This window comes from Lemur catta, chromosome 18 (genome assembly GCF_020740605.2).
Source record: "Lemur catta isolate mLemCat1 chromosome 18, mLemCat1.pri, whole genome shotgun sequence".
Taxonomy (NCBI): domain Eukaryota; kingdom Metazoa; phylum Chordata; class Mammalia; order Primates; family Lemuridae; genus Lemur; species Lemur catta.
Genome location: NC_059145.1, coordinates 40,036,058 through 40,106,758, shown reverse-complemented (window position 1 = coordinate 40,106,758; position 70,701 = coordinate 40,036,058). Strand labels below are relative to the sequence as shown.

Below are 70,701 nucleotides of genomic sequence, written 5' to 3'. Positions count from 1 at the left end.
CCTTTTTATGCCCTTCTATTACAACATTCACAAATATAGTAATTATTTGTGTAAATGTGGATCTACCCTAATAGATTGTGTTTCAAAAAGTCCAAGTTCGTTCTGTTTGCCTGCTTCCAGTGGAAATGAACATTCCCTCCAGTTCCAGGGTCCCCAGGATGAAAAGCATGGAACCTTAGCATCTCAGAATTAGAAAGAATCTTAGCAAACATCCCACAATCCCACATCTAAGGATATATTCTTTTTTTTTTTTTTTGAGACAGAGTCTCGCTCTGTTGCCCCGGCTAGAGTGAGTGCCATGGCATCAGCCTAGCTCACAGCAACCTCAAACTCCTAGGCTTAAGTAATCCTCCTGCCTCAGCCTCCTTGAGTAGCTGGGACTACAGATGTACACCATCACGCCCAGCTAATTTTTTCTATTTTTAGTTGCCTGGCTAATTTTCTTTTCTATTTTTTAGTAGAGACAGGGTCTCACTCTATTTTTTTCTTTTTTTCTTTTTTTGAGACAGAGTCTCACTCTATTGCCCAGGCTAGAGTGCCATGGCGTCAGCCTAGCTCACAGCAACCTCAAACTCCTGGGCTCAAGCAATCGTCCTGCCTCAGCCTTCCGAGTAGCTGGGACTACAGGTATGTGCCACCATGCCCGGCTGATTTTTTCTATATATATTTTTAGTTGTCCATATAATTTCTTTCTATTTCTAGTAGATACGGGGTCTCGCTCTTGCTCAGGCTGGTCTCGAACTCCTGAGCTCAAACGATCCACCCGCCTCGGCCTCCCAGAGTGCTAGGATTACAGGCATGACCCACCACGCCCGGCCTCAGGGTCTCACTCTTGCTCAGGGTGGTCTCAAACTCCTGACCTCAAGGGATCCTCCCACCTTGGCCTCCCAGAGTGCTAGGATTACAGCCGTGAGCCACCGCACCCAGCTTAAAGATATATTCTTGAGGTTCTACAAGTTCACAAGACATTTAAGGGTTATCCAATATATTTGTTATACATGAAAGGCATACTTTATATTTATTCATCCAAATTTTGATCAAAATGTAGGCCAGGATACAAACATGGACAGAGTCCAGTGGCTTACCAGGGAGACTTTTTAACCTAAATCCCTTCAGTGGCTTTTCATTGCCTCAAAATCCTGAACCTGGCTTTTGAGACCCTGTGCCATGATGCTGCCTCTGTCTTGCCTCATCTGCCTTATTTTTCATTATGCCCAACATCATCTGCCTTCTTTTGTTTCTTGAACTCTCCTCTGTCAGGACCCTCCTCATGCTGTTTCCTCTGCCTATCCTAATATGTTTAATATGATTTTCTACATAGAAAATTTGATATTTACAATTAAAATTAATAAGAGAGTTTAGGCCGGGCGCGGTGGCTCACGCGCCACCCAGGCACTCTGGGAGGCCAAGGCGGGCGGATTGTTTGAGCTCAGGAGTTCGAGACCACCCTGAGCAAGAGTGAGACCCCGTCTCTACTAAAAATAGAAAAGAAATTATACGGACAGCTAAAAACATATATATGTATATAGAAAAAATTAGCCGGGCATGGTGGTACATGCCTGTAGTCCCAGCTACTCGGGAGGCTGAGGCAGGAGGATTGCTCAAGCCCAGGAGTTTGAGGTTGCTGTGAGCTAGGCTGACGCCACGGAACTCACTCTAGCCCAGGCAACAGAGTGAGACTCTGTCTCAAAAAACAAAACAAAACAAAACAAAACATGAGAGAAAAGTATGATGTTATATACTTCAAAGTCACCTTGCACTGAGTTCCAGGCCTGGCTCCTTCACTGCTGAGCTCTGAGGCCCTTATATGGTATATGGGAGTGCCAGAACCCAGTGTGGCCCTGGTAAGTGGAATCTGGACCATCATTATCATGTGTTAGTCCTACTGGAGGGGGAAGTAGGTTGACCATGACAGGTTGTAGGATTATGTCACCACGACATGCAAAGAAACATAAAAGACTGCTGGAAAAGAACACAGCAGACATGAGCAAAGAGCTATTCCCAGGCTGCCCTTGGACCTGGGTGGCAGGTCACACAGAATCACCTAGTCCTGTTCTCAGCGAACAAAAGCAGTTCTTGCCCAGGTCACTTGCTCAAGTCAGGGACTACACCGTCCAATTTAGACTGGAAAGTCATCAGACTGTTGAGCCAACGAACAAGAGAATACCCATACTCTGTTCCAAGATAGAACCTGAGGGGGCTGTGCTTACTACGATTCCTCTGAAGCTCCCCTGGGCTTCTGGGCACTGGAGATGCTGCTCACAGCGTCAGGACTCAAGCACTGGGCAAGACATTTGGGGCCAGAGCATCTGGCTGTGAGCACCGGTGGGCGATCTCGAGCAAGTCGGTTAAACTCTATAAACACCGAGTTACTCATCTATAAACGAAGCAGTCATAAACCTCAGTCTCACGAGGTTACTGAGAAGATCCAGGGAGATAACACATGAAAGCATTTTGTAAATGATGAAACTCTACATGAATGGTAGGGACTATTATTATTAAATAGCTCATGGCCGGGGGCTCTGGATTCTGCTATCGGCCCTGTCCTCACGGGGGTAAGTCCCTTCCCCTCTCTGCACGTTTGAATAGTTGGGCTAGAAGAGCTTCTCTGTTCCATCAAGTCTGACAGCCAGTGATGATCTTGGTGGGAAAAGCAGGCACTGGAAACCTCTACGAGGGCCACACACAGCAAAGAGCCAGCACCAGCCAGCGTTGAACGATGAAAGGAAGTAACTGCACACGGGTGGCCCTGATTTAAGCAGGGAGGCCCCAGCTGATCGGCCTCAGTTTCCTGAGCAGCTCTGAGAGGAAGCCTACCCGGAACAGCAGGCCACAGCCGGGGCAGGGCCACTGCAAGCAGGACTGGCAGGCCAGGCAGACATTATGTCATCAGTGCATCTGGAAACCACAGACCCGCCCTCCCGGGTCCCCAGCGGCCTGTACGCTCTCTGGCCCGGATCCCTGAGTTCCGTGTTGTGTCCCTAGCCCCTCACATTCCAGGCTCCCGAGGAACTGAGCTGGGACCTTCTGGGCTTCTGTCCAAGCCGCTGGTTCTAACTCCCCCACCCCCTCGTCTCCTGGGAATAAACAATATAACCTTAAACAAGGGCCACCGCCTCAGCCTTGAGGAAAATACTGGGCCATGTTGAGGGCTGTGCGTACTGTTTACTTCTTTATACCCACACTTTGTTCCAGGATAGAACTTGAGGGAGCTGTATTTGTTGTGATTCTTCTGCCTCCCTGGGCTTCTAGGCGCCGTGGATGGTGGATGTTGCGCCTGGGGTAGTGGGGGGGTTGTTTCCTGTCAGAAACTTGGGGGTTTGATCCTAGCTCTGCCCCTTATTAGCTGGCCAATCTCTCAGCCTCTCTGAACCTTAGTTTCCTCATCTATGAAATGGGGCCAATAATATGTCACAGGGCTGCTGTGAGGATGATATGATTCAGCACATGGCAGTTGGCTGTACACAGTAGGCGCTCATCATAGAGGACCTTCCTCCTCTCCTTCACCTCCCATTAGACCATGGTTCTCAGACTTGAGCCTGAGCCAGACGCCCGTGAGAGTTGTTAAAGCTCGGATCACCAGGCCCCTCTGGCAGAGCACCCGATTCGGCAGGTCTGAGCTGGGTCCTGAGAGTTGCATTTCTAACAAGCCCCTGGGGGCTGCTGCTGCTGCTGGCCCAGGAGCCCCACTTTGAGAACCACTGAGTTAGATGAAGTGTGCACCACTCTCCTCTCCCTTGTGGGAAGTGGAGGGGCTGTCAGATGTGCCCCCACTCCCAGAATGGGCACACAGGGAGCTCAGGGATAGAGCTGTCAAATGTGAAGGACTTCACTTAGTTTTTCAATAGCTTTATTGACATATCATTTACATACCATAAAATTCACCCTTTTTAAGTGTACAGTTTGGTGAGTTTTAGTAAATTTACAGAGTTGTATAACCATCACCAAAATGCAGTTTTAGAACATTGTCATCACCTCAAAAAACTTCCGTCTAGCCCACCTGTGGTCAACTTCTATGCCCACGTCAACCTCCAGGCAACCACTGGTCTGCTGTCTGTCTCTAAGTTTTACAATTTCTAGAAATTTCCTATACCTGGACTCATACGATGTGTACACTGTTGTGTCTGGCTCCTTTTGGTCGGCATAATGCTTCTGAGGTTCATCCATGTCGAAGCAGGTATCGGTAGTTCACGCCTTTTGACTGCTGAGGCATATTCCATTGTACGGATGTATCACAGTTTGTTTATCCACTCACCAGTGACAGACGTTTGAGTTGTGTCCAGTTTTATGAGTAAAGCTGCTATGAACATTCATCTATAAGCTTTTGTGTGGTTGTTGTGTTTTCAAATGCTATTTTCAAGGGTAGATCACAATTTACTGACCCTCTCCTCCCCATTCCTTAGAGTGTCTGCAGCCAACGCTGTTAGAAGTGTGAGAAAATGATCAGTTCCAAAGGGCCAATGGGAGCCCCCAGCTTCTCCACCTGCAGCTAAGCAGTTGAGATCAAACCCAGAGCCCTCCCAGGCCCTGCCATCCCATAGCCTCGCCTCACCTAGGGTCACCGCCTCTCATTACCCCAAATGTTATGCCTTGATTTAGAGTAGGTGATTAGAGGATTTTGCCTTTCAGTTAAATTAAACTCCTCAAAGCAGCCAGCAGGGAAGAGAATGAAAACAGGATTGACCCAGATCTATAGAAAATCCTGGGGCTTTTATCCCTCCTGAGCATCACCAGGCCTGGGAAGTCCCCATGGAGGAGGTGCTGTCTGGTCCAAAACCAGTGTCCTCTCTGTGTGTCCAGCTAGTCAGAAGCAAACTCAGGACCCAACACTGGCTTCTACCACAAAACCCCTGATTCTTTGCTACAATTTGGCTCTACTGACTTGGCAGACTTCATGTCTAAAACACCTAGCATGTGCTCCTGGTATCTCAGGTACATCCCAGCTGCAGCACAGGAAAGTAGTTTTCCTGTTCCACTTCTGAGCCCATGACAAGGCCACAAAACTGTATCCTGTACACATATACTGTCCCTTGCAGAGCCTGCAGGAGTTGATGCAGCAAAGGCTGACTACCCAAGACCCTGTGGTCCAAGCCAGAGGCCAGTTCCTCTCTCCAGTTCTGGTGAACCTCTCTCCCGTCTAAGTATGTTCTGGGCTCAAATCACGCCATTTGGAGGAGGAGGTTCTGGTCTCAGGATCCTGAGATCTGAGTTTGTGTTCTTGTGCAGACTTGTGGCAGTAGCGACCTCAGGCTCTTACCTATGACTGGGACGAAGCTTTCCACCCTGCCTGCCTCCCAGGACAGCTGAGACAGCAGGAAGAGACTGGGCGGGTGGACCTGCTGTGGAGACTTGGAGGCTACATAGGCTACTCAGGTCAGAGGGATTCAAAGAGCAGGAAAGACTTCACTCCTGGCACCAGCGAGGGTAGAAATAAGAACACTTTCCAGCAAACAGCCTTTTAGGAACCACCACTCTTGACTTACTCCCCAGATTCACCAAGTCACACAGTGGCCCTGCACCTGGAGTTAAAAATTGCACTTTTATGTACTAATGAGAGCTTGGATGAATTAAGTCAAAACAATATGCCCATGCATATAGTGTGGAAAAGATTACAGCAAGTGGACAATACCAAGGCCTGGAGTGTGAATCCCAGCCCTGCCACCCACTAGCTGTGTGGCCTTGGGTAAATTGCATAACATCTCTAGGCCTCAGTTTCCTCATCTGTAAAATGGGAGTCATCACCTCATAATGTTACTGTGAAAATTGAGGCATAGATGTGAAGTTCTTCACTCATTCGCTGATGCTAAGTGTACCAAAAGTGGCAATGTTCTTGGTCATGTTTTATTTTTAACAAAGCATTTCCTGAGTGTCTACTAGTCATCCATTTATCCACTGGTTTGTTCATTCATTTCTTCATTCATTTCTTCATTCATCCATTCAACAGAAACTTCCAAGTGCCAACAGTGTGGCAGAATCTATGCAATATTCTAGAACGAAAAGTGAAGTTCTGTACAGTGCTTGACCATTTTTGAAGCTCTTTTACAGGCGCTGCCTTGTTTTACTTTCCTGCATCCTTCAAGGCAGGGATAAGAAAACAGAGGCTCTGAGGATGTTGTGATTCACCCAAGGTACCAACTAAAAAGCAGCACAATCAGACTCAAGCTCAGGTCTGACGTTAAATTCAGTTCACTTTACAGGACACCTCACTGCCAGAGGGACTGAGTAATTGTTAAATAATAAATGAGTAAGGCAGGGCCCCTCCCTGCAAGTCTCCACAATCGGTGCTCCTGGAACACTGGACATCTCCCCTCATTGTAGCCCTTTCCTCAGTGCCCCGTGAGAGGTACTTACTTGCTTTCGTGGCTGCCTCCTCTTCCTGTGGGATCCTGGGAGGCAGGGCAGTTCTGACTCATCTCTGTGTTCTAGGAGCCTGTCCAGAGCAAGGCACAGCATCTGAATGATGCTGATGTCCACCTGGGTTCTCAGCTGCCAGTGATAGAGCAGGGCTCAGGGTATAGGCGGTGCCCCAGCTATAGAGCAGCTGGAAAAGGCTTCTATCTGGGGGAGGTGGGACTCAGAGTGGGAGAGCGCCCAGCATAGAGGAGTGTTCAAAGGTTCTGAGAGGCAAAAGTGAATGCCAGATGTGCTGTGTCCTGGTCTGAATGTGGGTGGGTGGGTCACCGATACGCATTTAGCTCTAATTAAAGGCAAGAGTAAGGGATCCTCCCAGCAGGGTCTCAACGCCCCTGTGGGGACTTAGAGCCAGGATCCAAGAGTTCTGATGGCCAACGTTTCTCAGATTCTGGGCCAAGGAGGCTTTTGGTCTGGCCCTGGTCAAATGGCTTTGCCTCGTCCAAGTGCATGGGCAGAGTTCACTGGGAGCTAGCTCCTCACAGGTGCCGTGGGAGCCTTGATGCTTAGAGGCAGGATGTGGCTCCTGCCTGGCCACCAACTTTAGGAGGAGTCATGGAGCCCAATGCTGAGCGTTCCAACAAACAGGGCCCAGCTGAACTGGGGCACTCTGGTACCCCAGAAAGTACACCACTCCTCTATCAACCTCAGTTTCTCTAAGGTAAACTCTATTGAGAATAGGGGCCAAGTGCAGTGGCTCACACCTTGTAATCCCAGTACTTTGAGAGGCTGAGGCTGGAGGATCACTTGGGTGCCAGGAGTTCAAGACCAGCCTGGGCAACATAGGGAGGATCCCCCCCAATGCTCATCTCTAATATAATAATAATAATAATAATAATAATAAATTATCTGGGCATGGTGGCACACACCTATAGTCCCAGCTACTCTGGAGGCTGAAGTGGAAGGATCTCTTGAGCCCCGGAGTTCAAGGTTGCAGTGAACTATGATAGGGCCACTGTATCCCAGTGACAGAGCAAGACACTGTCTCAAAGAGAGGGAGAGAGAGAGAGGGAATAGGGAGAATTAGAGACATGAAAAGAAAATAAGAGAAATGATGGACAAGTTAAAGCATAAAATAGTTGTATGGACAAGTCCCCACGAGAGAACAGAGGAAGAGGTGATTAACACTGCCCGGGGGAGTCGGGGCAGGTTTGGAGGAGGAGGCTTGAATTGGAGGAAAAGGATTGGCAGGGGTTTGCTGGGTAAAGAACAGGAGGAAAAGGTGTTTCACACAGGCATGTTCAGTGACACAGTTGTCTACAGTCAATTGTTTTTTTTTTGAGAAAAAACCCCACTTCCCACTCCACCCCTTCAATTCTCCCTCCCTCCTTAGTTCAGCCATCTGGGCCTCTCTCCCTCCAGGGAGTCTTCCCTCAGCGACCCACGACCCACCTGGCATGGGGGTGCTCTAGGGAGCACTCTCACCCGGAGTGTCACTGTGGAAGCAGATGGAGCCCCTTCCTTTTCCACATGACTTTGGTGAAGCTGCCTCAGCACCCCAAAGTGCTGGGATGACAGGTGTGAGCCACGGTGCCCGGCTTCCCAACAGGCAAATTGTTGGTGAACGCTGAGAAGTTTGGCTGGACTGGAAGACGAACAGGGAGGCAGGAAGTAAGGCAGGAAGTGCCAGCCGAGCAGGGCAAAATGGAACGTGAGATCTTGCTGGGACCTTCAGAAAGAAACTAAACTGGGAAGTTGAGAAGTTTTGCGTGTGGAAGTTTGGAAGGGAAATCAGCATTTGTGCTGAGAAATGAAGCTATGTGTGGAGTGACGATTCTGTGCCCTGTGTTTTTACAAGCATCTTCTCTACATGACACAAAGTTCGCATTTCATAGATGGGGACTCAGAGCCATGGTTAGAGTTCCATGTGAGCAGAGGACAAGGCAGGAGGGACATCGGCATACTCCTGACAGCCCCTTTGAGGGTGAGGATGCCCTTCCCTGGAAAGAAGCAAGTTATAGCCTATTAAAGAGTTCTCTCTTGTGATTTTTTTTTTTTTTTTTTTTTTTTGAGGCAGAGTCTCACTCTGTCACCCTGGCTAGAGTGCCGTGGTGTCAGCCTAGCTCACAGCAACCTCAAACTCCTGGGCTCAAGAGATCTTTCTGCCTCAGCCTCCCGAGTAGCTGGGACTACAGGCATGCGCCATCATGCCTGGCTAATTTTTTATATATATATTTTTAGTTGTCCAACTAATTTCTTTCTATTTTTAGTAGAGACAGGCTCTCGCTCTTGCTCAGGCTGGTATCGAACTGCTGAGCTCAAACGATCCACCCGCCTCAGCCTCCCAGAGTGCTAGGATTTCAGGCGTGAGCCACCTCGCCCGGCCCTCTCTTGTGATCTTAAGATCTGACATCTGGATCCCCTCACAATACCCAATGCCTTCCTATTAAGGAACCTGCCTCTTCTCCCAGACTGTGGCTCCTCGGCAGTAGGGTTCACGTGCCTGGTACGTGGTAGATGCTCAGTAAATATCTGTTGGAGGAAGTTTTCTATGAATAGTTCTTTAAAGTGTCTCTTGGCTTTGGCCAACAGTGTCAGGAAGTATCTCCCAGGCTGTCCCTGGTTCACCAAAGTCATGTGGAAAAGGAAGGGGTTCCATCCACTTCCACAGTGACACTCAGGGTGAGAGTGCTCTGTAGAGCACCCCCATGCCAGGTGGGTCGTGGGTCGCTGCGGGAAGACTCCCTGGAGGGAGAGAGGCCCAGATGGCTGAACTAAGGAGGGAGGGAGAATTGGAGGGGTGCAGTGGGAGGTGGGCTTGGGAATGAGGGCAGGATCTGGTGGAGGTGGCCTGGGAGGCTACTCGGAGGGAAGAATATCTGCTCCTGGCTCTGCCTATCACCTCTGAGTGCCCTGTTTCCTCATCTGCAAAAGGCAGGTTCTCATACCTGCCTTAGCAAGCTTCTCTGACCAGGTGGTGGGCGGTGGGAGAGGGTGGAGGGAGGAAGCCCAGTGGAGGAATCAGCTTTGCCTAAGCCAGAAGGTGGAGCAGGTCCTCCACCGGGTGGCCACTCTATGTCTTAGCCTCAGCTGGTTATTTGTTGGCATCTCCGTGCCTATTTGTCCATCTGCAAAATGGGCTCAGTAATGGTATCTACCTTATAGGGTTTCATGAGAATTTGGGTGAGATGATTTTTGTTGCTGTCTTGATTTTGTCTGTTGTTTGTATAGTTACATGGAGGATAACAGATGAATCAGACGCTAAACCTACCCTTCCCTATGTGCTGGACTCACAATAATCATACTTGGACTTTAGAGTATTTTCTGTAACTGTGCTAAGTACCCATGTGTGTTAAGTCATTTAATTTGTGTTAAGTCATTTAATTTTCAAACCACCCTGCCATTTGTGCATATTTTACAGATAATGAATCTGAAGTTTCCATCCACCCATTCCCTCCTCCGCTCAGCTGCTCACCAACTCCTGGCTCACCAGGTGCTCAGTAGCCTGTGCTTGGGGTTAGCCCACACTTGTCAGCACACCTGGCCCTCCTGACCCAGCCAGATGTCTGGGCAGGCTGTGGGGCTCCCAGACCAGTCGCCGCACCCTGTTTCAGCTGCACCTGGCCACCTTCCCTACCCTGCTTTGTAGCTTGACAGCTGCCAAGGTGCATCATTCTTCCCCCTGCACACTCAGCTCTTTGGGCACTGGCAAATGCCAGGCAGGTAAGACACCTCAGCTTCCATCGGCCCTGCTACCCTTGCCCTCAGGTGCAGGCTAGGTGTGGGGCAGGGAGTAGGGGACAGACAGGGTGTCTCCCAAGCTCTGGAGGGCTGAGACTGGACTGCAGCTGAATCACAGCATTGCTCCATCTAGAACTTGGGCTCAGGAGAACAAAATGCACATGCATGCCCAGCTGGATCAAGGGAGAGACGTGGTGTCCAGGGAACACGAGTGACCAAGAGGTGTCCTCTGCTTGGAAACAGGAATAATTTCTGTCACTCATCAAACTTAGATCAAGTGACTCTGATCTCTTCCTTTATTCTTAAGTATTGGTTCAGGACCCATCACGAGGTTAGGAAAGAGAGGGAAATCAGGATCATCCCACCCTAAATTAGGAAATTAAGTCTGACAGGGCCAGGACTAGCCCCACATTAGTTCTGCACTACGATCATCAGACTGGCAGCTGGTTTAGTTCCTACAGCTTTTCCTTCTCCTTCTCCAAACTTCTAGAGCTATTTAGCTCTAGGAAGTACTTACCAAGTCTCATGTTTAAATGAGAACCCTGGGTACCCTAAGGAAAAATAGGTGAATGTCAACAACCTCCTTTTAAGGCCTCCTAGTTTTTGCTCACAGCCCAGAAGGTACCACATGAATTTGGAAATATTATATTGTGATCCGAGAGACTGCAAGAGAAGGAAGAGAGAGAGAACGTAGAATTTGGAAGTAAGTCCTTAATGCTAGTGTGTCCCTAGCAAACATTTCTAATTTCCCTGGGTTTGCAGGACCCTGAGACTCAAGCAGCTGAATTTCAAGTTAAGCCACACATTATCACCCTCCACGCATGGATTCACAGTCTGAATTTAGATTCAGAGGGGAAAAAGCGATAGGAAAACTAAGAGCATGCAATTCAATACTTAAAAATAAAATTGGGCTGGGCCTGGTGGCTCACACCTGTAATCCTAGCTCTGGGAGGCCAAGGCGGGTGGATCGTTTGAGCTCAGGAGTTCAAGACCAGCCTGAGTTAGAGCGAGACCCCGTCTCTACTAAAAAAAAAAAAAAAATAGAAATAAATTAGCTGGACAACTAAAAAAAAAAAATATATATATATATAAATTACCCGAGCATGGTGGTAGATGCCTGTAGTTTCAGCTACTTGGGAGGCTGAGGCAGGAGGATCACTTAAGCCCAGGAGTTTGAGGTTGCTGTGAGCTAGGCTGACGCCATGGCACTCACTCTAGCCCGGGCAACACAGCGAGACTCTGTCTCAAAAAAAAAAAAAAGTCTCTGGGGGGAGGGGATGGGTGTATACCTGCATGATGAGTGCGATGCGCACTGTCTGGGGAAGGGACGCACTTGAAGCTCAGACTCGGGGGGATGAGGGGGCATGGGCAATATATATAACCTGAACTTTTGTACCCCCATAATAAGCTGAAAAAAAAAAGTCTCATAGGAATTCAATGTTGGTGTCACCCAAAGACGGCTGCTCTGCTCAAGAAGCTGAATCCCGAATTCAGAAATGAAGGCCAGAGAGGACGGCCTGTCCCGGTTCTCAGTGAGTGAGCCAAGTCCAGGCCTCTACCCTTCCCACTGCCCTGTGCTGCTTTGTTGTCAGAGGAAGGAAATGTCCTGTGTGAAGAAGACAAAAATAGGTAAAGAATGCTATAAAGGGTCTTGAAAATAATCTCCCACCGGTTCAGAGACCCCATGTTACTTGTGGGGTAGACCCAGCGCACTGCAGAAAGGAGACAATGGGTTAGGCCTTAGGATTTTGTTTCTTCCAGATGCACTCCTGTGGGCCTCTTCCCTCCCTGTCTCCTGGACCTCAGGCCTCTGGGGTGTTTTCTCACCTGGTATTCCTGGAAACTCCACCTACCATCCAACCGCCCTGTCCCACTTACTTCTGCAGCAGAGACAGGGCTTGTCAGCGAAGTGGGTGGGGCCAGGGCAGAGGCCTCAGAGGCTGGGCCCTCGTTTGCCTGTTTGGGTGGCAGTAGAAGTTACTGGGCTGAAGCCTGGAAAATTGGACACAGAGCTTTGCCCTAGTTGCTAACTTCAAAGCTCGCCATCGGTGGCTCCCTGAAACATCCCCTTCCAACTTTCCATCAGTTGGTCTGTTCTCCAAGAAGCAAGCTCAGCAGTGTGCCAATTAGGAAGGTGACTCGAAAGTGGGAGAAAGTCAGGAGAAGGTCTTGGCTTGGAACTTGAAGCCCAAACATCCACTGCCATCTCTGTCGTTTGTTAGCTGAGTGACTGGAAGCAACTCATCCACCTCCAAGAGCATGGGTGTTCCCATCCATAAAATGGGGCTGCATTCCATCCTGTGAGAATCAAGTGAGAATGGCCAAATGGAAGAGAAACCTGCATTCCCAAAGTCAGTCCTCAGGAACCCAGTCCCATGGGATACTCCATGGAAAAAGGGTCCATGGGTAAATAAGTTTGGAAAATGCTGTATCCTCTCCTGAAATTCGTGATGCATGCTGGTAGGTCAAGGCTGCTGAGAAGCCCTGCAATAAAGAAACCAGATCAGAATTGTTTAGCTCAACATTTCCCAAACTTATTTGACCCAGAATTCTTTTAAAAACATTTTTATTTTTATTTTTATTTTAGAGGCAGAGTCTTGCTCTGTCACCCAGACTGGAGTGTAGCGATAGGATCACAGCTCACAGTAGCCTCAGGCTCCAGGGCTTTAGTGATCCTTCTACTTCAGCCTCCTGAGTAGCTGGGACTACAGGTGCATGCCACCACTCCTGGCTAATCTTTTTATTTTATTTTATCATTAGTTTTTTTCTTTTTATAAAAATTTATTTTATTAAATATATAATATTATGGCTAATTTCCTTCTATTTTGAGTAGAGACAGGGTCTTACTCTTGCTCAGGCTGTTCTCAAACTCCTGACCTTGAGCGATCCTCCCTTCTCGGGCCTCCCAGAGTGCTAGGATTACAGGCATGAGTTACTATGCCTGGCTCAGAATTCTTTTTCAAAAAAAGCATTTTGTGGGGATGTATATACACACACACACACACATAATATATATCTTATTTCTTATATTTATGAATAATGCTTCAGTGAACATTCTTGTAATATATCCCATGTACGTATTTGTATAGCATACATTTCTTTTTTTTTTACTTATATTACATGAATTCCAAACAATAGCATAAATTCCTAGAAGTGAAATTGCCATACCAAACAATATATATTTTAAGCTCTACATGTGTAGATATATGTAGCTGTTCATATATTTGTAAATATTCATATATTTATATATGTGAATATCTGATACATAATATATGGACATTATATACATAAACATATATGGATACATGGGCATGAATGTGTGTCATCTCTATTTAAATATACAGTAGGTCCTATATATCTGTGTGTTCTGCATCCATGGATTCAACCAAACATGGATGAAAAAGATTCAGACAAAAAAAAGATGTTTGTGTCTGCTGTACTGAACATATACTTTTTTCTTGTCATTATTCTCTAAACAACACGGTATAACAACTATTTACATAGCATTTAATTATATTAGGTATTATAAGTAATCTAGAGATGATTTAAAGTATACAGGAGGGTGACATGGGGAGGCTTTTGGCTCTGGTGGAAGCCTTCTCCTGGGGTCAGGAGAAAGTGCAGGTAATGAGCACGGTGGGGCCTTCGATATTTTGTTTTCTGTTTCGGTACTGTTTAGTTTTTAAAATCAGGAAAAAGTCGTTATTTTTAAAAATCAATGCTTATTTTGATAAATCGCTTTGTTTTACTAATTTCTTTGCTAACCAGTGTCTCTTGAAATTTACTGCCTCTGGGTTCATTTTATTTCTCCCCGATTCCATCTCATTTTTTAACTGTGAAATAAATAAGACCTAAAAAGATTTATAAAACCTCTATGCTGCCCAGATTGAGGGACATTCTATTAAAATAAACGGCCTGGGCTGGGCGTGGTGGCTTATGCCTGTAATCCTAGCACTCTGGGAGGCCAAGGCAGGAGGATCGCTTTGAGCTCAGGAGTTCGAGACCAGGCAGAGCAAGAGTGAGACCCTGTCTCTACAAAAAATAGAAAAATTCACTGGGTGTGGTGGCGCATGCCTGTAATCCCAGCTACTTGGGAGGCTCAGGCAGGAGAATCACTTGAGCCCAGGAGTCTGAGGTTGCTGTGAGCTAGGCTGACACTAGAGCACTCTAGGCCAGGTGACAGAGCGAAACTCTGTCTCAAAAAAAAAAAAAGAAAGAAAGAAAGAAAGAAAGAAAGAAAAGAAATTACCCAGGCGTGGTGGCACATGCCTATAGCCCTAGCTGTGTGGGAGGCTGAGGCAGAGAATTGCTTAAGCCCAGGAATTTTGAAGTTATGGTGAGCTGTGATCATGCCACTGGATTCCACCCTGGGTGACAGAGTGAGATCCTGTCTTAAAAATAAATAAATAATAAATAAATAAACAGCCTGTACTCTTCAAAAATGTCAAGGTCTTGAAAGACAAAGGCTGAAGAAAGGTTCCAGATTGAAGGAAGTAATGTGATTTACCGAGTCATGATAACTAAATGCAACATGATTCTCGATTGGATCCTGGAACAGGAAAAAAATAAATTGTTTTAAAAATAATAAAAAATATATGTATATAGAGAAGGATGTGCATAGGCTACCTGCAAATACTAAGCCATTTTATATAAGGAATTTAATCAGCAGTGGATTTTTGGTATCCACAGAAGTCCTGGAACCAATTCCTCATAGATACCAAGGAACAACATTGTTATTCTCATATAACTAAATTATTCTAATATATCTGTTTTCATCCATTTGATGCTGCTGAGACTGAATAATTATAAAGTAAAGAAATTTATTTCTCACAGTTCTGCAGGCTGGGAAGTTTAAGAGCATGGCACCGGCATCTGGAGAAGGTCCCCCTATGACGGAAGGGTGGAAGGCGGAAGCAGGCACGTGAGACAGAGAGGAAATTCATTGAACTTGCTTTTAGGACAAACCCAGTCTCGAGATAACTAACCCATTCCCATGATAAGGTCATTAATCCATTCATTAGGGCAGAGGCCTCCTAATCACCTCCTAAAAGCCCCAACATCAATTAAATCTCTTTCTTTTTTTCTCTTTTTTCTTTTTCTGCCCTCCCCATCCACATCAAATAAATTTCAACATGAGTTTTGGAGGGGACAAACGCTCAAACCATAGTAATAGCTAAAGATAGATGACACCTACCCATATTTATATACCTACATATATTTATATTATATATATTTATATATGCATAGAAAAGGTCTAGAAAGTTCACACCGAGTTTAACAGGGGCTATCTCTTCAGAGGGACTTGGGATTAGGAAGAAAGGTGACAGTACGGTGAGACTTGCGTGCATTCCCATGTTGCCGTAGCTTTCCATTGTTGCTGCTGAGCAGCCGCTAAGCATGGCTTCCGTGTAAGTCCTTTGGCCTTCTGTTCGGTGTGTACTTAAGATCCTGTGTCTTTGGTATTCTGTCCTCATTACGTGCCCAGCTGTGAATTTCTTCTTATTTACTCTGCCTGGAATTCATGGGGTTTTTGATTTTGTGCATTCAACTTTTTTATCGGCCATTCTGTCTGTAAAAATTGGCTTTCCTCTATTCTATTATTTCCTTCTGGGACTCAAATCGGATGTAGTTAGATCTCATTTTGTTCTATCTCTTTCTTTCTACCTCTTTCATACTTCCCTGATAAGTACGGTAAGTATAGGTCTCATTGTTTGCACTTTAAGTAATTTTCTCATATTAATACATTTTTCCAGTGCATTAATTCTCTCTTCAGTTGGATCTAAGCTGTAGTTTAACCCATCGGTTGGGTTTTAAATTTCAACAATTATTTATTTTTACAAAAATGAATAAGAGTTCTGTGGAAAAAGAAGGGCATTCCCCAGAGGTGTCAGCAGAGCTGAGGAGGCCCAAAAGGACATGTGCGTAGGTATGGGAGGGAAGTCCTAGAATGGAGGGGTGGGAGTGTTGCCTAAGCCAATCCTTTATAAATGGGACCTCTGAGGTCCAGAGAAGTTAAGTATTCTGCTCAGGATCACACAGCTGGTTAGAGGCAGAGCCAGAATTAGAATGTATGGTTTCTTATTTCTTTTCCTTTTTTTTTTGTTTAGAGACAGGGTCTCGCTCTGTCACCCAGGCTGGGGTATAGTGATGCAACTATAGCTCACTGTAGCCTCCAGCTTCTGGGCTCAAGGGATCCTCCTGCCTCAGCCTCCTGAAGAGCTACGACTGCAGATGCATGCCACCATGCCTGGCTAATTTTTAAAATTTTTGTAGAGACAGGGTCTTGCTATGTTGCCCAAGCTGGTCTTGAACTCCTGGCCTCAAGTGATCCTCCTGACTTGGCCCCCCAAAGTCCTCGGATTATAGGAATGAGCTATTGTGCCTGGCCTTCTTTTTTCTTGATTAGATCTAGCAAGTGGTCAGGACCATCCCACTGGGGAAAGGGGTTAAACTTTGAGAAGGTGACATGGACACCACAGTTTGTCATTCAGAATAAACCACAAATGAAGTGTAAAGAAACTGAAGAAAGAGCTGATGTTTTTCCCTGATGACCATAATGATGCATTTATTAAAAATATAACCTACTAATAATCCAATCTGGGCCAGGAGCAGTGGCTAATGCCTGTAATCTTAGTACTTTGGGGGTCTTAGGCGTGAGGATTGCTTGAGCCCAGCACTTTGAGGTTACAGTGAACTACTATGATGACATTCCAATCCAGCGTGGGCGACTGTCTCAAAGAAAAAAAAAAAAGCCAAACTGGCTCCCTCCCTTTTTCCCCCGTTTGGAGCCATTGCATTGCGGTACATGAAACACATGCTTGGACTAGGCCACTGGGAACTGTAGCTTGGACAAAGAACAGCTACAGCTTTGCCAGCACTCAAGGCAGGCAAAGAAAGTGCTGTTAAATGCAGCTGGAAGCCGGGCCAGGGCAAGGGGTGGGAGGCTCCTGCAGAGGCCCCAGCTCCTCCCAGTTAGTTGGTGGGAAGAGGAGGAAGAGGGCAGGGATGCCGGAGAAACTAATCTGGGGCAGCATCGCCATCTGGTGGCTGACCATGCCATTGCAGCAGTCCTGGCAGCAAGCCCGAGGGAAATGGGAGGACAAAGGAGGCCTGTGGGTGGAGGAGGGGCCAGGAGGGCTGATTCGACTTTGCCTGAAGAAGAGCTCTGTCCATCTCTGGAAGGGACTGCCTCCCCTGTTCTGTAAGTGTGCAAACAGGCGGCTCTCAGCAGGGTTTTGCACGACTTCCAGGAGTCATTACTTGGAAATCAGAATGCCCAAGGCCTTAAGGTCTCAGAATCATCAAGGTAATCCTGACTCCCGGCCCTGCCCACCAGTCACATAGAGGCTGAGAATGCTGAGGGCATCCAGTTTGCCCCTGCTGCTGCTTCTGCCTCCCCTCCCTGTCCCTCCTCCACACCTACCCTAGTGTAGACAGCCACTGTTCCTCAAGGTCTACAGTGACGTATGACCTGCCACATCAGCAGCGCTTTGTTTTCCCTCCCTGTGCACACAGCTTGTGGCCCCACTCTCTCCCCCTGCCTGACTTCTGCTCTCCAGCCTCTCCCTCTGCTTCCTTCTCCTTTACACTGTCTCTTCCACTGCTATTTGGGTACTTGGGACAAGTTGCTGTCACTAGCCTGGATATTTTTCTGAAGCATTCATCACATTTATCCCCTGACCACCTAGCCGTCTGGACAGTCCACTGTCCAAATCCCCCTGTCCAGGCAGGAGCTCAGCACTGCAGCCCCCCTTTTTTTGAATGGTTTCTTTTGAAATAATTTCAAACTTATAGAAAAGTTGCAAGAATAGTACAAAACCCTCCCTTATAACCTTTGCCAAGAGTCATACATTTTAACTTTTTAATATTTTGCCCGATTTGCTTTCTCCTTCTCTATTTCCCTTTCTATTCTCTCTCTCTTACACACACTCACATTGTTTCTTTTATTAAACCATTTGGAAGAATGTGGCATCATGGTCCTTAACCTGTAATATCTCAGCATGTTATTTCCTTAGAATAAGGACATTCTTCTACATAACCACGGTATAATTATCAAATTCAGGAAACTTGACATTGAGATAATTTTACCTAGTCAACAATTCATATTTCAATTTTGTCAGTTGTCCCGAAAATGTGCTTTATAGCACTATTTTTCTTTGGAGGGGGTATTGGTCCAGGATCCCATCCAAGATCACATATTTCATTTAGTTGTCATGTCTCTTAAGTTTCCTTTAATCTAAAACAGTCTCTGGGCCTTTCTTTGTCATGTATGACACTGATATTTATGAAGAATACAGTCCAGTAATTTTATAAAGTTCCTCAACTTGAGTTTTTTGATATTTTCTTTCCTCCTGGATCTCTTGCTCTGAGTGCCAATGGTTCACCTCATTCCTCAGGTTAGGAGCTGGCACATCAACCTGGATCCACTCCCCTCCCTCACTCCTGCCTACCAATCCATCCATCACCAGATCCCGGTGCCCAACGCCCTTGCCTCCCATGCCCACAGCTTCTGCTGTGACTTATAATTACCATCATTCCTCACCACCGTCCATTCTTCATCCTGCTCTCCATGGCCGTACTGCCTCACATTACTCCTTTTTTCTTTTTTTTTTTAGACAGAGCCTCGCTCTGTTGCCTGACTAGAGTGCAGTGGTGTCAGCCTAGCTCACTGCAACCTCCAACTCCTGAGCTCAAGGGATCCTCCTGCCTCAGCCTCCTGCGTAGGATGCCAGCTAATTCTATTTTTAGTAGAGATGGGGTCGCACTGTTGCTCAGGCTGGTCTCAAACTCCTGACCTCAAGTGATCCTCCTGCCTCGGCCTCCCAGATTGCTAGGATTACAGGTGTGAGCCACCTCATCTGGCCACTACTCTCATCTTAAACTCTACAGGTTAGCAGCTCAAAGTGTAGTCCAAGGGTTAGCATCATCAGGAGCTTGCTGGAAATGCAATCTCAGGCCCTGTCCCAGAGTTGCAAATCAGAATCTGCATTTTAACAAGTTCTCCAAGTCTTTGAGAAGTCCTGCTCTCATAGATCCCTGAAGCTTACAGACTCAGATCCATATTCAAGGTTTTGGGAGTACTCCTACCCCAACTTCATCTCCTACCTGTGTACATTCATGAGCTCATGGTATTTCATCTTCAGTGTGTTCATTCCTTCTTCCTGGAACACCCTGTCTCATAGGACTTCCACTCAAGATTAGGTTTGAACGTCACCTCCTCTGGGATACACTTCCTTGCTCGGAAGCACCATTTCCGCCGGACACCCCTCTCTATCCTAGCCTCTGCTGTATGGAAATGTTACTCCTACGAACTCCTAGTCTTCTAGTGACTGTTTCTCCCACTAGCTGGTGAACTCCTTGAGAGAAACCCTGTGTCTTATCCTCCGTGCTCAGCACAATTCACGTTTGTTCAATGAGCAAATGAAAGGAAAGGCTTTTCCTCCATGGAGGCCCTCTTTCAAAGTAGACCTGAAGTGGATATTGAGGTATCCAAAGGTCATTCAAATACCAGAGCCACAGTGTGTTGGGACAGCTTAGCCCCCGGGGAACCTCTTGTTCAAATGCTTTTCGTTATCCATGAGGAAAGGCCCCAGAGGGAGGGAGAACTTATTCCAGGTTCCTCTGTTAGAGAGGAGGTGTGGCTCATGCATCACTATTGGTTCATGCTTTGTCCTTCCTGGAACCAAGTGCCCTTGAATGTGAGAAGCAGAGGAGTAAAAATGAAAGTGAGTTGCAGATGCATGAGCACAAAATGGAGATATTTATGTAAAGTTCCCCCACCCTGCTTTAGAGACAGGTCTTACTATGTTGCCCAGGTGGAGTGCAGTGGCTATTCACAGGCATAATTTTAATCTTAGCACACTACAGCCTGGAACTCCTGGGCTCAAGTGATCCTCCTGCCTCAGCCTCCTGAGAAGCTGGGATGGGCTACAAGCAGGCACCACCATGCCCAGCTAATTTTTCTATTTTTTGTAGAGAGAGGGTTTTGCTATGTTGCTCAGGCTGGGCCTCAAGCAATCCTCCTGCCTTAGCCTCCCAAAATGCTAGGATTACAGGTGTGAGCCACCATGCCCAGCCTCTTACTGTCTTTCTAAGGTCCCTCCTTTGGCCAAGTGCTTTATCCATTAAATGAATTAATGGATCTTATAAGGAAATGCCAGCAGTCCAAGCACTTTAAACATGCCCATTTCATCTTACGGATCCATCTGAACCACAAATTTGTTTTTTTGAATTCAGGGTAATAATGGGAACTTGTTCCAGCCATCCCTGAAGCCAGGTCCTATGGCCTCTTGAGGAAATGTGGCTTCCCCAAATTTGACTGGTTTTAATCAAGTGTGGTCCTAGAACCTTAAAGGGAAACATAATTCCCTTTAAGTATATCAAGAACTAGGCAGAGAGCATGGGTTCAAGATTTTTTATTTTCAGAGCTGGCAATGCTAGCTAAGCTGGTACAATCTGAAGGCCATCCCACCTCTCTTTTTAGGCACTGAACTGACAGAATCCCTACAAAGATCAGAGACCAATTGGGATCTGTCTCAGTGTGTGGGAAGAGGCCTTCTCCCAACATACTTTTTCCAACAAGATTTGTTTTATAGCCAAATGCAACTCAAACCCAGAACATAACTAGTCATCTCCAATACCACTGATTCCCTCCCCAAACCCAGAATAGGAAGCCGAGGTAAGAGGGGAGACTGACTCTTGTTATAAGAAAAACCTGGCTACACCTCAATGGAGCAATGATGGTAAGGAGGCAGGTGTCGCAGAGTGCGGATGGGCAGGCGCTGCGACAGGCCTATCTATAATCAATTCAGTCAGCCCCAGCTCCTTGGATGAGGCGTTCCTTTGAGACTCCCACTTCCATGGGGCTAGATAAGGGGGCAACTGGTGACAATTCACCACTCCCTGTCCTTCAAATTAAAACATGATAAACCCAGAAAGTCTTACCTTCAAAATCCACCATGCTCCCTTGTGAGAAACATCCTATACACTCATCTCTATGCTAGCACCCACTCCCTTCTCCTAATGCCCAGGGCTTCCAGCCCCTCTTCCCACCCTTGGGTGGCCCATCCAACACTGATTTGCTACTCCTTGACTCATAAAATGACTATTTTTTTAAAAATTAAAAGCTAGAGTATCAGTACTAGAAGGAGGACACTCAGTGGCTATGCCCCTCCCTCATCCTGCAGAGCCCACCCATTCCTACCCCCTAGCCTGGGAAACCTACACTACAACATTCCAACACCGACCTGGGGGTGGCCCAAGGGAAGCTGCCTGAAGTGCTTTACTGACTCTGACTCCTATACCAGCCAACATCACAGGGAACCGGGGTGAGGAAGAGCAGGGACACACTTCCTGTCAGATCTTGATGGCCAGAGGTAGGTTTGGGAGGTTTAGCTTATACCCTGTGGCCAAACCCGAGTCCAGCGCCCACTCCCACTAGTACCTCAGCTCCTGGCTTTATATAGCAGCAGGTTTGCTTTTTCTTACCCCCCCCTTTTTTTTTTAATTAAAAGCCGAGGTAGTCCCTGGGATGATAAAACCCTACCTAGAATGGCAGTATTTTGACCTAATAAAGCAGTAAAGGAAAAGTCTCAAGAGTTAAAAAAACAAAAAAACTAAAAAAAAAACCAAAAAAATAAAAATAAAAATAAAATAAAGTGATTGATGAAGTTGAATAAATTAAAGATACAGATTATCCCACAAAGGCCTTTCCTTCCCAGGCTGTCTTTGATACTCAGCCGGCAGCATTTCTGTCTGTTACTTCTCTGTATTCCCGTCTCTCTCCCTTCCCTCACAAGAGAAGGCCAGAGCCCAATAAGGCCCCAGCTGCTTCATCCCACTGTGGGTAGAACAGCTTGACGTGGTGCTGAGAACGGCACCATGGCATGTGACAACCTTGGTAGATAGTCCTGATGGGGAAGGAGGACGTCTTACAACGACAGGAGAGGCACAGCCTGCAGGATGCCCTGGGCACCAACCTTAGGAGTGTGGGAGGTAGGTTTAAGGCATTGAAGCCTCCTCTCCAAATGTCACACAGCTGGTCCCTTTGCTCAAGTTTCTCTGCAGCAAAGAGGGGAAGTGGGGTGTGGAGGGAAGCTCAGGCTGCTGTTGTCTGGCACCACTGCCCTCAGAGCTTCTTCAGACGACTATACATCTCCCTTTTGCTCTTTTCTCCTGCCCAGGTCCGGCTCTTGGTGCGGAACTTCTTGAGGTCTTCTTTAAAGTCCTCATGGTGCATGGGTCGGTAGCTGGGAGGCTCACAGTGAGACTGTGGGGACAGGAAAGGATGAGGTTGGGGCACACCTGCCTCACACTCACAACCGGGCTCCCTCCCTGCCCTGGGCACAAGGCTGGGAGCAGCAGTGCAGATCCGGGCAGCAGGTTCTACAGGAGCCTTCTTTGTGCAGGGCAGACACCCGCTTTCCCCTAGACTCCTGGCAAGAAATGGTCATGACCACCAGACAGATCCACTGGTCCACCATTTTGGGGGGCAGGGGAATGCTCTCCAGAGACCCCAGTCTTACCTGGCATTTCAGAAAGAACTCCTTGTATCCCCCCTTCAGGACATACAGCTCAGGGTAGTGGAGTTTGGGGTATTCATTGCCAAGCCGATCTCTCTCTCTCACATACCGGCACCTAGTAAAGGGAAGGAAGGCCAAAGCAAGGTTAGCCCTTGCAATATGGAGACACATAAAGAAGACAACACAATAAAAGCAGTGACTGTGGTTTTAATATTCCTTATATATCTTCGTAACTTTACATTTATTCTTGGAAACAATCAGTGCTGAGTTGCAAGTTCCTGACCATGTGAGCAGTGTTCACAGCCGGTGCTGGCAGGTGGTCTCTTTCCCAGTGTTCCTTTCTCCAAGTTAAATAGTCCTAGATCTGACTCCTGCCCAGTGTCTTCACCAGCACCACCTGCAGCAATCGCTTCTGAGCCAGCTTCCCCCTGCATCTTCCTCCCTTGCCACATTCCCCAGCCTTCCTTGACCAGTCTGCCTCCCTCACCTCCTTCTATCTAAGTGGGACTTTTTCTCCTTGTGGCTTTTAAACATGCTGAGCTTGCTTTTGCCTCAGGGCACCCACTTGTATCCTATGTCTAGACTAAATGCTCTTCCCGATATCATCCTGTGACTGGTGGCTGCTTACTGCCCAACCCTTGCTGTAAAAGTCCAAGTCTTTGCCAAGTGAGAACTTTACACTTCTCCGTCATTTGCATAAAGAACAATCACTTGTTCAAGCCTGGTGACTCATGCCTGTAATCCCAGTACTTTGGGAGGCCAAGGGGGAGGATTCCTTGAGGCCAGGAATTTGAGACCGGCCTGTGCAACACAGACCCTGTCTCTCTCTACAAAAAAATTAGCTAGGCATGGTGGCATACACCTGTAGTCCCAGCTACTTGGGAGTCTGAGGTAGGATTGCTTGAGCCTAGGAGTTTGAGGCTGCAGTGAGTTACAATGGTGCCACTGGACTCCAGCCTGGGCAACCCTGTCTCTTAAAAAAAAAAAAAAAAAGAAAAGACTAACAATGAGCCCCTCAAGAGCAGTCATGATGAAGCAGATGCTAAATCCATGGGGGATACTGCATGGGCAACACTGGGATCATAGACCACAGACAGGGCTGCTCTGGAAAAGCTGAAAATCCTTTGCAACTGAAACCGTTAGGTCGACTATAAACTAGGCCGGGCGTGGTGGCTCACACCTGTAATCCTAGCACTCTTGAGAGGCCGAGGCGGGAGGATAGCTTGAGGTCAGGAGTTCTGAGACCAGCCTCAGCAAGAGTGAGACCCTGTCTCTACTAAAAATAGCAAAACTAGCCGGGTGACGTGGCTCGAGCTTGTAGTCCCAGCCTCAGGAGGCTGAGGCAGGAGGATCACTTGGGCCCAGGAGTTTGAGGCTGCTGTGAGCTAGGCTGATGCCATAGCACTCTAGCCCAGGTGACAGAGCAAAGATTCTGTCTCAAAACAAAAAACAAAAAAACTATAAACTACACTCAAGGAAGCTGTTCATGAAATCAATCAACTGCTGAATGGGTAAGAATTTGGAAAAATGTTATGTATGAATTTATACTTTTATAAAACCATGAAATTATGTGTCACATGTGTAGGCTGAGGCATGAAAATGACTTGTGATGTGTAAGAAGATGCTCAATATGTTCAAATATGTTCCAAATGTAAGCCACACACCACCATGTCCCACAAAAGTGTCGTGGGGCCTCTGTCCCAGAGCCCAGTTCCGTGCAGCACTCACATTCGGGGACCTCTCTCAGAAGAAAACTCGCAGTGGAACACAACGATGACACGCTTGCCATCAGTAGGTACAATGGGCTTCTTGAGTAAGAAGTCTTCAACCTCTTCTTCCATGTGCAAGTTTACCGCACCCTGTGAAGGCACCAGAGACTCTTGGCCCCTGCCTGTTTTACACTTAAAGTAATGATTCAGTGAAAGTGATCTTTAAGACCGTAAGACCAGTTTGTGATTTTGCAGATCTTCTGGCTGAATAGTCCAGCAGACCACCTGGCACCTGAATCTCAAATGGAGCTTTATCTGCATACATTGACTGAGCAGTAACCCACATGGGGATTGGAAATGGGCGACTCAAATATGACTGGTGCATTTTATGAGTAGTATTTTTAAATTTGGGGATTTTGAAAAGCCGTAAGACAGTGGGGCCAACACTACATGGATTTAAAGCACCCCCTGACCACAGTTAAACACTATTTTATTGGGTAAAAGATTAAAATGCCACAACCAGTTCCTTTCTCCCTGGGACCATGTGTCCCAATACATCCCTCCACCAGGCAGCTGGACTGAACAACCAGCTTAGGAGACATTGCTAAGCCTGGCACAGACTCCGGGGTGTGTTGCCATAGATTGGCTTCTCCTAGTCAGGATCCCTGAGATGTTCAAACATTTGTACCCAAGCCTCTTAAATGCTATAAAACCTTTTCTGGTCCCTTTGAATGGCTTAGACACCAGTGGGTACCACTTAGAAATGCCCTTGATGGTGATAGTTTGAGGGACAGAACAGAAAGAACATCTGCAGCACAAAGTGGTAGTGTAGTACAGACCATGGAACATTCATTTAGAACACCAGGAATCAAATGCCTTCTACAATCACTGTCTTGTTTTAAAATTCTCACAACTAGCTACATAACCTAAGCAGCCAAGTGTCACAATGTTTGCCTTTAAAATCACAGATTCTGTCTAGGGCTCCTTCTTTGCCCCCCAAGATAGCAAGTCTAAGGAATCCATACCTTGATGTGGCCTCCCTCATATTCATATGGGTATCGGCAGTCAATGATAACAAATTCTTTAATAACGTTGGCAAATTTGCCATTTAGAACAGATGCCATCTGTGGAGAGAAAGCCAAGGGGAATCAACTTTCACCATTAGGAACAACTAGGTTTAAATACGTCATGTGTGGTAGGTTCCAAAAGGATGACTTACAATTTCTGGAGAGATGTATTTTAAATCCTGATGTTTCCCAGTGACTGTATGAAAGAGATAACCCTTGAAAAGAAGAAAAAAAAAGATACTTAGAGAATCTGAAAGCCTATATATTTATGGTTATATATTTATATGGCTTGCCTGTTTGGTAGGAGGCAGCTTAAAGGAAAAAACAAAACATTTTCTCACAAATCAATAAGATATATTATTATCTCCATTTTCAGCACCTTCTCCAAGATTACCCTGCTAGTAAGCCAGATTTGAATGAAGAACCCTCATGTAATTGCCCTTTCCTCCTGCTTTTGTCAAGAATCCTCATCTCAGTAGCTAGACTATGAATAGCACTTAAAACACAGTGGGGGAATGCACTTCATTCACTTACTAAGCACCTGCTATATACAGCATGGTGCTAGGTACCTGGGGAAGGAAAAAAGAGACCTGGCGCAGCCTTGAGGAGGAAGATGGGCACATCAACAATCACTTGTTAGGACAACTGGCTGAGTAAAGAGCTCATCCACCCCCATGGCCACACACAGGGCCATTAAGACAAACAACCAGTAGCTTCAATTCAAGTTGAAGCTTCCACAAGCAAGGACACACTTGGGTCTTTGCTTGTTTTTCCCTTCAGACTCCCTGTTCCTTCAAAATTCATCTGGCTGAAATACCAATGGCCCACCAGACACTTGTATGTGGGGGGGAAAAATAAGGAAAGAAATGAAATACCAGTGGCCCAGGCCCACACCTTTACCAAACCCCTAGCTGAGACAAACTCCCTTTTATTTCTCATAGGCTGCTGCTTACACTTCACTGACATTTACTTCAATCTACCGTATGGTACACGTGGTTCATGTCTTACCTCCTCAACCACATACTAAGTTCTCTGAGGGAAGGAACTAGGTCTCATTTTGGAATCTCTGCCAAACACATAACAAGTGTTTCAATAACTGTTAGCTAAATTAATGAATAAAAGACTGCTCTGGTAATCTTCAAGTCAAAATGTGACTAAATAAGCTGCTAGTGACACATTCCCTGTCCCAGCCTTGTATTTCAGCAGAGCTTAAAGGCAGCCAACACTATCCCTTACCAGACATTCCTCTGGGCTTCTTTTGAGGGCCTTTTCCCTCAAAAGCCATGCTTCTCTGGACAATGGAGAAATTCAGTCTCTACCCTAGATCTTCTAAGATAACCTTTTCAGCATACAGACTTGTAGTGAGGTTATAGGTTTATTTTTGCTTCTTATGCTATTCTGCATTACTACTTTTTATAATCAGGAACACAACTGGGTGTGGTGGTGCACATCTGTAACCCCAGCTACTTGGGAGGTTGAGACAGGAAGATTGCTTGAGCCCAGGAGTTTGAGACCAGCCTGGGCAACATGGCAAGACCCCATTTCTAAAAATGAATAGAAAAACTAGGCCAGGTGCAGTGGCTCACACCTATAATCCTAGCACTCTGGGAGGCAGAGGTAGGAGGATTGCTTGAGCTCAGGAGTTCAAGACCACCGTGAGCAAGAGTGAGACCCTGTCTCTACTAAAAAGTAGAAAAATTAGCTGGGTGACGCGGCACACACCTGTAGTCCAAGCTACTCGGGAGGTTGAGGCAAGAGGATTGCTTGAGCCCAGGAGTTTGAGGTTGCAGTGAGCTACAGTGGCACCACTGCACTCTACCCAGGGTGACAGAGACTCCGTCTCAAAAACAAAAAAACAAACAAAAAAAAGCACAGTTCCCAGAGAGCCTGGTCTTTGCATTTGGGTTGGATCAAGGTGGTTGGTGCAGTTCGCCACCTGACACCACTGATTAGCTACAGTCTCACAGACATCAACATACACTTGATCGTGAGAAACCAAGTTTGCTTCCCTATTTTCAACATTTTTAAACTGTCACTTTGGAGGCATCCCAGGAGCCACCCTGGGGAAGGAGAAAGGCTGAGGGGGGTTCTAGAAACCCTTCACCCAGCATCACTCAGCCAGAGTAGCTTTGCTTCCATCTGCTGCAATTACCTTGGAGAAGTCTCCTATAAGATCCCTTGGGTCATTGTCCAAAATGTTTTCAATGGTCCCTTTTGGGGAAGATGCCAGGGATAAAGACTGATGTGGAATCTGTAACAAACCGAAGGTGGAGAATGAGGCCAGGGTTCTGAACAGGACTTCTGAAAACATTCACCTGGAGCATGTCACAAGGAGGAGTCTGAAATGTTAATGTCTATATTTAGCAAATAAGAAGTTTTTCTTGGCCGGGCGCGGTGGCTCACCCCTATAATCCTAGCACTCTGGGAGGCCGAGGCAGGTGGATCGTTTGACCTCAGGAGTTCAAGACCAACCTGAGCAAGAGTGAGACCCCGTTTCTACTAAAAATAGAAAGAAATTAGCCGGACAACTAAAAATCTATATAGAAAAAATTAGCCGAGCATGGTGGCACATGCTTGTAGTCCCAGCGACTTGGGAAGCTGAGGCAGAAGGATTGCTCGAGCCCAGGAGTTTGAGGTTGCTGTGATTGTCTAAAAGAAAAAAAAAGAGAGAGAGAGAAAAGAAATTTTTCTTATTTGATTGAATCAGGAACTATTTCTGAATTGCTCTGAAACTAAGTCCCTCCCTGCATTTTTAAAAGGAGGGTTAAAATTAGGGCTAAGTTTAAAAAAAAAACCGAGAGATAGCACACACTCACCAGAATGCTTGAAATTAAGGGAACAAATATATATCATAATCAAGATAATGAAAGAAAATTAAAAATGAATATAAAACCCTGGTAAAGGTATGGAACAAATGGCACTCTTATACATTGCTGTGAGTACAACCACACTGGGAACCTATCTGGCAGTGTCTGCTAAAGCTAACCATGTGCCTAGCCTAGGACTCAGCAATCACACTCCTAGGTATTTACCTATGAGAAATGAAAGTATATGTGTATAAAAAAAACTGCACAAGAATATTTATAGCAGCTTTATTCATAATAGCCAAAACAACCACCCAAACATCAATCAACAGAATAAATAATCTGTATTAGTTTCATGCAATGAAATATTACACAGTAAAGAAAAAGAAAAAACCTGATATACATAACAGTCTGGATGATTGCCATAAAAATAATATTGAACAAGAGAGATCAGACAAAAAGAATATATGGTATAATTCCATGCATATAAGGTTCAGACACAGGCAAAACTAAGCTATGGGTTCAGTGTTATCTTGAGAGGAGGGAGGAGCTCCTGGTGCTCTTTCTTGATCATGGGAAGTATTTATGGGAGGTGTGTTCACTTTGTGAAGATTTAACTAAGATATATACTTATTTGCATGATTTTAAGTATGTATGTTAAAATAAGTTTATATTTTTTAAGACATAGGGTCTTGCTATGTTGCCCAGGTAGGCCTCAAGAGATCCATCCTCCCTGCCTCAGCCTCCCCAGTAGCTGGGACTACCCACATGTGCCACTGCACTTGGCTAAAATAAGTTTATTTTTGAAAACAAAACAAAAACCTCAGGAGCCAACTGAAGAGGCAGTCAGATGTTAAAAAAGGGATAATTTGAGCATTAAAAAGGATATTACAAGTAACAAACAGAGAATACATTAAATGTTTTAATCCTGGAGTTCATAATTATTATTGAAAAACACAACCCACAAGCCTCAACTGTCAACTTTGGAAGATGTTAGGTAGGGCATTATTTGGAAAACTGGCAAATAAAGAGATCCATATCCCCCTGCCTTTCCCAAGGGTGACCAAAGAATTCAGTCTGAGTTTTTCTTTATAGGAATATTCTAACTAATAATTTAAAAGTACCAAAATTAAAATATATGGAAATGAACCAAAACATACATAAAAGAAATATCATTAAAAGCTAAAAAATGTTTTAAAATATGGAAATAAAACATGGAAATTAGCTGGGTGTGGTGGCACATGCCTATAGTCCCAGCTATTTGCGAAGCTGAGGAGGGAGGATCCCTTGAGCCCAGGAGTTTGAGGTTACAGTGAGCAGTGAATGGGCCAATGTACTCTAGCCTGGGTGACAGAGTAAGACCCTGTCTCTAAAAACAAAAATATAAAACAAGGAGATCAATTTCTAATATGGCAAGAGTAAAAGAAAATGAACATCCTTAAATATTGAGATATATAATATAAATTAGAAGCTGCTTTCTGGAAGGCAATTTTCAGACATGTATACAATGCAAGCTTTCATAAATGTCTCTACCCTTTAACTATGATTCCACTTTTAATTTTAACAATAAAAGGAAAACCAGGAAAAGGAAAATTCTAAAGGTTTAGAAGATGATTCATTCAATTACTTCTAGTATAGCCATAAAATGAAACACTACATAGCCATTAAATATTCTTTTAGAACAACACTTTATAAGGCAGCAGGCCTAGATATTTTCATAGCTGTAATCTATCTATTTTTGTAATAAGATTGAGATTTATTCAAAACTTTTCATGCCACAGAAAACACAGGCAGTTCTAGTTTATTTTATAATGTTTAACATCAAAACTTAATGTAAGGACAACATAATGAAGGAAAAAACATACAAATAAAAGCAATTCTAAATAAGCCAAACATAGTATTTCAGGAAGCAAGAATAGTTGTTTTTTTTTTTTTTTTTGAGGCAGAGTCCCACTCTGTCGCCCTGGCTAGAGTGCTGTGGTGTCAGTCTAGCTCACAGCAACCTCAAACTCCTGGGCTCGAGCAATCCTCCTGCTTCAGCCTCCTGAGTAGCTGGGACTACAGGCATGCGCCACCACGCCCAGCTAATTTTTCTATATATTTTTAGTTGTCCAGCTAATATCTTTCTATTTTTTAGTAGAGACGGGGTCTCACTCTTGCTCAGGCTGGTTTCGAACTCCTGAGCTCAAATGATCCACCTGCTTCGGCCTCCCAAGTGCTAGGATTATAGGTGTGAGCCACCGCACCCGGCCAAGAATAGTTTTAATATCAGGAAACCTATGAACATAGGCTAAAATATAAAACAAGTTAGTAAACATGGACCAATCAGCTGGGATTAATAACGTATTAATATTATAAGAGGTTGCAGTGAGCTACAATGCCATTGTACTACAGCCAGGGTGACAGAGAAAGCCTTGGTTGCAAAAAAAAAAAAAGTATTAATAATACAATAGGCTGGGCGCAGTGGCTCACGCCTGTAATCCTAGCACTCTGGGAGGCCGAGGCAGGCGGATCGTTTGAGCTCAGGAGTTTGAGATCAGCCTGAACAAGAGGGAGACTTTGTCTCTACTAAAAAATAGGAAGAAATTAGTTGGACAATTAAAAATATATAGAAAAAATTAGCTGGGTATGGTGGCACATGCCTGTAGTCCCAGCTACTTGGGAGGCTGAGGCAGTAGGATTGCTTGAGCCCAGGAGTTTGAGGTTGCTGTGAGCTAGGCTGACGTCACGGCTCTCTAGCCAGGGTGACAGAGCGGGACTCTGCCTCAAAAAAACAAACAAATAAATAATAATAATAATACAATAATGTTTTGAGTGTTAGGCCATAGGGTAAATAAATAACATGAAGGCATAGGACTTATGCCTAGGGAACCATGATTGTGTAAAGACAGCTCATCTAAAGAAATGCTAATGGTCAATGAGAAATGAAAAGATGCTGTGTCTTCCTGCTAGACTCCTCCTGGAGTCAAATACCAGAATTGCTTTAGTTACCTAAAGCTTTATGAACATTTTCTCTTTAGAGTATTGTCCTAAAAGGGTACTTCAAATGCAAGAAACGAACAAATAAAACTGTGGTTCACATTAAGAAAAAAAAAAAAACAGGGAAACTGCAAAACTAACCTCCTGGGCCTTCTCTGGACTAGCTTCCTTTTCAGGGCTGGCCCCAGCTGTGCTCTTCCTCCGCTTTGTATTTCCACGTGGTGACTCCTCTTGAGATCGTTCTGGTCTCTTCAGTGTTGACCGAATGCTGGTGCTACACAGGGAAGGGGAGTCAAACAGCTTGCTTCGGTTGCCCTTAGAAGACAGACAGATCCAACTTTCATTAAAACCTGCTCACCTGAATGGTAAGGCAAACAGACCAAGGGCTTCTTGGGATTGTTTAAAGTCAATGTTAAATTAGGAGAGACACTGCCGATTCATCTAGTTCCAGCAACTCTCATAGGGCCTGGCACATAGTAAGCACTGAGTACCTGGTGCTCAATGCTATGTACTCAGCTGACATTATATGGAGGTGAATAAAACATCTCTTGCCCTCAAAAACCTTACTGTCTAAACAAAATCCTAAGAGTCAAGAGAAGTAACTGTCGCCTTCCAGTTGAGAACACATATTTGGCTTGCCTCTTTCCCTCCATTTTATTACTTCCACCTTGCTTGAGCAGCTCAACAGGTATTAATATCCCACCTAAATCCAGAAAAGATGTAAAGAAGCTAGACTATACTATAAAACAGATGCACCAAGTTTGTGAAGGTATAGTTAAAAGGGTTAAGTTTGGAGGGGATGGGGATGGGCAAAGTAACAATTGTCTTTCTAAATTGTGTTCAAAAGTCCTTTTTTCCTTTTTTTTTTGGAGACAGAGTCTTGCTTTGTTGCCCAGGCTAGAGTGCCAGGGCGTCAGCCTAGCTCACAGCAACCTCAAACTCCTGGGCTTAAGTGATCCTACTGCCTCAGCCTCCCCAGTAGCTGGGGCTACAGGCATGCGCCACCATGCCCGGCTAATTTTTTCTATATATATTTTTAGTTGTCCAGATAATTTTTATTTCTATTTTTAGTAGAGACGAGGTCTCGCTCAGGCTGGTCTCGAACTCCTGACCTCGAGCGATCCACCCGCCTCGGCCTCCCAGAGGACTAGGATGACAGGCGTAAGACACTGCGCCCGGCCTAATTTCATGTCTTTCAAAATGACCTTACAAATTCAGTCATAATATTTGTATTGGTTTAACCTACTTTCTCAAAAGCTATGCACATTGATCTACTATAATCCACAAGTGGCCTCAAAACTGTAGTTCATTTGTCTCATATTTAGAGTTCAGAGCATTGATAGTTAGAAACACAAAGCTATAAATTTATGTATACCTAAAGGTGCATAACTCTGAATTTGTATTGTGACAATATCTAATGTTCCCTAGGCATTTGCATGCATGAAAATCTGTACCTGTGCAGGCATATCCTTGCTTTTCTAACTTTCTGTTTGAAAGTATCCCTATGATGGAAATGTTAAGTCTATGGTATATATACAGATAAAGTAGGCATTTTCAATTAAGAAATACAAACATCCTTTAGTTATCATTGCTTGCCAACTGTTATGCTAGGTATTATGGAATATAAATAAGTGAGAATGATCTAAAAAAGCTAAGTCTTCAAGCTGAAGGCTTCAGATACGCTTTTTTAAACAGCCTAGATGTCAAGAGCTGAAAAGAACCATGATCCCTCCTAATCCACACTCCTTATTTTATAGATTAGGAAACACGCAGAGATGGAACACATCCCTCAAGGTTACAGTTTTATAGGTAGCCCAAAGTGAGGTCTAAACCCCAGGTCCCTGAGCCCTATTATTCCTTTCAACCTTTGGCTGTTCCCAGCTAAGGACTACTATAACCAGTGGCCTGAGTACTCAAGGCCCCCTCTAGCTACACCAGAACAACTTACGAGGTTCATAGTTCTTCTCATGACAAGGGGAGCTGTCCAGAGGCTTGCCATGCACGATGGGGTCTCATCATTCTAAAGAAAGGGAAAAACTGGTTTTAAAAAGATCCAGCAGAGACTAACATTAGTTTGAATGCTTTAGGTGTGATTCTGCCTAAAGAATACCAGACAGGTATAGATAAGAAGTGTCATAATGTACCCCACTTCCCCACAGCCATAAGATTAGAAGACAATTAGACTTAACAGTTCCGATATCTGAACATACCTGAAGGTATCCCTGATGAGGACATGTAAGTATCCTCAGTCCCTTCGGCTTCATGGCACTTGGCAGCTAGTTCTACACTGTTTTCATTTCATGTCTCTTGCACATAAATATATTGTTAGCTTCCTCAGGGTAAGAAAGATAGCAATGTCTTCTTTTAACACCACTGCCCACCTCAGGATTTAGTGAGGCTATGAGCATTATTCCTACCTATTAAATTCTCACCAAATGAACAAAAATATCAGCCAGCTAAAGCCCTGGGGAATTGGTGCTCTTTTTCACAACATATGACTTCTCCAGGGGTAGTTAGAACGGGTAGGAAAACACACACACACACACACACACACACACACACACACACACACACACATACACACTACCTTCAGATTCTCTCCATCGAGAAGGTCCATGAAGCCATCATCCTCATCAGACAAAGTGGCTATCACAGGTGACTGGGGCATAAAAAGAGGAAGGGAATTCCCTGGTTCACCACTCTCTCTTTCATTGGAAGAAAACTGTAAGACAGAATTCATGGCTTATTAATAAATGAGAGCTCTGGTCCACTTTCATTTCTTTGAATGAGTCACTATAGTTTTTATGATAAAACATACTATGTTATATTTGTTACACGAAGTAAAATTTTAGCAGCTACTGACCAAAGGAAAATGTATCCCAAGATTACAAATGATTTGATATCCACACAAAGCCCTGAGTATAGTCAGGCTAAGTAACCTTCACAAAGAACTCTTCCCAGAAGCAATTCAACTTACAATGGGAACTGGAGATAGCTTCTTGTAAACAATGAGGTTACTTTTATCAGGTTATAATCAGTGGACACCAAGCAACATGAGGATTGTAATAGCATGATAATCCACTGAAAAGAGGAAGGGCTAGAAACGCAAGTCTCTATGGAGACCATAAAATGGCCTAGAGAATGCTTATGTAACTTCAGTTCTGACAGAGGGAAATAAAGGGTGGCCTAGTTCTATAAAGTTCATCCTAGTTCTTTTTTTTTTTTTTGAGACAGAGTCTCACTCTGTTGCCCAGGCTAGAGTGCTATGGCGTTAGCCTCGCTCACAGCAACCTCAAACTCCTGGGCTCAAGCGATCCTCCTGCCTCAGCCTCCTGAGTAGCTGGGACTACAGGCGTGCGCCACCATGCCTGGCTAATTTTTTCTATATAATTTTTAGTTGGCCAGATAATTTCTTTCTATTTTTAGTAGAAACGGGGTCTTGCTCTTGCTCAGGCTGGTCTCGAACTCCCGACCTCAAGCGATCCTCCCGCCTCGGCCTCCCAGGGTGCTAGGATTACAGGCGTGAGCCACCACACCTGGCCTCATCCTAGTTCTTTAGATTTGAAATTTAAACGATGACAGCTGCTCAGTCTTTAAATGAGGAATTACTGTGTGCCAGACACTGTGATTTAATCTTTATATATATAGTCCCATTTAAGTCTTACAATACACTAATAAGGTAGTTAACCCTTTTCTCTTTATTTAACAAATCAGGAAACTGATGCTTAAGAGAGGTTACCAAGATCACACACCTCACCTGTTTGACTCCAAAACCCAAGCTCTTTCCCACACTACACCATCTCCCTAATAGAGAACCATTCCTGGAATGAAAATGGTGGTACCTCATTAGTCAATTCTATATATGTATTTTTGGGAAACCTTCACTATAAAACTAACATGTACTATAGAAAAACTACCCATAAATCCACATCTAGAGATAAATACTACTAATATAAACACTGTTAACATTGAATCATTTCTCTCCCAGGCACTTTCCAAAGCCAGAAAAAATGTTTAGAAACTTTTTTTTCACAGTAACAGGTGGTCTACAAATAATCCTTAAGATCCAAATCCCTTTTGGGTATGAATGTATTAGTCCTTAAGTGGCCCTCTGGTTTTCTGGCATTAGCTTTGCTTCACAATATAAAATAAGCTCTGGGTTGTCTCTGGCCTTCCCCAAATGCACCTGAGCACACCCTTGAAAACTAGCAATTTTTTAGCCAACAAAGTCTAGAGATAGGTAACTTTATCATGAAGGCTCACACTATGTTATACCAACTTTTGTTAGGTATGGTCCGGGATCCCTAGGTGCAGACATGATATAGAAAAATGACAGACAAGTCTCTTAAGAGGACCTAATTCTTCCTCTATGGTTTCTATACCAAGAAGCCATTATAAGAAAACAGATAGATGGTGGCTTGGAGACTAAAAGCAAAGATACAAAAGAAATACCCTTTGACATGATCAAAAATCAAACCAGTGAGAACAGCACTGGCTTTTTCTCAGTTTACATCCTCAGCCCCTACAATTAGGAGTGGCTAAGTGATAATAGGAAATCTTGGGGCTCTGGTCTCCAAGCACACACTAAAGGTATTCGGTTTCTGAAACCAAACTCTTAAAAGTGTTAGTGTGTACTTGGGAATCTAGATTGTTAAATCCTGGTCTCCTATTTATGCATCCTTTGGCAAATCACCCAACCTCTTTGAAAGTACTTTCCTAATCTGCCAAATGGAATAACTCCAGCTACTTCACAGGCTTATGAAGATTTGAGACAACAACATATATAGGAGTGCTTTGTGCTAGACAGAGTAGCAATGCTGATTGAAACTGAACCTCAGACCACAAGCCAGACCAGAGGGGTGTATTTTCAGATGCAAGTTCCTAGGAAAACCTGGAAACAACATATGCTCATTTTGCTCAAGTTGAGCCTCTTTAGTCTATAGATGCTGTTGGTTGATCCAATTCAGACCAGTAATAGGAAACTTTGGAAGTAATGACAGTCTGCCTGGCAAATAAACAGCCCTAAAACAAATGGTCCCCAAACTGCCAACGCAGCCTGTAGGCAGTAGGTTCACTGGAATCCATAATAGTTCTTAATACCTTTGGAAGAAGCCAAGTGCTGTTTCCAAGCAAAATTACTCTTTGGGAAGCACTTAGGACACATTATAAGAGCAAGTTTTAATTAAGGAGGATGACCTATGATGCCAGCAGATTATTATTATTATTTTTTTGGAGACAGAGTCTCACTCTGTTGCCCAGGCTACAGTGCCATGGCATCAGCCTAGCTCACAGCAACCTCAAACTCCTGGGCTCAAACTTCTGCCTCAGCCTCCCGAGTAGCTGGAACTACAGGCATGCACCACCATGCCTGGCTAATTTTTTCTATATATTTTTAGTTGTGCAGTTAATTTCTTTCTATTTTTAGTAGAGACGGGGTCTCCCTCTTGCTCAGGCTGGTCTCGAACTCCTGACCTCGAGCTACCCTCCCTCCTCAGCCTCACAGAGTGCTAGGATTACAGGCATGAGCCACCGCACCTGGCCACCAGCATATTATTTACCTAGAATTGACAAGGTCAAATATTCCTTACACAAGTCTAGTATTTCAAACATACCATCTTCCACTCTTGCTTCTGCTTGCCTGCTCTCCAGACACAGCAAAACCACCAAGAAACAGTTTAGTTATAAAAGACAAAGTCAAGGTAAAGACAGCTAGAGTTACTGTAGTGTCTTTAACTGGATTAAAGAAGGTGCTTTAATCCTTTCTTCCTTTTACCAAAAATCAAGGCTAAAAAACAGATAGAAATAGATTAAAGTAATTAAAAAAAAATGCTCTCTTCCTGTGAGGAACACCCCTGTGAAAGCCAGAGCACATACCATCCGAGCTGGGGCAGAATTCTGCCTCTGTGTGAAGAGATCTTTACCCTCCTCGAGTCCATGAGAGTGCAGGCAGCCACGAGATGCAGGTCTTATTGGCTTCTTAAACTCAAAGGCTTCCTGCAAGACAGTATAGTTGAGACATACTCTACTGTCCATGAAAACCAGCTCTAGGGCCTCTGCTCTAACTTGAGTGAGAAAGTAACTGCCTCCAAACTAAGGATTCACCTATTTCTAATCTAATTCCAACACTGGATCTGTTTAAGAATTTCCAAAGCTGTATTAACAGCTAACTTCTAAAGCAGCATTTTTTCCTTATCACATTTTATTTCCTAACAAATACTCGAGCATCTGCCAAGCATACAAAACATAATGAGTGATAAATTAAATCACAAACTTTATAAAATCGAAAGCAATATCATTACAATATAATTGCCTGTGAATAGGAATTAAAACTTTCCATCTAGATCCACCTGTTTGAAGGTTTCATATTTTCCACTTCTACCAATTGCAGACAATTTTTCCTACTTAAAATTGTTATTGTATTGGATACTAAAAGCAATGAAAAAAAAAAAACCTACAGGCTTACTCAACATAGATGATTTTTACAAACACAACGTTGAATGAAAGAAGCCAGATGGGATAGAATACATACTGTATGATTGCACATACTTAAAATTCAAAAGCACTCATATGCTCCCCCACCCTAAAATATTCACTTAACTTATTACTAAGTGCTAAAAGCAGTAACAGCTCATATCAGTCATTCATATGCCAACACAGTAATAAGTACTTTCTGTGCATTAACTTATTTAACCATCAAACACAACCTGATTGTCCTCATTTTACAGATGAGGAAACTAAGTCTTACAGGTTAAGTGATGTGCCCAAAATATTAAAGCCAGACAAGATGATTCCAGGGCGAGGGCTCTTAAGCACCACCTAGGGTGTTGTCCCTGTAAGTCAAAGCCCCAGGCAGGCAACTCTGGGAGAAGCCAAGTTTGGGGGAGAACCAGGAATTGGTAGAGCTTTGGCCTTGTAGAAAGCACTACAGAGGCTGATGCACTGTTCCAAGCACTCAAGGCAGGAACTCATTTCCATATTCTCCTTCATGACATCTCCCAAGTTGCCAAAGGAATCTTAGGAGAGTCCACGGAGGCAGTAGGTTTTATACTAAGTCTAGAAAATCATTGTAAGGTTTATGGACTGTGGTATTTTAGCAGGGTAAGGAAAAGGGAGAAAATAAACACATGGAAATATAGTGAGAGAGAAGGCTGGAAAAGCTAAGCTAATTTATTCAATTGTTTTGGGTGGCTACTCTGTGCAAGGCACCTGTCAGTTCTAAGAGAGAAAGCCAGACCTGGGTGTATTTGGTCTTTTGGGTGGATACCACAAACTCACCCTTTAAGCCACCATTTCAGTTACTAGAACTTGTTGGCCCTGTTCTTTCAAATACTGCCAAGGGGCATTTTCTTGAGCTTACAATTCACCCCAGGGTCAGAGCAAAGAGGCAAGGAAAACCTGGACAGAACTTTCTAGATAAACTAATTCATTCATGGATATAATTACTCCTAAGAGCAACTATCTGCACAACTCTTACCTGCCAGGCACCATTGTAAATGCTTTATTTACATAATCTTATTTAATTCCCACAACATCCCCAAAAGGTATAGCTACTCCTATTTTACAAAAGAAATAAAGAGGCCTAAAAAGAGAAGTAACTTGCCAAGGTCACACAGCTATTAAGAAGCAGGATTCAAATCCAGATTTCTCTGACTCCAAAGTCCATCCACAACTCTGGCTAAAGTTTAGTCTCCCAGGAAGCAGCCCAGCTACTTCTCTGTAAGCCATTGAGACTTGCAGGTTTCACCTCAGCCCCAGCTTAGTACATTGATGCCACACTCACATTTTCTTTGTTCTCATCCTGGTCAATAAGGTGAAAGATGTCATGGTCAAGAGAATCAGAATGGCTCCTCTTCAGAGCTGGGCTACATCCCAAAAGCTTCTGCTATCAAAGTGAAAAAAAGGGAATAATTAAGATACACGAATAAAAATTCAACAGAAATCACAGTTCTCAAAAGAAAAAAATGGGAGGGGGGGGTCTTGCCCCTCATACATCACAGTGGGTAACCAGTAAATGTGGCAAGGGCACCACCTTGCCAGAACACAGGATAGAAGGGTTCTCACTCCAGGGCTTTACACCTAACCTCCCAAGGTCTATATAGCCTTCTCAGCAGGGATTATAGTGCCAAATTAACCCCAAAATAACATCTACGTAAAAAGAACTCTTCCTGGTTTGTTAAAACAGAGATAGAAAACAAATCCAAGAGGCAGCCATTGTTGAAGTTACTCTAGGTAGAGTATCTTGAGTGCTTATATGAGACTGAGGAAAAGCAGTTTTCACTCTCAAATTAAGGTCTCCTATCAAGGTGACACTGGTAGCCAAGGAACAAATAACACGTATTAGCTCAAAATAAACAAGGGAACTAACTTACAGGTAGGGAATTTATTCTCCTCATGGGATTTTCAAGGCTGTAATGAGATCAGAAGGTAAATAATGAGAATAAAGCATGTAAAGAGGCATTCATAATAGCAGATACATAGTGTTTAGCCTATAGTTTGGTTGGGGGGGAGGGGGCGAGGGGCAGTCTCATTTTATCCAAGAGATGGAAGGCTAAATTTCTAAACCTGCCCTGTTCTCAGGAGTATTCCCAACACTAGGCTTCAAGGTGAAAAAGCAAACCTAGGCCTTCTCTTAAAATATACACATTCTCTTAAGGCTATGATGTCAAAGGGTGGAACAAGGGTTTGCGTGAGATGCAAACAGAATACCAAAATTACAGTGAAAATAAAGGAAGGGAAGTGCTGAAAACTGCTGACACAAACTACTCATCTCAAGATACCAGAGTTTCTAGGGCCCAAAAGTCTTACTAGGAACAGCTAAATCCAAGGATCCAGTCCAGAGTATGAAGAACTTCATTAAAAAATTAAGAAATGTTTTTTCTAAGTACAAACATTTAAAGGCAGTGAATACATACTTTTCTTTACTGTCTAAGGGCCCAGGAGAATCCAGACAGAAACCTGTGGAAAATAAAAAAATCTTGTCAGGAAATAATGTTTAAAATACTATTTTCTCATTAAAAATAAAGATGCTAGAACTTTTTCTTTAAGTCAGTCAACAAAGACTTATAGCTTGTACAATTTTGCCAGAATTGAAGTCAAGTCTCTATTTGATTGTCAAAAACTAAATGTTTGACAAGTCTTAATATTTTCAGAGTCTATTTACTAATCCTCTTCTACTTGCAAACATCATTTGGGGAAATAGGATTTGAAAAGATGGTAAATAAAACTGCTTCATATCATGGTTATTTGGTTATTCAGGTAGAGGTGACCCAGACAACTTTCTGTGAGTTCCAACCATGGAAAGAACAGGTACCAGATTTTCCTGGAATGGTTTTGATTTCAAATATATTACCTTGTCAGATCATATGTGTAATTTGAGGATTTGAAAAATACAACTATTAGTTATAAGATATGGAAGGCAAGTATTTATAGCCTTTAACAAAATGACACCAAAGGCAGCAGGGTAGAGAAGACACTGCTCAGCATTACCATATGCCAGCTCAGACTGGCCCAGACCCACCAGTGCCTGCCTAGCTCACATCTCTCCCTGTCTATGTAGACTTACAAAAAGTTAGGTTTCAGCACTTCTAACTGATATTCCTGCCTGCCATACTGCCACAAACAGGAATCCTATCCCTAGTTCTATATTATATTTCACATTATATTACATTCTACATACAGAAGCCTACATTATATTAAGACTTTTGCTCTTGCAGTTCCCTAATCTAAAGCATCTTTGCCCCAATGCTTTTTTTTTTTTTTTTTTAAGAGACAGTCTCTCTCTGTGCCCACGCTGGAGTACAGTGGCATGATCATAGCTCACCATAGCCTCAAACTCCTGGGCTCAAGCAATCCTCCCACCTTAGCCTCCCGAGTAGCTGGGACTACAAGGTACACCACCACATCTGGCTAATTTTTAAATTTTTTTGTAGAGACAGGGTCTTACTATGTTGCCCAGGCTGTCCAAAGCTCTTATCTGTGCAAATACAGATAAACCCAGCAGTAGCATGAATTTTTGAAGAATGAAATGCACTGGGCTGGGCGCAGTGGCTCACACCTGTAATCCTAACACTCTGGGAGGCTGAGGCAGGTGGATAGTTTGAGCTCAGGAGTTCAAGACCAGCCTGAGCAAGAGCGAGACCCCGTCTCTACCAAAAAAAAAAATAGAAAGAAATTATCTGGACAACTAAAAAAACATATAGAAAAAATTAGCCGGGCATGGTGGTACATGCCTGTAGTCCCAGCTACTTGGGAGGCTGAGGCAGGATTGCTTGAGCCCAGGAATTTGAGGTTGCTGTGAGCTAGGCTGATGCCACAGCACTCTAGCCTTGGCAACAGAGTGAGACTCTGTCTCAAAAAAAAAATTAAAAGAAATGCACTGGCACATTCCCTCCATAGCAAGATCATGAGAATGACTTCCTTATATTGTACTTCCAGTAATCTGGCCCTATATTTTAACCAGTAAGATTTTCTGAATGCCACTTACAATGGTATGGTAAATTTTACTCTACTACTCATCCTTTAAGAGCAAGCACACGTCACTTCCTTACAGATACTTGATACCTATTTCCTCTCTTCATAAATTGCCATAGGGGCTCCTTTGTACTGTTCTTAATGGTATTTGTCACTCAATGCCATGACTTCTTTTTTGAGACAGTTTTGCTCTGTAGCCCTGGCTAGAGTACAGTGGTGTCATCATGGCTCACTGCAACCTCAAATTCCTGGGCTCAAGCAATCTTCCTGCCTCAGCCTTCTGAGTAGCTGGGACTTACAGGCACATGTGCCCGGCTAATTTTTTCTATTTTTAGTAGAGGTGGGATCTTTCTCTTGCTCAGGCTGGTCTCAAACTCCTGGCCTCAAGCTATCTTCCCATCTTCCAGAGTTGGGTTTACAGATGTGAGCCACCGCACCCAGTCCTAATGTGTACTGTTTCAACTACTTACCAAAACTAAGCTCCTAGGTGAAAGGGCATGTTTCAGGAAATTCCTAGTATTGCTCCCCACAAAGCCAGACACACAATACATGAAGACTAACAGAATTACCTGAATCAGTTGACTCGGAGGAACCCATTCTTTGCAGATTGCTGTTGTTTTTCAACTCCAGTGGCTGCTCATACTCACTGAAACAAGAGAAATAATCCCATATGAACGATTTCTAAGACATAATTAAAATCTCACATACCGGAGACAGGCCATGAAGTTAACAAGTAGCCAGGCTTCTACAAACCTTCCAGGCCACACCACAGATCCCACTTTGCCACCCAGAACACCCAGTTGGCACTTGGACAAAGGAGAGGAAGAAATGGGTGGGCATGGCCCTGGGTTACACTGTAGCATACCATGACTATGGCAAATGTTGCTGTATTTCCTGAAATGAGAGCATGTGTTTTAGGTAGTGTGCTAGAAGTGGGGATCAAAGATGAACAGAACCATTCCTGCTTTTCAGAGGATGGAAAATGCATAAGACATGTGCTTAGAAGATGGGACGTCCAAGACTGAAGGGAAAGCAGCTTCGCTAGAAACACCATGGGAAGCATTTTTTTGCCATAAGTCTTTCAAGTATGGAAAGTTGAGTAAAAAGACCTGGCCTTAGGACAACAGTGGGGTGGATGTCAGGAATACGCAAGGGGCAGGGATTGAGATGATTTTGCACAAACGCCAGGAAAGAAAATGCCATGTCCCTTTGTTGAGAAGGAACAAAGGTCACAGGAAACTAAGATCCTGTCGAGGTGGTTTAGCAAAGGGTGGAAGTGGGCGCCTAGGAAGGCCTGATTTTCCCCCGTGGAGGTAAATTCCAAAGAGCTTCCTGGGATAGAGATAGGAGAGTGCAGAGAAATGCGAAAGGGGAGGCGAAGGTGGGCCTGGCTCAGGCTAAGGGGCAGCCTAAGAAGGTCCGACAGCCTCTCCCGCCCAACATTCCGCCCGGGGGGAGGATGCACATGGCGGGCCCCAGCCTGGCCGCCTTCGGGCAGTGAACCCAGACGGGCAGTCCTAACCCTTCTCCCGATCCGTTTCCTGACGTGATCTCCCCGAGGGCCGACTGGGAGACCAGCGGCCCGGGGCACCGCTTGCCGGTCCCTCCTCACCTGCCCAGGCCCTGCAGCCGGTCCATGGTGACCGTCAGGTTGGTGACAGGCGACAGTCCCCCGGCGGCTGGCGTATCAAACAGCGCTTTCACGACGGGCTGTGGCGCGGGAGGGGAGCTGCAGGCGAAGAGCAGGCGGCGGCGGTGCGGGGGCTCCGGGCCCAGTTCCATGGCGGCGCCGGGCCTCCCAGGGCTCCCGCTCCCTCTTCCTCCGCCTCCGCCGCGCCCGCCCCGCCCCGCCAGCACCGGCCTTGGCCGCGCGCCCCGCCGCCGGCCCCCCGCGGGTCAAACACAAACACGACCCCGCCGTTCCGGGACGCGGCCGCCGCGGGTAAGTGGCGCGGACGGGCGGGTGTCTGGACCCGTCAGGCGCCAGCCACAAGCACGGGTGTTTCCCTCGCGCCCCGCGAGGCCAGCGAGCGGGCGGGCGCCGGCAACCTGAAGATTAAATCCAAACAAGCCCGCAGGTCGAGAAGGGAGAGCGGGCGAGAGCCGCGAGGCAACGGCCCAGGCTCGCACTGTCTTCGCTTTTCTCTCACCCCCTTGCCCAGCCCAGGGTCGCAGAGAACCGAGCCCACCCCGACTTCCTTCCCGGGATGTCGCAGTCACGGTGGCCTTTCGCGGTAATAGCTGCTCACTAGGCTCCGCCGCCACCCCGCCCCCCTTTCCTAGTTGGCGCCAAACGGAATCCACCAATCAGTAAGCAACTTCTCTCCCTCACACCGGACTGGCAGCCAGGCTGGGCCAATGAGGGGCGGAAGAAGGAAGCAGCTCGCGGGACTCTGCGAGGTCACCCGCTCTCAGAAGAGGGAGGGGCCTAGAGGAGACAGGAGCAGGTCGAAATGAGAGGGGGTCAGAGGTCAATGAAAACTCCTAGCGGAACTTGCGAGGCGCTAGTTGCGGCTGAAGTGCCCCTTCTGCCCGTTTGCATGCTGGGAAGTGTAGTTCCCGCCGCGCGCAGCCGTTCATTCTTCTACCCGCGTCGGGGCCCCGCGGCATCGCCACCCGCCCCGCCCTCATACCTTAAGGGACTGTGGAGGCCAGAGGAGCTGTCCAGTCCTCTAAAGGGCTGGCCGGATCCAGCCTTGGCTCGGCCTGCAACCATGGAGTACTGTGGACCCCTTTCTTCTGCCCCAGGCCTCCAGGCCCTATTTTCATGATGAGGGAGGGAACTGAATGACCCCCAGGACTGAACTTCGGATCACCCAGGCCCAACTCTGGAGCCTTAACAGCCCCTGCGTGCTGCGCAGGCCACACGGAACTTGAACCCTACCATATGGCCTGTGTTGTGGGCTTCAGCATTCTTTGCTGACCTCCATCTTGGCTCTTATTGTATGCTCTTAGAATAATTTCCTTCTTTTTCACCCCTTCATACCCTACTGGAAGCTCCTAGAGAGCAATACTAGTAAATAAAATAATAGCTAAAGTTTACATAATGTTTATGTGCCAAATGGATTAAATGTATTAATTCATTTAACCTTTACAACTCTATGAGAGAGGAATTATTTTCCGCATTTTGTAGGTGACTGTGTTTACTTTTATAGCCGCTGCACCAGTGGTGGCTCCTACAATGGTTTTATAAGAGATGCATAGGTCACCTATTAGTTGCAACCTATAATTAGAAAAGCCATGACTGGCAGGCAGAAGCCCCAAACCTTTGGTCCTAACACCTGTGAGCCACTTCCCTCTCAGGATTCATCTCCTTTTCTGCTCCCCAGTGAGGGAACCCCCTTCTCTCCAAACCCCCCAGGTTATTTAGGCCTTTCTCTTCAGTTACAGTTCACATGGCACTCATGGCCTGTGCCCCCTCGCCCCCACCCCTTCAAATATTTCCCCTGTCATATCTCTGAAAACTTTCTTTCCTCTTCTCCTGTTTTGTGTACTTTAATACTTGTCTCAGCATCCCAATTATTGCATACATTCATCCAACAACTGTTTATTCAATGCTTACTGGAACAACAAATCCAGTGTTTGCAATAAAAATGCCAAAATTCCTGTCCTCAAGGAGCTCAAGTCTGCTAAGCATAAAGATCTTTTAATAATAGAATCATTACCATGATAATGGCTGCCCTTTGTGCAGGGTTGGTGGGCACCAGGAGGAGGGACAGTGAGGGGAAGGCTGGAGGAGATGGAGGAGTACTCCTATAGATTAAAGCTCCTGAAGCTAGAATTCGTGGGTTGCTGGAGAAGGGGAGTTTGGAGGTGGGATGAGAAGGCATGCTAAGGAGAGGAAAGAGCCCTCAGCAGCCTGGAGGTAAGAAAGGATACTGCACTTTCTGGGAGTTACTCCTGAGTTGCTCTAGTCACTTCTAGAATTGGCACATGGGAGTGGCTGTGAGGGACCCAAGTGGGAGGAAAGGAACCACTTCTTGAAGGGCTTAGAGTTTGCTGAAGGGCTTGGCCTCATCCTGTGGACAGTGGAGGGTGTGGAGGGTATGTGATAACAGGATCTGATTTGCTGCTGGGTGGGTTGGTAGAGGAGAGTGGGGTGGCCTGAGGAACAAGGAGGGGGCTGTCCCAACGGTCTGGGAGATCCTGAACCAAAGCGGAGGACCTCAGAGACAGGAAAAAGGGAATGACCTTGGGAGCCATGAAGGAGACAGGTCTCATTGGATTTTGATAATCAAGAGTTAAGATAGTAGGGGGGTAGGCGGCAGGGAGGAGTCTAGAATGATTCCTAGGCATGACTCAAGCATCTGGTAGGTGGTAGTATTTCAACAATTGGCAGCACAGTTCTTGGAGGAATTTGGTGAGGTCAGTTTTGTACTTGAGGATTGTCTGGTGCTGGCACTCAGGAGAGAGATTTGAGGTTAATTAGCATGAAGATGTTAATGCCCATTGAGGGTGTGCAAAGGGAGTTTTACGACAGTGGACTTAGGAAGTACCAGCATTGAGGACTGGATGTAGCAGGGTAGGAAGGACCATGAAGCTGGGGCTGGGGAAGAAACCACAAGAGGGAGTGGCTGAGATCATGGTTCAGAGGTGCACTGAGGAGAGTCACTGAAGGTGGCTGAAAGGAGGCCGTCGGCAACCATGGAAATGGTGTTGAGTAGGTGGGAGATGTGAGTAGGCAAGGAAGTAGCCACAGGAAGGCTCTGGGAAGGGAAAAGATGGCACAAAACTACAGTATGGTTAATAAGTGCACCAAAAGGCATATACACGAATGTTTATAGCCACTTTACTCATTTTAGCCTCAAATAGAAAACAACTCCATGCTCATCAGCAACAGAATGGGTAAATAAAAAGTGGTTCTTTCATACAACAACTAAAAGGAAAGAAGTGCTACCCACACTATGGATGAATCTTACAATCCATGTTGAACATAAGAAACCAAATACAAAAGAGGACGCACTGGGTCCATGGACATAAAATTTTTTAAAAATGGGAAGTCCTGTTTTTTAATATTTGGTGATAAGAGTTAGAGGGTAGGCTCCGTGGTTCACACTTATAATCCTAGCACTTTGGGAGGCTGAGGTGGGAGGATCATTTGAGACCAGGAGTTCGAAACCAGCCTGGGCAACACAGCAAGATCCCATCGTTACAAAAAAATTTTAAAAATTAGTCAAGTATGTTGGTGGCATCTGTAATCCCAGCTACTTGGGAGGCTGAAGGATCCCTTGAGCCCAGGAGTTTGAGGTTACAGTGAGCTGTGATTGGGCCACTGCACTCCAGCCTGGGAGATCCTGACTCTGAAAAAAAAAACAAACAAACAAGAAAAAGAAATTAGGGTACTGGTTACATTTCAGGGGGCTGGCAATTGCAAGGGGCCATGTGGGGGACTTTTGGAAACTGGTTACATTCTGTTCCTTAATCTGGGTGCTGATTACATGAGTTTGTTCACCTTGTGGAAATGCACTGAAATACACACTGGCTGTGGGCTGTTCTGTGTGAATGGTATATTTCAATGAAATGTTTGTTATTAATAATAAAAAACCTTCCCTTGATGCCACTTTCCCCTCCAGTTATGTTCCTTCCCTTTACAGTAAAACTCCTAAAAAAAAGTCGTTTTTAATTTCTCTCCTCCCATTTTCTCTTGAACCCCCTCCCATCAGACATACACCTTTCCCACTGCATGGAAATGGTTTTTGTTAAGTTCTCCTTTATTTTGCTGAATCTGGTGACCAATTTGAAGTCTTTACTTGCCCAGCAGCCACCCATTAACTGCATACTTGACCACTCCCTTCTAGAAACATTGGCTTTGTTTGGTTTTCAGGACACCATTCTCAAGATTTTCTTCCTCTCTCCAGTTGCTCTTTAAAAAACAAACAAACAAACAAACAAAAGGTACTGTAGAGAAGTCATGATGAGGGAGCCCATTGGCCCCTTGAGGGTGGGAATCAGGCTTGGGGGAGAGAACAGCCTTGGGCTTCCTGGATGAGCTGGCAGCACCTCTGGGGCATGGTGGCCCCTTGGTTCCACCAGCAGCATAGAGTCTTCCTTATGGTGACAAGGAGATATATTTGTGGAGTGAATGAGGACTGAGAATTTGAATGTTATCCTGAAGGCAGTGGATTTTGAAAGGGCCTCTAAGAAACCATCATTCCTCCTCCCCTCTTGCCCATGGAAGATGGACTAGATTTATGGCTTGTGGTAGTGAGGTAGGTCCCTAGGGTCCCTTTTCTTTTCTGAGAAGGTTGAGGACTTTTTCCCTCACTCTTCCCTTTGGAGGGCACTGGTGTAGCACCCAGGAAGGCCACCAGAGGGCACTCTTTTCCCAGGAGACTATTCTTAGGGAGGGACTTGAGAGTTGTTGACAGAAAAGGCAGTTGTAACAGGGGAACGTGGGTTGAAAGCTAAGCACTTGTGTGAGAAACCAAATGCACCCCAATTTCTGGGGATGTTTCTAGAGCCTTTTGCAAGGTGGGACATGCTCAGGGCCAGAAGCCCTACATCTATGTTGTCAGTCTCAGCCGCCCCTTTTCCTTACGTGACAGCCTCTTGACCACTCTTGGTCTCAGTTTTATCCTTCTAGGAAATGAGAGGAATGGCCCCTGGTCAGTCTGCCATACAGAGACATTAGCAGGAGAAAACAAAGCAAGTAGTATAAACTTTTTTTGAAGTTTGAAATAAAGTGTACTGGAGAAATTTGAGGGACTGCTGATCCCGACTATCTCCCCCAACCCTGTGCTAATGTAACAATATTGAGTGTGTGACCCTACACTCATGTGCACTACCACAAGTGAGTGTCCAGCGCTGGACATTCTGGGGCCAGTGAGAGGTGCCTGGAAGACAGAGGTGATGACTTAGGTCAGAAGCAGTGGGCAGTGAATGGAGGCCACTGGGGCAATAGGTTCTGGAATAGGGTGAGGACTTCATTTTCTTGTGAGGTTTCCTGGGGTCCTCCCTCTGGAAGTCAGAGGTCCTAGGTAGCAACTGAGCTCTCCTCACAGCTGTACCAGGTGCTGTGCCCACACAGAATATACTCAGAGGAGAGGAAACGCTGTGCTGGGGCTGGGAGGAACAGAAGGTCAGCAAGCTGGACCTGTGCTGTCATTGCTCTGTCCTGGCCTTTCTCAATCCTTGGACCTCTGATGGGTGAGTTGTTCCTGGGGCTCCCTCCTCTTCTGGTTGAGTTAGAGCCTCTTGCACCATCCTGATGGATGGCTGGTTGACAAACGCCCACATTATGCAAGGTGGAAGGGTGTAGGGGCAGGGGGGACTGGGGTCATGGTTTTTGGGACCTATGCCTTTGTATCCCTGAGCAATGCCTGCCCCAGAGGGAGTTGGGGCTGGGCCCATTCCAATCGTCTGAGCCTAAAATCCAGACCCCAAGGCATGCCTCAGGCCTTCTGGGATATTTACATGTTTTTTGTAAAAGAGGGCAGATTTGAGGAAATCAGGGTTAATCAGAGTGAAACAGGTTCCTTTTCTGTAGTATTCTTCAGCGCCTTAATAACTTGTGTATTGTGAGTCTTCAAGAAATAGCAAAGATGGTTTACATACTTGCTTGTATGAGGAACACTTTCACAGAGAATCTTGCATGACCAGTAATCCATGGAACACACTCTAGGAAGTACCCACTTAGTCCAATGCAGCCCTCATGTTCATTTCACAGAGGAGGAAACAGAAATGCATAGAAGGGAAGGGTCTTGCCCTGGGTTGGTGGTCTCCTGAGCACAGCCTGGGCCTCCCTTCCCCTTGCACACTTACAGCCTCCCTGGGTGGGTAGGGAAGGGGATGATGCAGGGCTTCTCCTCTTCCTCACCATCACACCTTTCTGTCATCTTCAGAGGCTCTGCTGTGGAGGACAGTGGGGTAGAGGGAAAAAGACTCTTTCCTAGAAGGGCATCCCCATACATTACCAGTGCTTACCTTTTCTTTAATTAATTAATTACTTAGTTAATTAATTATTTTTGAGACACAGTCTCACTCTGTTGCCTGGGCTAGAGTACCATGGCGTCAGTCTAGCTCACAGCAACTTCAAACTCCCGGGCTCAAGCAATCCTCCTGCCTCAAGCAATCCTCCTGCCTCAAGCAATCCTCCTGCCTCAGCCTCCCGAGGAGCTGGGACTGCAGGCATGTGCCATCACGCTTGGCTATTTTTTTCTATTTTTAGTAGAGACAGGGTCTCACTCTTGCTCAGGCTGGTCTCGAACTCCTGAGCTGAAGTGATCCTCCCACCTCGGCCTCCCAGAATGCTAGGATTACAGGCATGAACCACCGTGCCCATCCTTTTTGTTTAATTTGCTAAGAGACAAAAAACATAGGGTCTCCCTACGTTGCCCAGGCTGGTCTCAAACTCCTAGGTTCAAGTGATCGTCTGCCTTAACCTCCCAAGTATCGGGGACTACAGGTGCATGCCACCACCCGGGCTAATTTTTTTCTATTTTTGGTAGAGATGGGGTCTCACTCTTATTCAGGCTGGTCTCAAACTCCAGACCTCAAGTGATCCCCCAGCCTCGGCCTCCCAGAGTGCTAGGATTACAGACATAAGCCACTGCACCCGGCCTCTATGTACATTCTTATACAAGTTTTTGTGTGGAGGTATGCTTTCATTTTTTTTTAATTTTATTTTTTCTTAATCCTCCATTTGATAGTATCCTTTCCCATCTTGAGGGTAAATACCCAGGAGTGCAATTTCTGGGCTTATGGTAAGTGTCAGAGCTTACCCTTTGCAAAGGCTGCCCTTTTCCCATCATCGGTGGTGAGCTGAGGCCAGGAGAGGATGGGGGAATCCATAGGAGTCAGATGACCTGGGTCTCAGCCTCACGTCTGTCTCTAGGCAGCTTGGTGACTTGGACAAATTACTTTGTCCTGCTCTGGGCCAGCCTCAGTTTACTCATCTGTGACAAGGCAGTAGTACCGCAGCCCTCCCTGCCTGTCCTGAAGGATGTTCTGTGGATGAAAGGAGATGGGCAAGGGCCATTTCTGGAAGCGGCGTCGGTCCTGCATTCTGAGGGGTGGAGTGGAGGTCAGGCAGTGCTTATGAGCCAAACATGGTCCTGGGGGAAAGCCTCCCTTTGAGAGCTTTGGTCCCTCTTAAGTTGATGTGGACATGACATCAGGCAGCTTCTGCGAGACTTGAAAGATTCCTTTTGGCCCTAAGCCGAGTGGGCAATAGCTAACATTTCTTGGGTTGTCAAAGGCCACCCTTTTGCTATAAACATCTTTGAATTTGGAGCTGTGAAGGGGGAGACAAATTTTGCAAGGAGGCTAAGGAGAAAAGTCTCTCCAGCTCTGTCCTGTATATACGCATGTGGCTACTTAAACTTAAATTAATGAAAATTAAATTAAATTAAGAAATCAGGCTGGATATGGTGGCTCATGCCTGTAATCCTAGAACTCTGGGAAGCCGAGACAGGAGGATTGCTTGAGGTCAGGAGTTTGAGACCAGCCTGAGCAAAAGCGAGACCCCGTCTCTACCAAAAATAGAAAAATTAGCCGGGTGACGTGGTGAGAGCCTGTAGTCCCAGCTACTCGGGAGGCTGAGGCAGGAGGATCAATTGAGCCCAGGAGTCTGAGGTTGCTGTGAGCTAGGCTGATGCCACAGCACTCTAGCCTGGGCAACAGAGCAAGACTCAAAAAAAATTAAAAAAAAATTTAAAAAGAGGCCAGGCGCGGTGGCTCACGCCTGTAATCCTAGCACTCTGGGAGGCCGAGGCGGGTGGATCGCTCGAGGTCAGGAGTTCGAGACCAGCCTGAGCGAGACCCCGTCTCTACTAAAAATAGAAATAAAAATTATCTGGACAACTAAAAATATATATACAAAAAATTAGCCGGGCATGGTGGCGCATGCCTGTAGTCCCAGCTACTCGGGAGGCTGAGGCAGTAGGATCGCTTAAGCCCAGGAGTTTGAGGCTGCTGTGAGCTAGGCTGACGCCACGGCACTCACTCTAGCCAGGGTGACAGAGCAAGACTCTGTCTCAAAAAAAAAAAAAAAATTTAAAAAGAGAGAAATCAATTCCTGTTACACTAGCCACATTTTTTTTTCTTTAGAGACGGGATCTTGCTTTGTGACCTGGAAAGCCACATGCTGGAGGAAGGGAAGGCATCCCCCACATCACCGCAGTTGCAGTCTGAGGGTCTGGCAGGGGACCCTGCAAGGGATCTAGGGAAACAGGGGCAGCCAAATAGGGCCTGGAAGGACGGCCAGGGTACTCCAGGCAGAAGGCTCAGCAAAGGAAGGGACAGAGCCACGAAAACACAGGGAGGGTTTCAGGATTGCCAGTAACTATGCGTATTTTTGAGTTTTTTCTTTTCTTTCTTTCTTTTTTTTTTTTTTTTCGAGACAGAGTCTCTCTTTGTTGCCTGGGCTAGAATGAGTGCTGTGGCGTCAGCCTAGCTCACAGCAACCTCAAACTCCCAGGCTCAAGCAATCCTCCTGCCTCAGCCTCCTGAGTAGCTGGGACTACAGGCATGTGCCACCATGCCCGGCTAGTATTTTTCTATATATTTTTAGTTGTCCAGCTAATTTCTTTCTACTTTTAGTAGAGACGGGGTCTCGCTCTTGCTCAGGCGGGTCTCGAACTCCTGAGCTCAAACCATCCGCCCGCCTCGGCCTCCCAGAGTGCTAGGATTACAGGTGTGAGCCACCACACCCGGCCTCATTTTTTTTTTTAATTGTGGTAAAATACACATAAAATTTACCATCTTAACCATTTTTAAATGTACAATTAATTATTTTCTACTCTAATTATCTTGTTTTTCTCCCTTGACTTTAGGGGAAAGGACAAAGCCTCACTGGTCCCTGGTGAGACTGGCCAGGGGCAGTGTGTGTACTTCAGGGCCTCAGGGAGAGACTAGAAGATTTCTGTCTGGTCCAGGGACAATTAGGGAGAAGGCAGGATTTGGCCTGACCTTAAGAGATGGACTGGGTTCAGATTAGCTTTGGGGGCATCCAGGACACCCAGGAGAGGCCAGAGAAGGGGCCTTAGCAAGGCTTAGAGGAAGAAGCCAGTATGGTGTATTTGGAAGTTTAAGGCTTTTGTTTGCAGATGGGAGGAACAGGAACTGAAGAGGGTGGTGGATAATGGAGAACCTTGAATGCCTGGCTAGAGGGCTAAACTTTGCTCCTGGGGTTCTGAGCTGGAGATGTGGCCTTCACAGTTCTACTCCCACACTGCCCCCAGCAAGCATGGAGTTGATTAGAATTATTCATAATAACCAAAAAGTGGAAACAACTTGAATGTCCACTAATTGATGAATGAATAAACAAAATGTGATGTACAATGGCATATTATTTGGCTATAAAAGAAATAAAATATTGATAAATGCCACATCATGGATGAACCTTGAAAATGTCATGCAAAGTGAAAGAAGCCAGTCACAAAGGACCAAATATTGTATGATTCTATTTATGTGAAATGTCCAGATTCGACAAGTCCGTAGAGACATAAAGTAGATTAGTGGTTGCTTAGGACTGGAGCTGGGGCTTGGGGGAAACCGAGAGTGACTGCTGGGGTTGGGAAAGGTGTTCTTTATTGCGTGATGAAAATGTTCTAAAGTCAACTGTGGTAGAAGTTGCACAACTCTGTGGCTATACTAAAAACTATTGAATTGTACACTTTAAATGGGCGAGCGGTGTGGTATGTGAACTACATCTTAATAAAGCCATTATAACAAAAAAGAGTCTAACTGGGGGCAGGCATCTGTTTCCCAAGCCCTGCAGTCACTAGCAATGGACGGGAGTTTGTCCTGACTACAGTCACATTGCCCTGGGGGACTCCCTGGTGGGAGGGCTTGAGGGGACGCTAGGAGCAGGAGGCTGGTCAGGGGGCTGTCTCTTTTCCTGTGGCTGCCCACACAGGCCCTTCAACTGTCCTGGGCAGGCCCAACTGTACCCTTCTCCCACCCTGCCTGCCTCCCCTGGACGTGCTCCTCTTTTGCCAGTTCTGCTCAGAGCTCAATGCCTGGAGCTGGGGGCAGTGCCATGGGACAGAAGCCTGCTCTCCTTATTCCATAAGCCAGTGCCAGGGTTCCCGTGTATGCCTTTCTGTGTTTGCTTGGAGCTGACCCTAATGTAGATGTCAGACCTCTTTGCATCCCAGCCTTTCCTCAACAGCCCTAATTCAGCCCCATTTGGCAAAACAAAAGCCCTGCGTTTAGGGGACACCTTCCCCAAGTGCCTTATCCAGGTCTTCTTGGGAGGCTCTCATCCCCTTCCTCAGCTCTGATCAAGCCAGCCTGCCTCTCCTGCAGCCCTTCTTTAGGGAAGGGAAACCGATGTCCTGATGTTGGCACACTCTTTTAGCAGCAGCCTCTTGGGCAGTTGCTTGTTCCTGTTGCTCTATATTGGCCTAATTCTTAAGAAATTCTCTTAAGTGTTTTTTACACGTGCAGCCCCTGGGACATAGGTCCTAGAAAGGACAACTGCTGAGGTTACCCCCTCCATGAAGCATTAGAAATGGCTGGACACCTGCCCAGAACTCATTCGAAGACCTTGGCTGGGGTCTCTTCCCATTTAGGGCCTCATAATCTGCATCTAGAAGCAGAGAGGACTGGAATATCCAGGTGGCCCCTGAGATGGCCTGTGCCCTCAGGATGGAGTGGAGGTAATTCCTGCTGCACATTCCCAGCTCAAAAATGGCACCCAGAAGGGCCTGGCCTCCAGGGCTCTTAGAATCTCACAACCCCAGGCTGCAAACTCCTGACAGCATCTATAAGGCAAGGGGAACATCTGTTCCCTGCTCATCTTGGGAGACACAGATCCTATACTGGGAGTTAGAAGACATCATGTGTGGATCCCCACAAGCCATGATTCTCCAGCTCCCAGAAACTGCACCCCCTCCTCATGGCAGGCAGAGTGATGCTCCCATAATGAAACCTCACCCAGGGAGGGCCTACTGTGCACCTCACAGAGCTGCTTCCCTATAGGCGTGACGTCGGAGGCCTTCTCTGGTCAGCTCCCTACCGAGGGTTGGTCCACCAATCACTGCTCTTTCCCACACAACAACCTTTTTCTCTGGAGGTGTTGTCAAGTGGGTGCTTCTGAAATGTTCGTAGGAAGACAGCGTGCCACAGGACACAGCTGGCCATTCCCACCCAGGGGAGTCAGGAGGATCCTCTCTCCTTCCAGTTCCCCTCTACCACACTTTTTTCTCTAACTCAGCATTGTCCAGTAGAACTTTCTGGAATGATGGAGATGTTCTATATCTTAGATGTCACATTGACTACTGAGCACTTGAAATGGATCTAGAGTAACAGAGGAACTGATTTTTAATTTTATTTAAGTTTAATTAATTTGAGTTAAAATTTACATGGCCACATGTGCTTATGGCTACAGTATTGGCCAATGCATTACAGCAGAAATGAGCAAGGTGTGACGAGCAGGGAACAGCGAGGCGAAAGGGCTGGGGGTGGGCAGCCAAAGGAGGAGGCAGAGTCGAGAGGAGTGAGTCTGGGGTCATAAGCACAAGGTGAGCAGCAGGCAGCCTGGCACACAGTCTCTGGCCACTTGGAGGCACAGAAGTGCTGGAGCTGCGTGGGGTTTATGGATCGCTGACAAGGGGAGAGTTGGGAAGGGGAAGGGCTCAGGGCAAGACTATCTAGCAAGAAACTTGAGATCTTTTCTCCCTCATTGGTGGCGAATGCAGAGTTGGGAAACCTGGATCATGCAATGGGCCCCTGGCCCTGGGTGGGGATTCCTGTACAGGACAGGTGTGATGACCTACAGCTGCCTTGGCCTTTACCAGAAGAAAGTAAGCCGTGGTTTCACATTCCTCCACCCCTGCCCAACAGAAGACAGAGGGGTCCTGTGAGTCAGAGCATCTGGCCAATATCCAGACCTTTCCCTTATGGCTGGACAGAGCTTCCACCTCCCTAGACACCATGTCCCACCCAGGCTCTTCTCAGGAATCAGTCCAGGAAACAAAGGCGTATTTGCCAGAATTTACCCATCACTCAAGCTGGGTAATTTTTCTTTTGACAAACGACTCCTAAACTTGACTCTGGACCTGCTGGCAGCCACCCTCACCCATCTGGACCCTTCTGAGGGCAGAGCCCAGTGCCAGGTCCTGAGAGGGGGGCCAAAGAGGAAAGGGGTGGTGTCCTCTAGGGAGTCTGTGGGCTGAAGGGAATGCAGAGCCTTGCCCTTGGGAGTCCCTGTCTACGGGACAGACAAGATTGTCACACTTGGAAGCCCTTGGCCCGGGGAGGAGGTATAGCCCCACTACTGTGAGCTGGGACAGAAGGGATAACTCAGAGAGTCCCAGCCTGAAGGGGACCCAGGCCTCCATGACTCTTGTCTGAGGAGAACTGTGGTCCTACCCTGAGGACTAACTACCCTGAGGATAGCACAGCCTGAGACTAAAGGTGGGGTTGGTGAGCTGTCTCCCAGCTTGGTGTTGGTGGGGGTGCATCTCAGAGGATGCTGACTAGAGGTGCCATTGAGCCAGCTTCCTGGAGAGGCTGACTCTGAGTAAAAATGTGACAGAGGCCTGGGGCAATAGGAGATTTTATTGGCAAGGAGACAGGGCAACAGTTCCCCCAGCTTTCTGTGTGCATTTGTATCTGTTGGGGGACAGCTGGGCTAAGGTCATTGCAGAGCAAGGAGACCCGACCCTGATGTCACTCACTAAAATGTCTTGGGAGTGCAGGACTTCTGAATCTCAATATATATCTGACTCCAACGCACTGCAGTCCAACACAGATGGGGTTACTTTCCCAATTTTGGCACAAGAAAACTGAGGTTCAGGTACAACTTGTCAGAAGTAAAAGTTGAGCCATCTGTGTTTCCACGGCCATGCTGCTGCACCACCCTTGCTTAGCTGCTTTGCAGAGCTGGAAATCCACTGGAGCCCGCTGGAGGGATGGGCTGTCTGCTCAGGCAGTTTGTGTGCATGTGCTACGTGTCAGGCATTGCGTGCACACTCACTGCTGCTGCAGTCCTCCTAGCTCTCCAGGTAGACCTCAGTGACCCCATTGTACGGCAGAGTGAGGAACAGGAAGGTTAACATGCCCGAGAACAAAAACTAACAAATGAGCAAGTTGGAATGTCTTACCTCGGATTGCTTCCCTCTTCCTCGTGGAGGATTCATGTGGACATGTGACCTACATGTCCACTTACCCGGTGTGGCATAGTGAGATTCTTGCAGTGGTTGGACTTAGGACCCTTTACCTATCCCCCTCACTAGCAGTACGATTTGAGATTCTGTAATAAAATATTTCACTTAAAACTTAAAGTCCCACTATTGGAGCCTCATTTGTTTTGGGTTAGTCCTGTAAAAATGCAAATGAAGGGCCTGTGTGGATCATCTTGTGTAAGACCCTCATTTTAGAGGATTCTGACTCTCTCGTGGCCTGAGTCACCCCAGTTTTACTATCTCTTGGGCACCCTGTTTACTTCTGAAGTTTAACCCAACAGGTCACGTTAATAACACCAAAAACAACAACTCACATGTACTGACCAGTTGGGGTCTGGCTGATTCCACATGGGAGGAATGTCTAGCACTGGCTGAGGTAAATGTCCCCTTGGGGCAGTGGGGAAGGGGCTCTGAGTGTGCTGGATGTGACCTAGAGGAACACAGGACTGGGCAGGTCTCATGGCCCAATCTAAGAACTAACACTGACATCTGCTTCTCTTCCAGTTTGGCTTCTTGGAGATCCTGAAGCCAGTAGGAAAGGTGAAGGAGCCAGGAGAGCCCTGAGAGGCCTGATGTCCCTGGGTGGCCCTTTCCCCGGTTGCTAGAATGTGCAAGCCCTGCTTAACCAAGAGGCCACTGGAGTAACACCTGGACTGTGAAACTGGATTGCACAGAAGCCCACTTCTCCTTCCTTCTCCCAAGGCCCAGTGTGCAATCAGCAGCCATCATCCAGGCTGCCACCTCCCAAGGAGCCCTGTCCAAGCCCCCAAGTGACCCACAGGCCAGCTGAGGCCAAGAGGTACCCCAGGCCTCATGGCCACATGGCCAGTCCACAGAGGAGGTGGGACTAGAATTTGCCTCATGGCCTCTGGACCCCTCTATCCCGTTGGCCCATCGTCTCTCCCAGCTGTGCTCTCCCTCTCCCAGCACCAGCCATCCAGCTTGGTGTCTCAACTGGAGCACTGGACAGGGAGCCACTTGAGGTCAAAGCAAGGGAGACTTCCTGGAGGCTCTGGGAGCAAAGAGGAGGAGGTTGCCTGTTTGGTTGGAGGTCAGGGGAAAGGGTGTGCTAAACGCAGGGATCAGGTGCAGAGTTGGGAGAAAGAGCAGGAGGCTCAGATGAGCCTAAGTGACTGGGGTGTAGGTGGGGCCTGGCACCTGGGGTGTGCAGGGCTGTGTGAGGGCAACGGGGAGCAACAAGGCTGTGGGCCCTGATGCCAGGCCAGGGGTGTGTGGGCTCCTGAAGGCAGAGGGATGAAATGGCCAAACTGGTGGGTTGAAGGAGTCCTGGACAATGGTGTGGAGGTTGGACCATGGCTGGGGGGAGCCAGGAACCTAGAGAAGGTGGAGACTGGAGGTTGGGGCAGTGCTCCATGGGAGAGAAGATGGTGGCAGGAACCAGGGCAAGGAGGGAGGAGGAGGTCAAGGGGAGAGTCCCCAGGAGGAGGAAGGAGCAGGTGGGGTGCTCCCCAGGCTGTCAGCTCAGGCTCAGCAGCGGCACTCAGCAGAGGAGCAGGTGAGGGGCCTGGTATGGACAACCAGGGGTATTCATGAGAGTCTTGAACTCAGAGATAAAGGCCAGGTGGTGCTTGTCCATTATGAATGGTGCCCTGGGAGGGGATGTCTCCAGGGAGACCTGAGGATCAGGAAGAGAAGCAACCCAGGAGGCACTCCACAAGCCCTCGACATTAAGAGGTCAGCCCTTGGAGGAGACCAAGAAGGAGCCACCAGGGAGGCAGAAGGGAAAGCAGGAGAGTGGCATCAGGGGAGACTGGGGAAGGAAGGGAAGGGACACCAGTATCTGTGTTGATAAAGATAGGCCTGAGGTGGCCACTGGGCCCAGGGAGGGCTGGCCAGCCTGCAGTGGCCTTGAGCGTGAAGCAGAGTGAGAAAGTGTAGATGGCCTTTCCTCGGACTTGGCTAGGGAGAAGCAGGGGCAGAAGGCCAAATCTGGAGGGGGATGGGGCCATTTCTAAATGGAGAAAGGACAGCAGAGAAGGACCCAGAAGAGGAGAATAGATGGAGCAGAGCCCCTGAACTGGGACCGGGTCCAGAGAAGGTGGAGCGGTATGGCCTTGACTGAAGGGGCAACATCTCCCTTGGCTGGGTGAGTCTCTAGGTAGGGGGTGGCTACTGTTATTCATTCATCAGACGTTAATTGAGTGCCCACAGAGTGACAGGCAGTGCCTGGAACTGGGGATTTAGCAGTGAACACTAAGTCCATTACCCTGATTCTTGAGGAGCAGAAGGATGCAAGATGCACCTGGCTGTCTTCCTCTCTTGGAGGACTCAACTCTCTTGAGCAACTCTGGCTATGACAATCCCCTGTTGGGGGGGCATCAGGGAGATGGAGAAACCATTTCCTCACCTTGCACACAGGCAGACCTCACTCACTCACTGCCCAGCAAGTCCTGTGAAGCAACAGCAGGGCTGAGGCAAGCCTGGCTTACACCCTGGCGGGCAGCCAGCCATGGCCTGGATCAGGAAGGCCCCCAGCGGGGCCTTTGCATCACGCTCAGGCTGGGCATAAAGGAGGCTCCTGAGGGCTGGGGGGAGACAGACTTGGGGACCATGGAGACCCGCAAGGATGGCTCTTCCCTGGGGCGATGGTCACTTGTGCTGCTGCTGCTGGGCCTGGTGATGCCTTTGGCCACCGCCCAGTACCTCAGCTACCGGGAGGCCGTGCTTCATGCAGTGGATGGCCTCAACCAGCGGTCCTCAGATGCCAACCTCTACCGCCTCCTGGACCTGGACCCACAGTCCGGGGAGGTGAACTGGGGGGTGGGCTGCTCTGGCCAGGCTTGGCCACATTGTGACTCCCTTTGCTCCTATTGCAAAGGAAGGCACCTGCCCCTTTAAGTGTGGTCCCACCTTTTCCAGGGAGCTTTCCCAGAGCTGTGTCCCCTCCCAGCATAAGAGCTTCCAGCCTTAGAATCCCCTGCTGTGGCAGAGGTGCCCCCAACCCCCACCCCAGGCAGGCTGCAGGGACTCCTGAGAGTTCCAGGGACCCAGGTGGGGTCATTGGCTCTGGGGACTGACTTCCCCTGCTTTAAGTCTCTTCTGTACCCTGTCACCCCACAACAGGGAAGGGCTCTGCCCAGACCTGAGGTTCAGTGGACATGTCTTGTCCCCCAGGAAGCCCCCGATTTCCCTCACTCCCACCCCGAGTGGGAGGTGCTCATTACTAGAGCTCATCTGAAGTCTACTCCTACTCACTGCATGTTTGGGGAGGGCAGGAATGGGCTCCATCCTCCTCCCCGCTGTACCCCAGCACCAAGCCCAGTGCCCAGCACACAGTAGGTGCTGTTGAAAGCCTACTTCCTTGGTGGAGGGTCAGAGAGACAAATCAGAGAAGGCAAGAATGGGCCTGAGCCTGGTCTCCCCATTTTCTCCCCTGATTAGGATGAGGACCCAAACACCCCAAAGCCTGTGAGCTTCACGGTGAAGGAGACAGTGTGCCCCAAAACAACGCAGCAGCCACTGGAGCAGTGTGACTTCAAGGAGAACGGGGTGAGGCTGGGGTCTGGAGATGCTGGTGGGTGCTTCCCAGGGGAGCTGAACAAAGAGTCCCTGGGGAACATTTCCAGCCAATGGGGTGGGGCTGGGAGGTGATGGCAAATGGATTCCAGTTTGACCTCAAGCTTCCCCTTCCCAGCTGGTGAAGCACTGTATAGGGACAGTCATCCTGGACCAGGTCAAGGGCTCCTTCGATATCAGGTGTAACGAGGTGAGTGGTCTGTTCTGGGATGCAGGGCTGATGGGAGCTTGGAGTGTGAACCATCCTAAGGACCAACTAACTACCACCCCATCCAGGGCAGAGAAAGCCCCTCCTACCTTGGGCTCTTCCTTCAACCTGAACCCCATCTCCAGGCCTGGCTCTGGAATTCCTTAGAACAGTGGTCCTCAAAGTGTGGTCCTTATCTGGGAACTTGTTGAAATGCAAATTCTCAGGCCCCACTAAAACCTACTGAATCCAACTCTGGGTGGGGCCCAACAATTTGTATCTTGACAAGTTCTCCAGGAGATTCTGACTCCTACTAAAGTTTGAGAGTCACTGACTTACAGTAATGAGCTCTCAGCCCTGTATTCCCAACTCAGCTTTGCTGGGGTGGGCTGTGTGACCCTGGGGAACCCCTTGCCATCTTTGGGCCTCAGTTTTCTCATCTTTTTATTGGGTGTAGGGATTCAACCACATGCTTCAAAGGTCACAGCCAGAGGATGAAACGGGGCCTCAAGGCTCCTGGGGTTGGCCAGGAAGGGGGGTGCAGGTGGGGAGGGATCTTGGATTGACTCTGGGTACAGCTCCCACAAGGAATATGTTTCTTCCTGGTACACAGCTGGAGGAGACCAAGAGACCTGCCGGGTTGGGTGGATTCATCAAGAGAAAGTTTGAGAAAATTGGCCAGAGAATCAGGGATTTTTTTCAGAATCTTATACCCAGGATGGAGTCTTAGCGTCTGCCCTACCCTGACTCAGGTTTCTGGACTCTGAAAAATAAACTCACTGGAAGTGAAAGCAACTTCCTCAGTCTTCAATCTCACTTGTCTTGCCTCTTCTCTGTACCGCGACCAAGCCCCTAACTCTGGGAGACTCCGTGTGAGTGTGAGTGTGAGTGTGTGTGTGCATGTGTGTGACACAGGGGTGCGTGGGGGCAGCTGTTCCATCCAGGAGGACATGTAGTGAGGCAGCAGGGCCAAGAGGTCCAGGACAGTATCTCCATTCTCAGGGTCCTTCCCCAGGCCCTTTGCACACCTACCACCTCCCTCAGTTGAACCCCCAGCAGGGACTCGAGCTCTATGCTGTGTTCAGTGGCAGTGGAGACACTGTGGAGCTGTTTCTGTTCATGGAGAGGTGACATTTGAGGGAAGGGCCAGGCCTGTTGTTAACTCTCACTGAGACAGTCTGGTCTCACAGGTGGCTGGCTGACTAGGTGCTGTTGCCCTGCCAGTACAATTCCCATAAAGTTCCAATTCCTCTTGAAAAATCTTAAATCTGGAAATCCCACCACTCCTGGATTTTCCTCTGGCATTGAGGACACATCACTGTTTCTTCAGCTGGGTAGCAGGTTTAAGTTGTGGGCTTGTGTTTAGGGATCATTAAAAATGAGAATCTTGAAGATGCTGACAAACAAACAAACAAACTAAATAAAATGAGAATCTGTGGGCACAGTGGCATGTGTCTGTAGTCCCAGCTACTTCTCAAGAGGTTGAGGCAGGAGGATGGCTTGAGCCAGGAGCTCAAGGCTGTAGTGAGCTATGATTGTGCCTATGAATAGCCACAGCACTCCAGCCTGGGCAACAGAGCAAGACCCTGTCTCTAGAACAAAAACAAGAACCCTGCTCAGTGGGGTGAGGAGCTTTGGCTAGGAGAGACTTGCAGAGTGGACATGTAGGTCACCGCTGTGTTGCACTGGTGTATCAGACACTGCCCATGTTCTGCCCACTCAATATTCTGTAGCTGAGTAGAAGCATCTGCGGCTCTTTCCTACAGGGTCAGCCAGCTGGAAGTACTGGGAGTTTGCACTCCAGCGAGCAGCCTCAACCAAGTTTGAGTGGGAGCTGGTGGAAAAATACCTTCTCTTCCTTGCCCCTCGGGCAGGCCCACTGCCAGGTGGTTTCACATCTGCCAGAGGTCCCCAGCTGGTTGTGCCCCTGCTGCCCACAGGGGATCCGTTCATGAACACACCCTCTTCTGACTTGTTTGTGCCCTGTCTTACTTCTCTAGGCTCCTGTTGGTACTTTCCGTAGTTGCCTCCCAAATAAACTACTCCTGCTGGAATCCCTAACTTAGGTCTGCTTCCAGGCCAGCCTAAATGGAGACACAGACACCCCTCTCTGAGAGGAACAGGGGGCGGAATCTCACAGAACATTTACTTTGTTATCTGTCTTGCTTGCCTCTTCTTGGTGAGTGGATGTGGCTGAGTTCAGGCAGGTTAGAGGAACCTAAGGTGCTTCTCATTCTATATCGTCACCTTAGTTCTATCGAGGAAACCCAGAAGGATATGTGGTATCAATTGTTAAAGTTTCAGGGCTTTTTTTTTTTTTTTTGAGACAGAGTCTCGCTCTGTTGCCCGGGCTAGAGTGAGTGCCGTGGCATCAGCCTAGCTCACAGCAACCTCAAACTCCTGGGCTTAAGCAATCCTACTGCCTCAGCGTCCTGAGTAGCTGGGACTACAGGCATGCGCCACCATGCCCGGCTAATTTTTTCTATATGTATTTTTAGTTGGCCAGATAATTTGTTTCTATTTTTTTTTAGTAGAGATGGGGTCTCGCTCTTGCTCAGGCTGGTCTCGAACTCCTGACCTCCAGCGATCCACCCGCCTCGGCCTCCCAGAGGGCTAGGATTACAGGCGTGAGCCACTGCGCCCGGCCAGGAATTTTGAAAGCTGGATGTTAAACTCTTGGTAGTTTGAAATTGGCCATGCTGGAGGGAGTATTTACACCATGGAAATCTGCAAATGCTACAAGGCAGCCCTCCCCACCCCCATCCTCCAAGCTGGCACACCACTGCCCAGACTGAGAGAGGGACCACTCACAAGGATAATATGGGTCTGTGCTGATTGCATCTGTTTCCAGTTTCCTCCCATGATTACCCATCCTGTTACCATGGCAACGCTCCTATTCCCCCAGCCCAGACTCACCCTTTGATATGTCACATGGGCATCGGCCACATATCCCTTGCCATACATCAGGCTGTCAATACACATACCTGACCACTGATACCAGAAAGGGATGGCTGCTTACATCTTTTCCATCTCAACCCTTGATCACAAAGCTGGGTGCCTGGCAGGGAGGTCTGTAGGCCTTGTCAGTGCCCTCTAAAGTGACAGACTAGCCAAAGTGCCTGCTGATTGACTATTAGACTGGTGAGAGAACACATATTAGACCCTTTCATGAATGGCACTCTAGCATCAGGCACAGCACTCTTGGCTTCTCAATTCTTCTCGGCACCCAGAATGAAGCTCTGCATGGTGAGTTCCATGGGCAAGTGACGCCCACAGTGTTATGGGAGTGCAAAGGAGGGGACCTCAGCCCAGCATGGGGAAAGGAAGGTGCTCCAGGTAGAGAAAACAGCCTTAGCAAAGGCACAGTGACGGGGGTGGCATGATGGGGGTGAGGAGTGACACTGTTTAGTCAATGTCGTGCAAGGGGCGTGGAAGGGGACCGGGTGGGGTGGGAGTGGAGCGAAGGACAGGCCCGGGTGCTGAAGAGCAAGAGGGGACAAGCAGTGGTTTTAGCAGCGGGAGATTGGATCCTGTGTCCATCTGAGCCAGATCACCTGGCTTCAAAGTGTGTGTGTGTATGTGTGTAAAATGGGGAGGGAGACCGGCAAGGACAGGTCCCCCTGGGGCAGTGGCCAAAGGAGAGAGGGGAAGACAGAATAGAGGGAGGCTGACAGTGTGGGGCTGACTGGGACCTGGGATGAAGTCCTTGTAGAGAGGAAGAGGCAGGTTGATTTCCTGATAGGCTGGATGTTGGTGGCGCTTCCTGAGAGAATGGTTACGGGCTGGGCAGTTTGCCGGTGTGGGTAAGAGATAAGAGTGGCGGAAGATGACAAGTTCAGTTTGAACATATCAGCTCTGAAGTGCCAGTGGGATGTGTCCCTGGCAGGGCATAGGGAGAAGGGCCACTGAGTAGATGCTGTTAGTGTCCTACCCCGGTCCCCTGTGGGCTGCTGCACCCATCTCACGGCTGTTTCTCATAGCTGCCCCCTTCGCAGCTTCCTTCGCAGTCTCCCCAGGAGGCACCTGGGGGGTCATGCTCTTTCTGCCCACAGCCTGAGGACAGTGACAGACTGAGGTGGGATAAAAGTCCAGCCCGTTGCCTAAAGTCAGAACTAAAGAAATGGTGCAATTCATGTGGGGTGTATGTGGTTGTGTGTGGGGGTGTATGTGACTGTGTGTGAGTATGGGCTGTGTGTATGTGGGATTATATATGTGGACTGTGGGTGTGGATTTGTGGGTATAACAGGTATGTGTCAGGATGTGTCTGGGTATGAGTGTGTTTGGAAGTGTGTGTGGGGGGGATGTATTTCTAAAGTACGGTCATGGGTGTGTGTCGGGGTGTGGCTGTGTGTGTATGTGAGCTGGAGGTGTGTACAGTATGTGTGTGTGTGTGTGTGTGTATAAGTGAGGGTGTGTGGCCAGGGTGTGCATGTGGGATATGTGGCTGGGCATGTGAGTACATAGGTAGGTTTGTGAGTATGGAACGTCCTGTGTGCAGGTTTATGTGTGAGTGTAAGGGTGTATATGCGTCAGTGTGGGTAGTTTGTTGTCATTGTGGTTGCATGGGTGTTTATGGCAGTGTGTTTGTGTGGAATTTACATAAATAACATTTTTTACACATTTCCTTTTACTCTCTAAAAATTATATTTATACTCATTAAAATATATTTTAACCAGCATAAACAGAAATAGTACTTTATTGACTCATTATTCCCAAGGGAAAGGGCAACAGTAGCATGGGCTTAGGGGCAAGAATTTCTTTTTTTTTTTTAACTGATAGAATTGGAAAGAGAGGCCAGGCAAGGTGGCCTGTAATCCTAGCACTCTGGAAAGCCGGGGGGGCGGGTGGATCCTTTGAGCTCAGAAGTTCGAGACCAGCCTGAGCAAGAGTGAGACTTCGTCTCTACTAAAAAAATAGAAAGAAATTAGCTGGGCAACTAAAAATATAAATATAAAAAATTAGCCAGGCATGGTGGCGCATGCCTATAGTCCCAGCTACTCGGGAGGCTGAGGCAGGAGGATTGATTGAGCCCAGGAGTTTGAGGTTGCTGTGAGCTAGGCTGACACCGTGGCACTCTAGCCCAGGTAACAGAGTGAGACTCTGTCTCAAAAAGAAAAAGAATTGCAAAGAGAAAGGGGCAGGAATGTAATTGAATAAAAGACTAGAGGAAAGTTACAAATAACAGGAATGTAATGCTTATCCAGTTACTGACTGTTGTACCTTTTGTTTTTAAAAATATTTTATTTGGCAATAATTTTAAAGTTCCAGAAAAGTAGCAAGAATATTACAAAAAGTGCCCACGTTTTCTTTTTTTCTCTTTTCCAAATTTGCCCATTTTCTTTTTACCCAGAATCACCTATGTTAACAATTTGCCCCATTTGCTTTTTCCTTCTCTCTTTCTGTTTTATTTTAATTAATTAATTATATTATTATTATATTTAAATGTTATTTCAGAATATTATGGGAGTGCCAATGTTTTGGTTACATGGATTGCTTTTGTAGTCTGTTTTGAAATGTACCTGGGATTTTGGGTTTATTCAGGTATGGGGAGGCCAACAGATTAGAAGAGGATTTTCTTTGAAAAGATTGTTTATTACTCACAGTGTCCAGGAGGAGGGAGTCACATCACACCACGCAGGGCCACAGAGAGGTTAGCCACAGGAAGAGAGAGTGAGGGGAACTTTAGGAAAGCCTTTATTATGGTTTTCATGGGAAGGAATGGGGGAGGCAGAGTCAGGTAGGTTTAGGATTGACCAGTTTGAATTAACTTCAGCAGGCTCAGGAGCGTTGTTGTCCGATGTCTGGCCCTGGGGTGATTAGGGTAGCGGGTTAGTGTCTTACAAGTATAAGAGCCCAATGCAGCACATGTGTTAGGGGGCATGGGCTTACTGGGTACTTTGCATATGAAAGGCATGCTTGAGGGAGAATGCTCACTGTCTCCAGGAATCTGTCACCCCTGGGCGAGGTAATCCCTCCCTAGTCAGCAAGGCCCAGATGTCAAAATATCAGATGCAGAAACTAGAAAATGTGGTTAATACATGATCATTTACCTTTAATGTAATTATCCACATATTTGGATTGTTACCTCACATCTTGTAGTTATTTCCTATTTATTCAATTTGTACTTTGTTTATTTTTCCCCGTCTCTCTTTTCTGCCTTCTTTTGGATTGTTTTTATGATTCTTTTTATGTCCACTTTGGCTTACTATTTATACTTCTGTTTATTTTTATTTTTATTTTTTTTTGAAACAGAGTCTCGCTCTGTTGCCCGGGCTAGAGTGAGTGCAGTGGCGTCAGCCTAGCTCACAGCAACCTCAGACTCCTGGGCTCAAGCGATCCTACTGCTTCAGCCTCCCTAGTAGCTGGGACTACAGGCATGTGCCACCATGCCCGGCTAATTTTTTGTATATATATATTTTAGTTGGCCAGATAATTTCTTTCTATTTTTAGTAGAGACGGGGTCTCACTCTTGCTCAGGCTGGTCTCGAACTCCTGACCTCGAGTGATCCACCCGCCTCGGCCTCCCAGAGCTAGGATTACAGGCGTGAGCCACCGCGCCCGGCCTATACTTCTGTTTAAAATATTTTTAATTCTTCCGAGGTTTTGGGCTAGAGAAGAAATTAAAAAAATGAAGACATAAAAAGGAAATATTTTTAAGTGGCTGTCTTAGGGATTAGAGTACAGATGCTCCTTGATTTACGATGGGACTACATCTGGATAAATCTATCCAGCTGGGCGTGGTGGCTCAGGCCTGTAACTGTAGCACTTTGGGAGGCCAGGAGTTGAGAGCAGCTTGAGGAAATAGGGAGACCCTGCCTGTATAAAAAATAAAATAAGAAAAAATCAGCCGGGTACAGTGGTGCCCACCTGTAGTCCAGCTACTCAGGAGGCTGAGGCGGGAGGATTGCTTGAGCCTAGGAGTTTGAGGTTGCCACTGGATTCTAGCCCAGGCAGCAGAGTGAGACACTGTCTCAAAAAAAAAAAAAAAAAAAAAAAAAAAAAATCCTAAGTCGAAATGCATTTAATACTCCTTCCCTACTGAACATCATAGTTTAGGCTGGCCTACTGTACTACCTTACACATGCTCAGAACATTTACATTAGCCTACAGATGGACAAAATATCTAACACAAGCCCTACTTTATAATAAAGTGTTGAATATCTCATATAATTTATTGAATACTGTACTGAAAGTGATAAACAGAATGGTCGTATGAGTACTCAAAGTACGTTTTCTACTGAATGCATGCTGCTTTTACAACAAAGTCGAATAATTGTTCAAGTCAAACCACACTGTAAGTCAGGGACTGTCTATATATATCTTTGATTACTTATATCTGTATTCAAATATTATATCACTTCAATGTATAGTGTAAGGACCTTCCAACAATATATTGACAATGTACCTTATAACAACATACTTCCAATTTCTTTCTCTCATCCTTTGTTTTCATATATTTTTACTAATGTTTTCATACATTTACTTTCACAAGTTCTACAACCATGTGAAAATAGTATAGATTGATATTATTTTTCTTCAGTCACTTTTCTTGGGCAATTAAAATTAAGAAAAAGTGAAATTTATCTTCATTTATGCCATTTTCAATGCTTTTCATTTCTTTGCATAGATCCAAGTTGTTGTCTGGTATAATTTTTTTTTATTTGAACATTTCTTGTAGTACAGGTTTGCTATTAATGAACTCTCTCTTTTTCTGCTTGATTTGTGAAAGATATTTTTGTTATGTATGGAATTTTTAGTTGATTTTTTGTTTGTTTTTTAGAGACAGCGTCTCACTCTTTTGCCCAGGCTGGAGTGCAGTGATTCAATCATAGCTCACTATAATCTCAAATTCCTGGGCTCAAGTGACCCTTCTGCCTCAGCCTCCTGAGTAGCTGGGACTACAGGCATGCACCACCACTCCCAGCTATTTTTTAAAAACATTTTTTGTAGAGATGAGGTCTTGCTATATTGCCCTGGCTAGTCTCAAACTACTGGCCTCAAACGATCCTCCTGCTTTGGCCTCCCAAAGTGCTGGGATTACAGGTGCAACCACTGCACCTGGCCTGGTTGATGTTATGGTCTGAGATGCGAGAAATGACCACCTAAAGACCGAATTGAGCCAAATCAGGAGTCTTTATTAGCTGGCCAGCGACTACTCTCTGCACCCCGCCCAAAGGTGGCACAGAAAGCAGCAGCAAGCCTTTGAAACAGAAAGTTTTTATATTGTAAGTTTGTGGGTGGACAATTACTAAGATAGAGTAAGCACATGTACAAAAAGCCTTGAGTAAGCATTATATCATTTTCTTATCTTTGGTGTAACAGGATCTAGGCAGTTTGGGCTCTGGGCCATATCTTGTTCACGCAAAACATGAGTGTTGTAATAGCTTCATGCAAAATGTGGGGGCTGTAATCATTTTATGCAGAACATGGGTGTTGTAGTCACTTAGGAATTTCTGTGTTGGGAGTACTATCTTGAGTAAGCAGGAGCAAGCAGGTTTATAGAAGCAGAATGGCAGATTAATGATTTTTCAGCACGAAACTCAGACTGTAACAGTTGATATGTTTTACTTTCAGCACTTTAAGATGGCACTGCCTTCTTTTCTGGCTTATATCATTTCTGAAGAGAAATCTGCTGTAGTTATTATCATTGGTCCTCTGTAGGTATTCTGTATCTTCTTTGACTCCTGGTCATCAACCTCTTTTCTTTGTTTTTATTCAGACAATATCAAAGTTGTTTTCCCCTCTCAACTTAGTCTTTTTTTTTTTTTGAAAAGTTTATTTTTTAATAGTTTTTTTTTTTTGATACAGAGTCTTGCTCTGTTGCCCGGGTTAAAGTGCCGTGGCATCAGCCTAGCTCACAGCAACCTCAAACTCCTGGGCTCAAGCAATCCTCCTGCCTCAGCCTCCCGAGTAGCTGGGACTACAGGCATGCGCCACCATGCCCGGCTAATTTTTTCTATATATATTTTTAGTTGGCCAGATAATTTCTTTCCATTTTTAGTAGAGATGGGGTCTCGCTCAGGCCGGTCTCGAACTCCTGACCTTGAGCGATCCGCCCGTCTCGGCCTCCCAGAGGGCTAGGATTACAGGCGTGAGCCACTGCACCCGGCCCCGACTGATAACTCTTTACATCATAAAGTAGCTTCTCCCTTTTCAATTGCTGCGTAAAATTTGTGAGGTGATTCAAACTCGGTTTTGAAGGGAAAATGTGCTCTTGACTGGTCAGCCCGAGAAGGTGGGAAGTGGGAGGAGTGAGGTGGAGACATCACACTCCTTTTCTGGGTAGATAGATCTTGTCAGGGAGTTGAGGGTAGGCTTTCAAGCATCAGCTGTGTTGTCCCTCCTCCTTCAGATCCCTGAAGTTGTCTCCCTGTGTGTAACCTAAAGAGATTTTACCACAGAAAGCAAGAACGAGGGGAAGGGCGTATCAACTATAAAATTAATCTGCCCAGAATGAATGGAGCTAAGCAGTGTAAAACTTCTAAAGCAAATACCCACGTGCACAGCCTAGTTCTCTGATCTTGGGGATATCACCTCACTTTCAGTGTCAGTGTTTTCATTCCTCCAGGGTGATTGCGGAGATAGATGACATGTGTGAAGTGTGGGGCACATAATAGAAATCCAGGCCAGGTGCAGTGGCTCATGCTTGTAATCCTACCACTTTGGGAGGCTGAGACCAGCCTGGGCAACATAGCGAGACCCCTGTCTCTACACAAAAAATTAAAAAATTAGCTGGGTGTGGTGGCATGTGCCTGTAGTCCCAGCTACTTGGGAGGCTGAGGTGGGAGGATTGTTTGAGCCCAGGAGTTTGAGGTTACAGTGCACTGTGATCACACCACTGCACTGCAGCCTGGGCAAAAGAGCTAGACCCTGTTTCTAAAAAAACAGCAAAAAAAAAAAAAAAAAAAAAAAAATAGAAGCCCAGAGATTCTTTGTTCTTTTGCCCTCTCTCAATGCAAGGATGGATTCTTTGTCATGCCAATGAGCTGGTCTTCCACCCTCTACTTGGACACCCCCAGTGACAGGAAACTCACTACCTACTATTGTGAGTTAGTACATTCCATGCTTGGGTAGTTCCTAGTTTTAGAAACTTAGTTACAGTGAAATCCAGCTTTCCATGCCTTTGCCTACCACAGCGTTTGGCATATTACTGACACTCAGATGTTTGAACAAATGAATGGAAAAATCTTGTTAATCATTCGTC

The 70,701-nt window shown here is 46.5% G+C and overlaps 2 protein-coding genes across 5 annotated transcripts; one reads left to right on the top strand and one right to left on the bottom strand.

The window, feature by feature from the left end:
- Positions 1–20,499: 20,499 nt before the first annotated feature.
- Positions 20,500–43,901, bottom strand: CDC25A (cell division cycle 25A). Of its 4 annotated transcripts, none has more exons than XM_045530355.1 (15): positions 43,255–43,901; positions 42,212–42,288; positions 40,085–40,127; positions 39,542–39,578; positions 38,953–39,054; positions 37,047–37,166; positions 33,760–33,894; positions 33,121–33,192; positions 31,314–31,487; positions 27,542–27,640; positions 25,542–25,604; positions 25,348–25,446; positions 24,342–24,472; positions 22,617–22,728; positions 20,500–22,360 (listed from the first exon to the last, which is right to left on the bottom strand). In XM_045530355.1, exons 1-15 carry the CDS (start codon positions 43,422–43,424, stop codon positions 22,220–22,222), a joined length of 1,575 nt encoding a protein of 524 aa, XP_045386311.1. In that variant the 5' UTR covers positions 43,425–43,901; the 3' UTR covers positions 20,500–22,219. The 4 variants fall into 4 exon arrangements, with proteins under 4 accessions (XP_045386311.1, XP_045386312.1, XP_045386313.1 ...); XM_045530356.1 differs by having other exon boundaries at positions 38,953–39,051; XM_045530357.1 differs by lacking the exon at positions 37,047–37,166.
- A 15,417-nt stretch (positions 43,902–59,318) lies between these two features.
- On the top strand, positions 59,319–61,308 carry LOC123623322 (cathelicidin antimicrobial peptide). Its single transcript, XM_045530354.1, has 4 exons — positions 59,319–59,542; positions 60,176–60,283; positions 60,429–60,500; positions 61,111–61,308. Exons 1-4 carry the CDS (start codon positions 59,345–59,347, stop codon positions 61,225–61,227), a joined length of 495 nt encoding a protein of 164 aa, XP_045386310.1. The 5' UTR covers positions 59,319–59,344; the 3' UTR covers positions 61,228–61,308.
- Positions 61,309–70,701: the final 9,393 nt, after the last annotated feature.

Bases quoted from the DNA above. Each gene is read 5' to 3' on its own strand.
- CDC25A (XM_045530355.1), bottom strand. From the start codon at position 43,424: ATGGAACTGGGCCCGGAGCCCCCGCACCGCCGCCGCCTGCTCTTCGCC. The intron at 31,488-33,120 runs GTAAGTTGTTCT...CTGTCTTCTAAG, and splicing joins TGAGAAGAACTATGAACCTC to GGCAACCGAAGCAAGCTGTT. The intron at 22,729-24,341 runs GTGAGTGCTGCA...TCCCTTTACTAG, and splicing joins TCTGAGAGAGGTCCCCGAAT to GTGCCGGTATGTGAGAGAGA.
- LOC123623322 (XM_045530354.1), top strand. From the start codon at position 59,345: ATGGAGACCCGCAAGGATGGCTCTTCCCTGGGGCGATGGTCACTTGTG. The intron at 59,543-60,175 runs GTGAACTGGGGG...TCCCCTGATTAG, and splicing joins TGGACCCACAGTCCGGGGAG to GATGAGGACCCAAACACCCC. The intron at 60,284-60,428 runs GTGAGGCTGGGG...TCCCCTTCCCAG, and splicing joins GTGACTTCAAGGAGAACGGG to CTGGTGAAGCACTGTATAGG.